This window comes from Nannobrachium achirus (assembly GCF_963921795.1).
Source record: "Nannobrachium achirus genome assembly, chromosome: 15".
Taxonomy (NCBI): Eukaryota; Metazoa; Chordata; class Actinopteri; order Myctophiformes; family Myctophidae; genus Nannobrachium; species Nannobrachium achirus.
In genome coordinates this window covers 50352197-50424285 of record NC_137822.1, presented here as the reverse complement: position 1 = coordinate 50424285, position 72089 = coordinate 50352197, and the positions used below count along the sequence as shown (strand labels likewise).

Here is a 72089-nt window from a genome sequence, read left to right as displayed (position 1 = left end):
CTAAAATGCCTGCCCTAACGTGAGCCTGCGGACATGGAGAGCTGTCTAGCCTTCAATGATAGACCTACAAAAGACGCCATCTAAGGCATTGTATTTTTTAATAAGACGGCAATATTAAATCCTGTTGGTTATTGATTAATCACCACAACGGAGAGAGGGAGGCGACTCGTGGCGTGTGTTTTTCATTCAGCCAAATCGGTTTCACTTGCATTTCAAATCGTATCCTTTGACTGGCTGGTGATATATAACTTAACTGACACAAGGTAGGCTATTTATTATAAACATAGCCTATGTGTGGATGATATAAATACATTTGACTCGAGTGAAATCTTGATAAAGGGAATTCTCTGTCTGCTCTCCTCTCCGTGGTGACATGGGTCATGATGGGTGCACTGACTGCACTCTGCAGCGCACATGAGTTCTGGGCGGAGCCGTTCGTTGTTTGCGTTGGAAACATGCGGTGCGCGGTAGGGCTGGGCGATACGGTGATAATTATCGTTGAGACGATACAATGTCTCCACGATATGCCTTTTCAGAGGTATCGTATATATATCGTGATACAATTGAGGGAGCCTTGTAAAAATTCCTGTTCAATCGTTAATACAGAGATGCACTGCAGAATTCAGTTTAAACCTGCATTTTGGTCTATATCAGTAGTTCTCAAACTTTAAAATGTCAAGGTCTCCCCTTAACTCTGACAGTATACAAATGAAACCAAATGGACCCGTAAGGGTCCATTTGGTTTCATTTGTATACTGTCAGAGTTACATACTTGTAAAGTTCAATTTAGACCTCCCAAAAGGAACCCAGAGAGTCTAGTTTTTGTCAAGTAACTTGAAAAATAACCATAAAAACCAACGTGAAAAAGAATCGTGATAAAATCGTGTATCGTGATACAGCTTGGGAAAATATTGTGATATTGTATTTTTCCATATCGCCCACCACTAGTGCGCGGCCCCAACAGGGACGGCCAGGAGCGGAGGAAAATCCTCGCTCCAAAGCGGCTCAGACCCATTTGAGAAGTCGCTCGCTCACGTCAAAAATGGCCCGCTCCGCTCCCCGCGCCGCTCGCACTCCGCGCCGCTCGTATGCCCTGTGTCCAATGCTACCAGATATGCAGCTCCGCAAATAAAAGGTGAATTGATCCCAGTGCATGACGGTGGATCATTTCATGATAAATTTAAACCTCCACGATACGATTATTGTTTTTTTTTTATCACGGTAAACGATAATAAGGATTATATGGTCCCATCCCTTCTGGGGTCCCCCAGGGCACCTTACTAGGCCCTCTCCATGTCCCCCCTCCACTCAGAATGTCTTCAGTGAAAAGAGCTGATCTACAAGCAGCCGTGGTTGTTGTAAATGTGCTTCACAGATGGCCTTGGATTAGATGTAGATTAGATGTTGTCTTTGTGAATGTTCAGATCAACTATATTTAATATTGATCAGAAGTTAATATCTTTATGTTCAGATCAACTATATTTAATATTGATCAGAAGTTAATATCTTTATGTTCAGATCAACTATATTTTATATTGATTAGAAGTTAATAGCTGTATGTTCAGATCAACTATACCTATTGATCTAGACCTATTGATCAGATATTGATGTCTTTGCAGATCAACTACATCTTGGAGTCGAGGGCCAGCACGTCCAGAGCAGATTACTTCGCCCAGAAGCAGAGGAAACTGAGCCGACGAACCAGCTTCAGCTTCCAGAAGGAGAAGAAATCCACCCAGTAGATCACTTTAGATCTGCTGGGAGATCTTAGCCTGATTTCAGACTCTACGCTGGAGCTTGAGTCTGAAGTTGTCCCCATTCTATTTGATTGAAAAGGGGAGGGGATTTAGAATTTGAAATTCCCAATCACAAGAGATCTGGTGGGAGGGGTTGTGTTTGACTTTTGAACACAAAACATTCCCTCCTCCCCCTCCCCTCAATGACATGCACCAAACAGGTCATTGTCTTTGATGTTTCATTGATTAGAGAGAATCACTAACAAGCTATCGACACCGGTAGTTGTAGCTCTTTTGAAGTTCAAAGGAGGCAATTAAGAACTCTGGTGAGCCACCCCTCCCTCCACTGTTTCTGTTGACTTTCAAAAGTTAGACGCACCCCTCCTCCGTATTGCATTGATTTCATTGGTCGGTAGGCCAAGATACCGTATCAAGAGATGCGTCGTATGACACATCCAGACCAAGAGAAGCAGTTCACTCAGAGAGTGGGTGGGTCTATTGGCTGGAGCCAGGCTAGGGAGATCTACAGGATCACCTTAGATCTGCTGGGAGACCAACCAGATCACTGCAGATCTATTGGACAACCGAATGGACCTTTTCGGACAGACAGTATTTTGTTGCCACTCAGTAGGCGTTTCTGCATAACTTCCTGGTATGATGCTGATGTCACGCCCACATCCCTCTGTTATTGTTTCAGTAATCATGCTGTTCTTCACTGTGTGTTCAGTAAAGCGCCATTTATTGTTACGTATGCTTGGTTTTGTGTACGTTTTGAGTGAGAGTACGTACAGTGATTGCGTCGACATGCATCGTTCCTCTACGTTATTTACGTGCCGACCCGCTCTCTCTGCTCCAATTCTGCACCCGTTGGGGCCGCCTCGCAGCACAGAACAGTTCTGCACACAGATACAGGGGCGTCACACCAAATTCTGGGCCCTGGGTACAAGGATTGACTGTGGGCCCCCCATGAATGTTAACTATTGAAAAATAGCAGATATACAAGCTAACAGCACGGCACCGAGTGCCGCGCTGCAAGCTTGTAGATCTGCGAGCTTGTAGACCCCCGAGCTTGTAGACCCCCAAAATGATATGAATTTGGCCACGGACCCCCATCTCAAAATATCTAGTTCCAGGGACCCCCCATAAGCAAAATTTGAGTTACAAATGTTCGCTTAAAAAAATATGCATTCAAAGATTTGCACACATTTTCACGACTTTTCAAAAATAGCAGATCTACAAGCTCGCAGCGCGGCACCGAGTGCCGCGCTGTGAGCTTGTAGATCTGCTATTTTTCAATAGCTAAAGTTACTAGGGCCCCTCCACCACCTGGGGCCCCGGTAACTCAGTCCCACTTTCCTACCCCTTGTGACGCCCCTGCACAGATATAAAAAGCTAGATACCTCCTCCGCCGCTGCAGTTCATTGGCGAGACTGGTCAAACAGGACTGGCGGAAGTGTGTAACTATGGAAATGCGGAAGGCACTCTGCCCCCTCCAATGGGAAAGAGGGAGTCCTGCCAGTCCTGCATCTGATTGGCCTACCAGGCTTCCCATTCTGTGATGCACAAGGAAGCGTCCTTCAGAATTCCCAAGAGCCCCGCCTCACAATTCTGGAGGCTTGCATAGAGTTATTGGGAGGGAGGTATCTAGCTTTTTATATCTGTGGTTCTGCACACATTTAGCCAACATATTTAGAACCACAGAATTTCCCGACCCAATCTGCTCTCTGAGTCACAGAGCTGTAAGGGTTATATTACATAATTAACCTTATAACCCTTATACATTATATGCTCTGAGTCACAGAGCTGTAATCTCTTGGTGTTTCTGGTCGTCTCATTTTGTGTTCGTGGCAAGAAAATAGTTTTTATTAAAATGTCCACCACAAGCCAGATGACCTCTGACCCTGATGACCCTCGATGACCCTTGTCGACCCCTGACCTCTGCGGCTCATCAGTGTGGACCAAGATGGCGACAGTAAGACACGGGAGACGATAGTAACCCCAATAGTTGAACGGGAAAGTGTTTTGTCTGAGTGTATCAAAGGTATATAGATCTGCTATTTTCAAACATTTAGTACTTTTACTTTTGGTACTTTAAGTACATTTTGATGCCAATACTTTTACTCAAGTACATTTTGAATTCTGGACATTTACTTGTAAGTTTTAGTAAACATTAATTTATTAGAAACATATGGACTAACACATGCCAACGAGTGGGCTCATCGGTAGATATAAAGCTGTTTCGACGATGAGGTGAGCAACTTCATGATTTAAACATGTTTTGAGGCGAATAGGGACGTTGAGGCTCAACCAGCGAGAGCCATTTGACTCTGCGTTATAACTCCAGGAGAGACAAAACCTCCGAATATTAGCGCCCACTCCTGGAAGTTATAATTTATGGCTAGCTCGAGATGTGGTTCCTGCTCATAACGGCCCATACGAGGTTTCTCCGGGGGTTCACCAGGTTATCAGCCGCTCTTACCGACACCAAGCGTTGTATCCAAAAAGAAATGGTCCTAAATACTCGTCTCTTGCATCTCTACTTTTTTAGCGGCGGGGGAAATCCAAACGATTTGTTGAAAACAATACTTTAAAAACGCTCACTTTGTCAGCCCGGTCTGTGTTTTTTGTCAGCCTGTTGCTAATTTCTCGCGGGGAAATCTCGCGACACGCTCCCATGATTTCTCGCTTGAGATTAATGGCGAGTCACGTGGTTGCCTCCATAACATTTCACTGGGAAAACACAGACCGGGCCAGCCAACCACCATAGAGTATATATAAAATAGAGAGCGGACGAGCCCCGCCCCCACTATCATTTCAATGCAAGTGCTCAGTGGCGTTTTGAAGCAACGGCTACGTGCTAGCATGTAGCTAATCCAGGTGCATTCTGGGGGAAATTGGCCACTATTCGAGACCACAAATGACGTCACGCTGCTCTCCGCTCACAGGAAGGAGTGGAGGGGGCGGGACCAAAATGCGCGTTTAGGCTGCAGTTCCAACTTTGGCCACCATCAGGGTTGCTTCAAATCTAGCCCTGGGTTCTGGGGGCTTGCCAACCACACATCAAAGCAAGCTGTGAGCGGCAGTCAACCTGCGGGTCGAGACCCCCAGAGAGGTCAATTATTTATTGCCTTTTTATTTATTTATTTATTTGGTGAAGTCACAATTTAAGGACTTAGGGAGGGGTCGTTTTTTGGAGCAAACAATGGCTCCAGAGGTACAGGCACTTATCCAACCATTGTCAACAGCCTTCTGCTTCATTTAATGACAAACCCTGGGTGCCATCCCTGGAAATGCCCCACAGTCACTGCAGTTAGTGTGAATGAACTGAAGTGGCTGTGTTTATACTACAATGTATTTTCCTAAAACAATGGAGAGCTGTGTAAGGCAGAAACAATGGTTGTCAGAACTGTATCCCCCCTCCCTAAAGTAAAAAAAAAAGTTACTTTAATAAAGGGATATTCCACTTTCAACAGGGAAACACCTTATGGGCTTCTCTCCACACACACACCCATTGTAACTTCAAACTCCATTTTAACCATGATAGATTCATTAAAAACACCCATTATTTTTTCTGGTGACTCATACTACCCTCCTAATACGTGAGCAGGCCCTGTTTTTTTTCGATAACGTTCTTCTTTTATTTTTAATAATTATTTGGGAAAATGGAAAATATTTTTTTTAAATAAATGAAAAAAGTTATCGAAAAAACAGGGCCTGCTCACATATTAAGGCCCATTCCCACTTGGCCAGATAACAGATAAAAAAATCTCTTTCTCCAGATATTTTTCCATTCAAAGTGGATGGTAGATACAGATAGAAAAAATATCTACCACAGATAAAATTATCTGTGACAAATATCTGTGGTAGATATTTTTTTTATCTGTATCTACCATCCACTTTGAATGGAAAAATATCTGGAGAAAGAGATTTTTTTATCTGTTATCTGGCCCAGTGGGAATGGGCCTTTTGGAACCCCCCTAGTCAAATTGTTGATCAGGCAGTTGACCGGCAGAAAATGAGTTGACTAACGGTCGCCACTCGGTCGCCACTCGCCATCGGGGCGTTTTACTGTGAATGTAAACATCAGACTGAGAAGTTCATCCAGAGTTCAGCTTCCATTTATTGGTGGTTTATTTTTTTAATAAATAGACACTCTGACACCTTGTTTTGAAGTATAAAAAATACAATAGCATTGTTATTCTAGACACTGTTCTTTTCACGCGAGATCTTTTCTCACGACATCTTGTTTTAAACTTCAAGGGTTTTCTTATTTTTAACAGACATGAGGTTTGATTCAAATGTTCATAAAACCAAACACTTCATTTAAGCAGTCCTTCATCATCATCATCATCATGAGAATAGAAAGTAGAATCACATGCAGTCACATCGATACGTTTAAACCAGTCAGCCAAGCTAGGGAACACGATAGAAACTTACACACTTACATACGCGCGCACGTACTTAGACACAGTGCAGTCATAGAGTCATCTTTCCAAACTAAAACCTTTGTCTTGTTAAAACAACAGCCGTTCCAAACCTCAGCCGGTGGCACTGAATGTCGGTCCACCTTCAAATGACTGACAAAACACTACCATTTATTTCTTTTTTTTACGATAACAGTAATATTAAAATAATAGGATATGGACTTCAATAAGTACTTTTCTTTAGTGTTCACAGATCATCAGTGAGTAAAACTGGAGCTAAGCTGTAATCCTGGGCTCTGCTCTCCCTCTGCCAACCTGGGGAGAGCAACGGACTGACCTCATGCTTCCTTCAGTGCATGAGGAGTCCAAGCCCGCTTCTTAACACCTGACGGGGGGGGGGGGGGGGGGGGAGTTTCCCTGGTTGGACGCAGTGCGTGGAAGGAACACGTAATTCCAACCAGTTCCTTTCCCCTCCATCAGGCTGTGAAGAGGTTGAGAACGGCTGTCTTTAACGTTTGTAACTTAACGTTGTTTACATTAAACAAAGATTAAATCATTTGTAACGACTACTCATCATTTAGGAAACAAAAATAAAAAACGATGTAAAAAATGTTCTTTTATTATTTCATTACTTTCAGGAAATAAATGATAGCATTTCTAAATTTGCCTCACAAATTGATCAATCTGAAACTGAGAAAAAAAGCTTCTTTTTTTGCTGTAACACCAAAACTTTGTTCATTTCTTTTTCATTTCTTTTTTTTGGTGATGGAAAATGGTCTTTATTTGCCCTTTAAAATACATATTATAATTTTTGTTTTATTTTTGTAGAGAAACAAAAAACTGGCAGGAAAAAAAGCGATATGTTTTTGTGTCCTGAATGTTTTCATCACTGGACGGACGGACGGACGGACGGACGTCCGTCCGTCCGTCCGTCCGTCCGTCCGTCCGTCCGTCCGTCCGTCCGTCCGTCCGACAGACAGACAGACAGACAGACAGACAGTCTTTCCCACATTTAAAGCTTATCTTAGGCTAAATATAAACACTAAACACAAATCATTTGAATGAATAATGTTATGACTTAATGTAAGGTTGGGTCAGTATATTTATAATAATGTAGATTCAACACATATAAAACCAGATGATGACATTTCTACTGTAAAAGCTCACATCGACCCTTTCTCAGTACGGGGTTTGGACACTGAAGAGTCAACTCATCCGCACTGCTCGCGACGCCAGCGATGAAATCTCATTAAAATACATGTATTTCAATGAGGACGTCCTGACCTACCGCGAGCAGATTTGAGCTCTATTTGAGCGAGGTTTTGCGGCGATGTCCCGCCCTCCCAAACACTTTATATTATTATTTATTTATTAGATTGGTTCAGGCTGCGTCGCAACGCAATGGCCGACGCTCCATATGTGGACAGTATTTTCCGCAGGACGTCGCGTTGCGTCGCATCGCTCGCTCGCTCGCTCGCGTGCAGTGTTTTATTGGGGTTCATTTGGGTTGATTCGTGGTGGCGCGTTGCGTTGTGGATCTCTGCTCTCCAACGAAGTGCTCGAAGCGTCCATCGGCTGTATGCTTATAAGAAGAACAGATTGTAGATCTGCTGTTTTCGGAGCACAACCAAACATAAAACGATTTGTCTTTTAGTTCTACTGGATCTTTTCTCCACTAAAGTCCCTCCCCACATTTTAGTCTAGTTTTTAGTTGTTGACCAAATTGTCAGTATGTTTCATCATAGTTTTAGTCATCATAGATTATTAGTTTTTGTTAAATTTTAGTCAGTCATTTTTCATCAGTTTTAGTCGACTAAATCACCAGTGTCTGATATTACATGTAATGTAAACATTGATGCTCACAGAAGAAGGATACTGTATATTCTACTGTAAAGAATATTAAAGACTGGTCTGTTCTATCGCATATCTCACATCTTTTGCACGTTGCGTCGTAACAAATAAATCATAAACAAAAACAATTGATACAGCATTACACGTTGCAGTGTTAAATATGGATCCAAGAAATATAGTTTCAGAAAATGAACAAAAAAGGAACAAAAATACACAATAAATAAAGTTTTTCAGACTTGCATGTAGAAAGCGCTTTCAAAATGGTCCCTTTTTCCCTTTTTTTAAATATTTTACCTTGTTTGAGGACTAGAGGGCGGAAGACAGTTGGAGTGAGCCCTGTACCATACTGTACCATACTGTACTGTACCTTACTGTACAGTACTATACCTTACTGTACTGTACCTTACTGTACTGTACTGTACTGTACCGTACTGTACTGTACCTTACTGTACAGTACTATACCTTACTGTACTGTACCTTACTGTACTGTACTGTACTGTACTGTACTGTACCGTACTGTACTGTACTGTACTGTACTGTACTGTACTGTACCTTACTGTACTGTACTGTACTGTACTGTACTGTACCGTATACATACTGTACTGTACTGTACCTTACTGTACTGTACCTTACTGTACTGTACTGTACCGTACTGTACTGTACCTTACTGTACTGTACTGTACCTTACTGTACTGTACTGTACTGTACTGTACCTTACTGTACTGTACTGTACTGTACCTTACTGTACTGTACTGTACTGTACTGTACCGTACTGTACTGTACCTTACTGTACTGTACTGTACTGTACTGTACCGTATACATACTGTACTGTACTGTACCTTACTGTACTGTACTGTACTGTACTGTACTGTACCGTATACATACTGTACTGTACTGTACTGTACTGTACCTTACTGTACTGTACCCTACTGTACTGTACTGTACCGTACTGTACTGTACCTTACTGTACCTTACTGTACTGTACTGTGCTGTACTGTACCGTATACATACTGTACTGTACCTTACTGTACCTTACTGTACTGTACTGTACTGCACTGTACCGTATACATACTGTACTGTACTGTACCTTACTGTACTGTACTGTACCGTATACGTACTGTACTGTACTGTACCTTACTGTACTGTACTGTACCTTTCTGTACTGTACCTTACTGTACTGTACTGTACCTTACTGTACTGTACCGTATACATACTGTACTGTACCTTACTGTACTGTACTGTACCTTACTGTACTGTACCTTACTGTACTGTACTGTACTGTACTGTACCGTACTGTACTGTACCTTACTGTACTGTACCTTACTGTACTGTACCGTACTGTACTGTACCTTACTGTACTGTACCTTACTGTGCTGTACTGTACCTTACTGTACTGTACTGTACCTTACTGTACTGTACCGTATACGTACTGTACTGTACTGTACCGTACTGTACTGTACCTTACTGTACTGTACTCTACTGTACCTTACCGTACTGTACTGTACCTTACTGTACTGTACCTTACTGTACTGTACTGTACTGTACTGTACTGTACCGTACTGTACTGTACCTTACTGTGCTGTACTGTACCTTACTGTACTGTACCTTACTGTGCTGTACTGTACCTTACTGTACTGTACCGTACTGTACTGTACTCTACCGTACTGTACTGTACCTTACTGTACTGTAGCGACTTGTTTTAAATCTACTCTATTTGTAATAAGTCCAAGGCAGTGGCAGGAGAAACACTATTTAAAAACAAGCTTTGCTCTTTAAAAAAGAAAGCATTTTGATTGGTCATCCTTCACACACACACACACACACACACACACACACACACACACACACACACACACAACCATACAAACTAAACAAATCAAACCAACGTGAAACTAAAATCACGTCTCCAAGCCAAGGCGCTGCCGTTCTTCTCAATGCAAGACCCTCCAGAAATACAGTATGCCCTTATGTACGTAATAGCCTACGCCATTATGCATTTTTCACCACATATTTTTGCGGATTACGCAAATTACCGCATATTTCGCAAATGTCTGCATATTTTGAACTTTTTGCAAAATTCTGATTTTTTTTTTTTTTTTTTACTTTTTGCAGATTTCCGCATGTCTTTTCAACTTTTTTACAAATGTCTGCTTTTTTAGCAACCTTTTTGCAGATTTCTGCTTATTTTGCAACTTTTCTAATTTTTTGTTACTTCCCCCACAATTTCCCCGCATATCCAGGGATTCTGGCCTGCGTTGTTTGTGGAGGGTCGAAGCAGTGAGACTTAAAACTCTAAAAAGATAACAAACACAATAAAAACCTGTATAAGCAGCACACAAACACACGTACAACTAAAGTCTTCTCCCAGCATGTCATGTATACAGTAACACACGTACAACTAAAGTCTTCTCCCAGCGTGTCATGTATACAGTAACACACGTACAACTAAAGTCTTCTCCATGTATACAGTAACACACGTACAACTAAAGTCTTCTCCATGTATACAGTAACACACGTACAACTAAAGTCTTCTCCATGTATACAGTAAGCGCCTACGGTAGCTACGATGCTAGATCTGCTGCTTCCTTCGTCTAAAGGATGATAATCCATACGTTATTAATATTTATATACATTTATATTATCTGAAAAATACATCTATTCTTCTTCAGTTTGATATGAAGTATCAATAAATCATTCTTAGGATGTTTTCAGATGTTTTTTTTTTCACAGTGTTTCAAACTGAACAGTACATGCCAATAAGACCTTTGACCCCAGCAGGACACATGTAGAACCATTCATGACCACCAAGGGGTCTTCAACCTTTTCCTTACAGGCCGGGACCCCCGGGGGACCCCCACCATAATCATATTTGAACTGGGGACCCCCACCATAATCATATTTGAACTGGGGACCCCCACCATAATCATATTTGAACTGGGGACCCCCCACCATAATCATATTGAACTGGGGACCCCCCACCATAATCATATTGAACTGGGGACCCCCCACCATAATCATATTTGAACTGGGGACCCCCCACAATATAATCATATTGAACTGGGGACCCCCACTGGGGACCCCCACCATAATCATATTTGAACTGGGGACCCCCCACAATAATCATATTGAACTGGGGACCCCCACCATAATCATATTTGAACTGGGGACCCCCACCATAATCATATTGAACTGGGGACCCCCCACAATAATCATATTTGAACTGGGGACCCCCACCATATAATCATATTTGAACTGGGGACCCCCACAATATAATCATATTTGAACTGGGGACCCCCACAATATTCATATTTTAACTGGGGACCCCCCACAATAATCATATTTGAACTGGGGACCCCCCACAATAATCATATTTGAACTGGGGACCCCCCACAATAATCATATTTGAACTGGGGACCCCCACAATAATCATATTTGAACTGGGGACCCCCACAATATAATCATATTGAACTGGGGACCCCCACCATAATCATATTTGAACTGGGGACCCCCCAAAATAAAATTTCTGAATGCACCCTGGGTTATAAAAAGACCCGCCCCCACCTGCCTCTGATTGGTCTAACCAGACCCAATGGGTCGACCCAACTTCTGTTTCTGTGACATAAAGGAAGCTGCTCTTCCTCCCGCGATACGAACACCCCCAGAGCCAGAGGACATTCAGTTTATAAATTATAAATTCTATATTCTATATTCTTTACCCCTGACTGAGTAGCCTCAGATCACTGATACATTCTTTGAATGTCATGGAGGCCTTTCTGCTCATCTTGTTGTTCACATCAACCAAAGATTTGATTGACCCCCTGTAGTATCTCTGAGGACCCCCTGTAGTAACTCTGAGGACCCCCTGTAGTAACTCTGAGGACCCCCTGTAGTAACTCTGAGGACCCCCTGGAGGCCCCGGACCCCCTGTTGAAGACCCCTGGTCTATATATATATATATATATATATATATATATATACATATATATATATATATATACATATATATATATACATACTGTAGATATATATTACGGCTGGGATGCGATTACAAATTTTAATCAAATTAATTACAGGCTCTGTGATTAATTAATCGCAATTAATTGCACATCGATATTTCTGAGAAGTTTATTTTTTTAAGTAAAACGTACGAGTGAATCAACGTTTTTTTTTTTAAATTTCGCATCCACTGGGCCAAGCAAAGCGCTCTGATCGGCTACTTCTCCCTTTGCGTTCGTTGTCTCTTCTTGGTTGGTGCATCGCTATGATCGGTATGCCCGAAACTGAAGGTTCTGTGGTGCAAAAACTAAGTGCGATTAAAATGCGTACATTTTTTTAATCACGTTAATTTTCTGTAATTAATTAATCGCAATTAATCAGTTGAAGTCCCAGCCCTAATATATATATATATATATATATATATATTATTTTTTAAATCAGATTAATGTCATCAAACTGTTGTGATGGTACATGGTGCATTAAGAGTTCCTCAAACAGAAACAGCAGTTCATCTTTTTGCATAGAAAGAAACAACGACAGACAGACAGAGAACATAAGAGTTGAGCACCGTCCGCATGCCGTACGTACACTGGGATCACATGATAGAGGCAGGAACACACATCTCAGTAAAAATAAAAAAACATCAAGTTTCAAAGGATGTGTTGGTTTTACACATCATCACACGTCTAAATGAAGAGTAGAAGACCTTAAAACCCCTCTGTAATGCAGAGTCCTAAAAGGAGGGAAAACGCTTGTTAAATATCTTTAAAACTATGAAAAGGAAATAAAAAAGACACTGTTTTTCTTCATCTTTCATCATCATCAGACAGGCAACATTCTAATTGTGAATAACACCACGCAGACATATCCCATATATATATATATATATATATATATATATATATATATATATATATATATATATTAGGGGTGCAACGGTTCACAAAATTCACGGTTCGGTTCGGTTCGATGTTTTGGTGACACTTTTTCGATACAAAAAATAAACAGAAACGTATTTTTATAATAATATATTTTTTTATGTATTTTTTACTTTGAACAATATGGTACCCAAGTTCTAGGGTAGTGGTGCTCTAAGTGGGCTCTGCGGACCCCTAGGGGTCCTTGAGGGGGTTCCAGGGGGATGTGGATGTGGAGTGGTATGGTATTGTATTGTTCGGTACAGGGTCATTCGGTTTAAAAATGTCGGTTTGGTTCGATTTTCGATATTCGGTTCAATATGTTGCACCCCTAATATATATATATATATATATATATATATATATATATATATATATATATATATATATATATGCTATAGAGCACATATATATGTACTGTATCTCTACACATATATACTGTACATATTTTATTAAAAAACTAAAGATGCCCTTCATATGATATCGTCTAGGAGGTGGGGGGTCCCTACCCAATGGGGGGTCCCTCCCTACCCAGCCCTTCATATGATGTTGTCTAGGAGGTGGGGGGTCCCTACCCAATGGGGGGTCCTTACTCCTTACCCAGTCCTTCATATGATGCCTTCTCGGAGATGGGGGGGTCCCTACCCAGTGAGGGGTCCCTACCTATCATATTATATCATCCAGTAGATGGGGGGTCCCTACCCAGTGGAGGGGGGGTCCCTACCTATCATATGATATCATCCAGGAGGTGTGGGGTCCCCACCCAGTCGAGCGTGCGCGGCTCCGATGCAGCCATGATCATGCACATGAACTGCTTGCCGGTCCTCTTGTCGGTGGGGTAGATGGTGGTGGGCGTGAAGCGGTGGTTTCTCTCCACGAAGTCACAGAGCTGGCGGTATACGACGGGGTACTCGCTGCGCAGGGCGACGCCGCGGATGCGCAGCTCGCGCTGCGTGTTGATGAAGCACACCTCCCGGGCCCTCCGCCCCGCCTCGCCCTCCTTGTCCAGGTCGGCGGTGCCCGGCGGCGGCGTGAGGATCAGCGTCTCCATGGCTCCGCCCCCTCCTCCCCCGCCCCCTCCCCCTCCGCTGCTCTCCTCGCCCTCGCGCTCCTTCTCCTCTCGCTGGAGCTTCCTCTCTGGGCTGAAGGACGCCAGCGCCACCTAGGGGAACGGAGGTAGAAAGGAATGGTATATTTACTAAAAAATTACCCCCAAAATGACTTTTGATGAGCGATCATTGATTGATTGATTGAAGAATTTATTAGAAGTTTGCAATAGAAAAAAGTACAGTTTCATGACAGTACAAATCACTGGTACAAGGTCAACTAAAAGAGATCCTAGAAAGCCACGGAGAATTGAATTAAGCAATATGACACAAGAGGGTGTGCGTTATCGTTGATATCATCACGCCTGCATTGCCTCATTTTCAGCTATTTTCAAAATATTGTATAAAGTTTGTATGGTAGGTTTGTGGTCTACGTACGCTTTCTCTTAGATTAATATTTCTATGCATTCAATGTATTCGTGTTGATGTTTATATGACATACATGAAGTGGTTCCTGTGTAAATAAGCTGAAAAGCTTACAAGGATCTCCTTTTAGTTGGCCTTGTACCAGTGATTTGTACATGTCATGAAACTGTACTTTTTCCAAAGCAAACTTTTAATAAATTCTTCAATCAATCAATCAATGTATTACCTGCTTATTCTAAGTCACTGTGGATTAAGAGCGTCTGCTAAATGCCTAAAATGTAAATTATAATTGTAATGTATGTGTGTGTGTGTGTGTGTGTGTGTGTGTGTGTGTGTGTGTGTGTGTGTGTGTGTGTGTGTGTGTGTGTAGTGTACTTTACCTTGGTGTTAATTGTAATGTGTGTGTGTGTGTGTGTGTGTGTGTGTGTGTGTGTGTGTGTGTGTGTGTGTGTGTGTAGTGTACTTTACCTTGGTGTTAATTGTAATGTGTGTGTGTGTGTGTGTGTGTGTGTGTGTGTGTGTGTGTGTGTGTGTGTGTGTGTGTGTGTGTGTGTGTGTGTGTGTGTGTGTGTGTGTGTGTAGTGTACTTTACCTTGGTGTTAATTGTAATGTGTGTGTGTGTGTGTGTGTGTGTGTGTGTGTGTGTGTGTGTGTGTGTGTGTGTGTGTGTGTGTGTGTGTGTGTGTGTGTGTGTAGTGTACTTTACCTTGGTGTTAATTGTAATGTGTGTGTGTGTGTGTGTGTGTGTGTGTGTGTGTGTGTGTGTGTGTGTGTGTGTGTGTGTGTAGTGTACTTTACATTGGTGTTAATTGTAATGTGTGTGTGTGTGTGTGTGTGTGTGTGGTGTACTTTACCTTGGTGTTAATTGTAGTGTGTGTGTGTGTGTGTGTGTGTGTGTGTGTGTGTGTGTGTGTGTGTGTGTGTGTGTGTGTGTGTGTGTGTAGTGTACTTTACCTTGGTGTTAATTGTAATGTGTATGTGTGTGTAGTGGTGTATGGTAGCCTGATTTCAGACTCTGCACTGGAGCTTGAGTCTGACATTGTCCCATTGACAAGAGATTTCAAAGGGGAGGGGATTTAAAATTTGAAATTCCCAATCACAAGAGATCTGGTGGGAGGGGTTGTGTTTGACTTGTGTACACAAAACATTCTCTCACTGACTGCAGTTCAGAACCCTTTTGAAGTTCAAAGGGAGCAATTAAGAACTCTGGTGAGCCACCCCCCCCCCCCCTCCACTGTTTCTGTTGATTTTCAAAAGTTAGACCCACCCCTCCTCGGTCTTGCATTGATTTCATTGGTTAGTGCGCCAGATCGGCCAGGACACCGACAGAAAGACACGCGTCATATGACACCTCCAGACCAAGAGAAGCAGTCCACTCAGAGAATGGGCGGGTCTATTGGCTGGAGCCAGGCAATGTGTATGGTACTTTACCTTGGCGTACTTCCTGACGGTGGGGGTGTGTAGTGTACTTTACCTTAGCGTACTTCCTAACGGTGGGGGTGTGTAGTGTACTTTACATTAGCGTACTTCCTAACGGTGGGGGTGTGTAGTGTACTTTACCTTAGCGTACTTCCTAACGGTGGGGGTGTGGCTTCGCGGCGCCGCCCCGCAGGGCAGCTGCTCGCCCACTGCGATGGACACGTTGAGCAGGAAGCATTCGTTGGGGTCGTAGTCGCGCCCCGCCTCCTGCAGCTCCGAGGCGTAGGCGCCCAGGTTGTCGCGGAACCCTTCCAGCTCGCGCAGCGACAGGTAGGTGGGCGACATGGACAGGCCCTCTAGCCCCCTCTGCAGGAAGACGCTGGAACTGCCCGGGTTGGGGAAGCCCAGGAACAAAACCCCCCGACCCCGGGATAGGAAACCCACCTGGTGAAGAGGTGAGAGTTTATTCACACACATGTAGGGAGCCTGTCATTAACACATTAGCCATGTTTCCATAAACGTATTGGAATTAGGGAAGCGAATTATCAGAAATGCGTATTAAGACAACGCAAATTTAGCCTGTTTCCATTAAACTGATGAAATGCGATTCTTGGCAGATCCTGCCTGGGTCCGTCTGACCGACGTGCTGTAAATACTTCCCGCGGGCTTGGCTTTACACACAGTGCACAGAGCTGGGATGAGGCTGATGACAGACCGAGAGACGTGAGCACTGCTGTGACTCGCTGCACACTCATCCTGCAGCGTCGCAGATGCGAGCTGCTGTGAGCTTGTAGATCGGCCACGTTTGGCACGTGCAACACGGTGTGATGACGAAGGGTCACTCCGTGTGTAGGCCTAGCAACCGGTGTTGGGTATCGTCACATTATGAAGTAACTTGTTAGGTTACTTTAGTTACTGAATTGAAAAACTAATCCGTTACGTTACTCCGCTACCCAATGACAATTGTAACTTAACAAGCTACTTTTTCCGTTACCAACCATTAAAACCCACCAGCGTGGAAGTTTGGTAAACATAAAAAGACAAGAGTGCAGCCTACTTTTAGCTCATGCGTCCTCTTCAAAAGGCCGACGCTCCCCAGCGTTAAACTGTACAGTACCATGTGAGAAATGGGGGATGGAGGTTGTGGTTTGCCAGCCAAGGAGTGTGTGTGCAAAGTTTGGCATGGATCGGGGCAACGGTGGCGGAGATATGAGCAGGGTGACGGACAGACTGACGGACAGCCGGTGGAGGTTTTGATAGTAACTGCGACCTGACGGTCGAAAGTCGGAAGATATACCATATTTGTTCACTAATGCTTGTTTGTCTTCTGTCTACGGTGGCTGCTCTGCTCTGCTCTGCTGCTGTTGTTTCTCTGATGCAGGGACAGCCTTGTAAAGCGCAGTGTCTCTGATGCAGGGACACGGTTGTAAAGCGCAGTGTCTCTGATGCAGGGACACGGTTGTAAAGCGCAGTGTCTCTGATGCAGGGACACGGTTGTAAAGCGCAGTGTCTCTGATGCAGGGACACGGTTGTAAAGCGCAGTGTCTCTGATGCAGGGACAGCGTTGTAAAGCGCAGTGTCTCTGATGCAGGGACACGGTTGTAAAGCGCAGTGTCTCTGATGCAGGGACACGGTTGTAAAGCGCAGTGTCTCTGATGCAGGGACACGGTTGTAAAGCGCAGTGTCTCTGATGCAGGGACAGCGTTGTAAAGCGCAGTGTCTCTGATGCAGGGACACGGTTGTAAAGCGCAGTGTCTCTGATGCAGGGACAGCGTTGTAAAGCGCAGTGTCTCTGATGCAGGGACACGGTTGTAAAGCGCAGTGTCTCTGATGCAGGGACAGCGTTGTAAAGCGCAGTGTCTCTGATGCAGGGACACGGTTGTAAAGCGCAGTGTCTCTGATGCAGGGACACGGTTGTAAAGCGCAGTGTCTCTGATGCAGGGACAGCGTTGTAAAGCGCAGTGTCTCTGATGCAGGGACACGGTTGTAAAGCGCAGTGTCTCTGATGCAGGGACACGGTTGTAAAGCGCAGTGTCTCTGATGCAGGGACACGGTTGTAAAGCGCAGTGTCTCTGATGCAGGGACAGCGTTGTAAAGCGCAGTGTCTCTGATGCAGGGACACGGTTGTAAAGCGCAGTGTCTCTGATGCAGGGACACGGTTGTAAAGCGCAGTGTCTCTGATGCAGGGACAGCGTTGTAAAGCGCAGTGTCTCTGATGCAGGGACACGGTTGTAAAGCGCAGTGTCTCTGATGCAGGGACAGCGTTGTAAAGCGCAGTGTCTCTGATGCAGGGACACGGTTGTAAAGCGCAGTGTCTCTGATGCAGGGACAGCGTTGTAAAGCGCAGTGTCTCTGATGCAGGGACACGGTTGTAAAGCGCAGTGTCTCTGATGCAGGGACAGCGTTGTAAAGCGCAGTGTCTCTGATGCAGGGACACGGTTGTAAAGCGCAGTGTCTCTGATGCAGGGACACGGTTGTAAAGCGCAGTGTCTCTGATGCAGGGACAGCGTTGTAAAGCGCAGTGTCTCTGATGCAGGGACACGGTTGTAAAGCGCAGTGTCTCTGATGCAGGGACACGGTTGTAAAGCGCAGTGTCTCTGATGCAGGGACACGGTTGTAAAGCGCAGTGTCTCTGATGCAGGGACACGGTTGTAAAGCGCAGTGTCTCTGATGCAGGGACACGGTTGTAAAGCGCAGTGTCTCTGATGCAGGGACAGCGTTGTAAAGCGCAGTGTCTCTGATGCAGGGACACGGTTGTAAAGCGCAGTGTCTCTGATGCAGGGACAGCGTTGTAAAGCGCAGTGTCTCTGATGCAGGGACACGGTTGTAAAGCGCAGTGTCTCTGATGCAGGGACAGCGTTGTAAAGCGCAGTGTCTCTGATGCAGGGACAGCGTTGTAAAGCGCAGTGTCTCTGATGCAGGGACAGCGTTGTAAAGCGCAGTGTCTCTGATGCAGGTACACGGTTGTAAAGCGCAGTGTCTCTGATGCAGGGACAGCGTTGTAAAGCGCAGTGTCTCTGATGCAGGGACACGGTTGTAAAGCGCAGTGTCTCTGATGCAGGGACACGGTTGTAAAGCGCAGTGTCTCTGATGCAGGGACACGGTTGTAAAGCGCAGTGTCTCTGATGCAGGGACACGGTTGTAAAGCGCAGTGTGCGCTCTGTGCCATCCATGCAGCGTCAGCTCCAGAGAACTGTCACTGGGGGGGGGGGGGGGGGGGGCTATAGGGGCTTTTTTTAGAGAAGGGGCTAATTAATTTTGGCAACAAACAATACTGAATATATAGTACTAATATGACAAACGAGATTCACTCGCTTGGGGTGTAGATAACTGTACAGATCAGATCATTGGCAGTTTCCAGCTCCAAATCTGAGGACTGTAGGTGATTGGATAGGGTTTTTGTGAGGCTGAAGATGCTTTCCAGCATAAACATTATGATTTTATAGTTTGGTTTACATAGAAGTCAGTCAATTGTCTTTCACATATTCATATACATTTTATTTATTTATTCCTTAAATACTTCTCATCACAATTGTGTTTGTGGGGTGGGGGGGGGGGGGGGGGGGGCTTAGGGTGTGCTAAACCTTCACGGGGGGGGGGGGGGGGGGGCTAAAGCCCACTAAAGCCTGCATGCACAAACGAGCACGCTCGCGATGGATTTCACAGGACTGCGCCCGCTCGCCTCGCCGCCCCAAAACTTCGCTGTGCGACCAAATGAGCCACCCGCCTCTCATTGAAAATGAATTACTAGCAGGCGGTGACCGCGTACCGTGTGGAACCCCCTTTAATGTTTGGCATGTAATCTAAAACAATGAAAATTCAACAAACTAGGCTTTGCGAAGCCCCCCACCTTGGCGACGCGGGAGAAGGCGCGGTGCACCTCGGCTGTCTCGCGGCAGTGCTTGATGACGTGGCGGCAGACGCTGCCCACGCGGCCGTATAGGCAGCTCTCCTTGTGGACGTCCCAGTCCTCGCGACGGCAGTTCCTGGAGCAGTAGTAGGTGTAGCAGCTGTGGCACGACTGGAGAACATCAAACATTCACATGAGAAGAGAGATCGTTTGCTATTTTGCTTCCTAAACATGTCTTCTTTCAAACTAATGCAGGATAAACGTTCAAAATACACATATAGATGTTTATTTTAATGTGTAAAGGGCATTTTCTCAAAATGAATTTTCCTCATACTAATATCTCCCTATCTCCCTCCTTACTAGCACCCACAAACACCAAACTTTACAGTTTTATTCATACAGTTGTTTCCTGTTGAGATTGGCACATTTCCTGCGATGCATTTGAAACTACATTGCAGTGCACATCATGGGGGGATCACTGCTTGCCTCCTGTGAATTTTTTTCTTTTTTCTTTTTGTTTATTTTATTTTTATTTCGTTGCAGAGTGACGTGAGTGAGAGGAAAACAACTGGGTGAAATCTGCCAATCTCAACAGGAAACAATGGTATCTATCCACGAGTTTCCAACGCCCCATAATGCATTGCGCAGCCGCTGTACCGAGCTTCCGGCGTCGCAGCCGAGTGTGATTTACAAGCTCACAACAGGCTGCATCTGCGACGCGAGCTTGTATGTCTGCTGTTAAACCGGAAGTGTGGTCCAAACAGGTCCAAATAATCTCCAGTAAACTCCCGCGGAAACAGGTGGATATCCTGAAGATTTGTACCTTGAAGTAGAGGCAGATATTTATCACCATATCACCCACTCTACCTTGAAGTAGAGGCATGCGTTGAACAGCGTCTCCGTCCTCCGGCACTTGTTGTTGGAACACATCATGGTGTCGTCCTCGTCGGGGCTTTGGTCGGGCGAGCACTCGTCCGCGCTCTTCAGGGCGTCGCTGGACGACCCGTCCGTGTCCGGGACGTGTCCGTGGACGTGTCCGTGGACGTGTCCGTGTCTCTCGGGGTCCATCCTGATGGACGTGGGCTGTTTGTCCAGCGGGAGAGGCTCCGCCTTCCTGGACAGAGAGGCCGCCTCCTCCTGGTCTGTAATATTAAGGGTAATAATAATAATTATTATTATATTAAATAAACTTTATTTGTAGCCCTGAAACATGACAGTTGTGTCATACGGCCGTCGTGTTTCAGGGCTAGAAAGAAGCATCCTTTCCCAAGGCTCCTGTGCGTCACAATACGGGCCGCTCAACCAGAATTACGTGCCGCTCCCGAAATGTTTAATAAAAAGCATGATAGTTTTCAGTTTTTTTCATGCACATCAACCCCATCTATGGGTTGGGTCAGGGTTTATGGGCGCGTAACGCTATTCCCAGGTCTCATTGTAGTCCGAGGCTAACCTGACGACGCTGGTGAACGCTAACCTGGTGAATGCTAACCCTAATCCTAAACCCTAACCGGGCTACTAAAATGGTTACATATCGGCACTCCGTCACATTGCTATTCTGACCACCTAAACCTAACCATAGCGCTAACCCTAACCTCAGTAAAACTAACACTGGTGAATGCTAACCTGGTGTTTGGAATGGGGATGTGTCAGAATGCAAACCTGTCACCGCTGTAAATGGGTTAACGAAGTAGAAAAGAAAAGTAAAACCTTAAAACAACATTAAAGACGTTTAAAGCGTCACATATGAGCTTCTTGAGTAGTGGTGTCAGTTCAGAAAAAGCTAAGGTATGGCAACATGACACGCGCGCAAGACACCAGTCATATTGCCATACCTTAGCAACAGGCACGATACATTTACTTTCTTGGGCTGGATATGGCAGCCTGGAACGGTTGTTCAAGTGCAACTAAACTTGGCATGTTAGTAAACGTTCCACAATTAACAATAATGAATTGCACCTGTGCAGCTGACCTGCGGAACCTAGGAATATACCATTCTGTCAAGATGGGGAGAATACAAGTGTGGAGAATATCATTATAATACCTTGTTAAAGTGACCATTTTGTTACATTTTGCATTTGTAGTTATTTTACTGTAATTTAACAACTTTTATTTTCCCCTCTGGACCCAGGGTATGGCAGCTGCATACCCCGGCCATACCCAACTGACGCCCCTGTTCTTGAGCTGGTCCAGGATGTAAAAACATATTAAAGACGTTTAAAGCGTCACCTATGAGCTTCTTGAGCTGGTCCAGGATGTCCTCGCTGGCCCTCCTACTAGGAGGACGGTAGTCGGTCACCAGGTCAGCCAGAAGCTCGTCCAGCTGCTCCAGGCTCTGCTGCAGAGACGCGTTGTTGTCCTGAGTCTTCTCCTTGTTGGCCGCCGAGGTGGCGAAGCAGGACGACATGCTGCCACGCTGTCCTGAGGACTGGAGAGATGTTTAGATAAGATAGGTAGGTAGGTAGGTAGGTAGGTAGGTAGGTAGGTAGGTAGATAGGTAGGTAGGTAGGTAGATAGGTAGGTAGGTAGGTAGGTAGGTACACATGCTGCCAAGCTGCCCTGAGGACTGGAGAGATGAGATGGATAGAGATAGAGATATAGGTAGGTAGGTAGACAGATAGATATCTCTATTATCCCACGAGGGGAAATCAGTCGACCAAAGGCAGCACACGTATATCCACGCAGTGTGTTATATTCTGGCTTTGCCAGGCTAAGTAACCAGTAGTTCCGCCGATTTAAAACGAATCCAATACGGAACTAAAACTTCCTATGTTTGGCCGCTAGTTGCGCTGTTTTCCCCCCCGCGAGGTACCAAAAAGAATGTGTCTACATTGGACCCCATTCGTTTTCCCCTTTGATTTTCTAACCTTAATAAACGTCGTCAACGTCCTACTTTATGGTTCCTGTCGCTAGTGAAAAACTGCCTTTCAATCACCATGATAAGCGTTTTGTGCAAATATGGTCCCATTTATGTTGAAATTGATGATAAAGTTGCGGGGGGCGTGGCCAACTAAGCTGATACCAGCCAGCTGTGTTCTTCTTCGTGTGCTTTATTTCGAGAGGCTCCGAACACATTCTCCCAAGTATCCCTGCGGTTCCACGTGACCGTTGGCAGCCAATAGCATTCCTTATGCTTCCTGGGGTACAATTCAAACAATGATGGTGACACCCATACAAGGGACAAAAAAAAATAATTTTCGCAGCATAGAAACCAATATGGCTTCGCTTCGTCCATATTTTTCTACAGTCTATGTAAGTACCGCTTACCTCTGGAGCCACTGCGGCGTGTCTGGAGTCCAGGATGTCCCAGCTGGCAGAGCGTCCGTCCGGGGCCCTGCCCAGGCCCTCCGGGGCCCTGCCCAGCCCGCTGGACGGGCGCAGGTCGTTGTCTGTGATGGTGATCTCCGGCGTGACGAACCAGTGGCGGCCGGCGGCGCTCCCGGAAGCCTCCGTGGGACTCTTGTCCATCAGAGAGTTGTCGGACATGGAGAGGGCGGCGTAGCGACGAGGCGAGCTGGACAGGTTCACCACCACCGGCTGGGGCTTGTCCTCGTGGACCGGACCTTTATCATTTATACAGCAAAATCATATACATTATTACTATTATTATTATTTTAACAGTTCTACTGCCAGATGTATTACTCATTTCTTGGGGCTGGTGCCAGCAAAAAGCAGCTTACCTTTGCGATGTTATAGAAAATTATCTATTGATTATTTCCATACTAATTAATTTTACAATGGACCCTCATATGTGTACTTTAGCCAAACTGGCGGCAGAGGGCAGCCTTATGCAAAGAATTAATTGTGAATTGGGCCACTCCGCTTGCCATCCATTCAGAGCATAGAAATGCATTTTCTAGATCAGATCCACAGCCAGGAAGTGATTTGGGACTCCATCATTGGCAACGTGCAGTGGATTTTCGAGAGCGGCATTACGGGAGATGTTTGTACTGTACACGGCGGCGCGACCCCTCATCTTACAGCTTACAGTCATCAGACGAGGTAAAAAGAACGAGCCGCATTGGCAGCGCGCTTGGGTCAAAATTGGGGCGAAAGGGAACGTCCGTAGCAGTAAAAGAGTTAATACATTTACTATAAAACCTCTCCAAATTGTCAATTTAGTTTTTCCTTTTGCTGTTTGTTTTGTTTTGTTTGTTTTTTCTGTTTTGCTTCTTGTGTAATTGATGCAAAGACAAAATATGCTTCTTTTCACTAAGCTATATAGCAATGTTAACTAGTTTTCTTCCAGTTTTGCACCGAGTGCCACGCTGCGAGCTTGTAGATCTGCTATTTTTTAATAATCGTGGAAAAAGTCTTTGAATTATTTCTAATCCTAAGGTTTTTTTGAAAAACCCGTTTCTATAGGTCTTTCCCCACTGCTGCATTTTTCGTTTCGAAATGCGTTTTTCAGGGCAAGGAGAGAGAGAGAGATAGAGAGAGAGAGAGAGAGAGAGAGAGAGAGAGAGAGCAAGGGACCGAGTGGTGCGCGAAACGGGCGGTAGTGTGCAAAACGTGACTGACGTAACGTGAGGTTGATATTTTTATTTGCGCGCTCCGAAATTCACTCCGATATTCGGCCCGAAAAACGCAGCAGTGTTCAAAGACCTTTAGCTCTCAAATACCTGGAACGCGCCCGAGTCGCGTTAGATTTTAACCACTTTAACCATTATTGTATGCTTTAACCTTAGAAAAATAGCAGATATACAAGCTCACAGCGCGGCACCGAGTGCCGCGCTGCGAGCTTGTAGATCTGCTATTTTTTTTAAATCGTGAAAATGTGTGCAAGTCTATGAATATCTTTGACCCGATCTTTGACCCGACTACTAAATCCTTCCTCTAAATCAGTGGTGCTCAAACTTTTTCATGTCAAGGACCCCCAAAATTACATGCATTTGGCCGCGGACCCCCATCTCAAAATATGTTGTTCCAGGGACCCCCCAGAAGCAAAAAATTTGAGTTACAAATGTTCGCTTTTAAATAGATACATTCAAAGACTTGCAAAGAAAAATCTGGATTTAAAAAAAAAATAGCAGATCTACAAGCTCGCAGCGCGGCACTCGGTGCCGCGCTGTGAGCTTGTAGATCTGCTATTTTTCAATAGTTAAAGTAGTCAATAATCCTGGGCCTGAATGGGTTATATCGGTGGTGCTCAAACGGTTTCCACTGACCGGCGGCGGGGGTCTTCCGGGGGTCCAGCAGGTCGTCGTAACTCTGTCCACGGTGGACGGAGGACCGCGGCTGCTCGCGCTCCGTGTGGCCCGAGGACAGGATGTTGTCCCAGGACCGCGAGTAGGACTTGGAGTCGCTGCCGATCCGCGGTGGCTCCACGCAGGGGGCGGGGCTCCAGTGGGGCGGGTCCTGTCGGACCCTGGTGGGAGTCACCTGCGAGCAGAGATGCAAATCACTCTTTAATTCATTCATTGAAAGTCCATAACCTTATCGAACGATTATAGGGGCCACACAATAAATGGTAAATGGTGCATTTATATAGCGCTTTTTATCCAAAGCGCTTTACAGAGATTGTGCATTACATTCACCCATTCACGTACACATTCATACACCGGTGGCGGAGGAAACCATGCAAGGCACCAACCTGCTCACCGGGAGCAATGTGGGGTTCAGAGTCTTGCCCAAGGACCCTTCGACATTAACTCAGGGGGAGCCCGGATTCGAACTGGGAACCCTTCGGGAACCCTCCGTGCTCTAATAACGGTTTCTCTACCCCTGAGCTATGCTTTTATATATATATATATTTTATATAAATATTGATCCATAATACGGTTTTATTCAGGTTTTAGCCTAAACAACCACTCAGATATTGAAATGTTCATGTTCTGTCTGTCTCTTATTCCAAGCCGTTTCAGATGCAATAACAAAATGCCCTTTGTTGGCAACGGGGCGCCGTCTTTGGGCAAAAATTGGAACGTATCGTTCCAATTTTAGCACCATTTTACCCCGCCCACCCCATAGTCTCAGTAGAATATAGCCTCCCAAAGACTACCGCCCCCTTCTCGAGGGGGCCCAATAGGAAACTAGAAAAATATTGTTCCTTCGAAACAATTGTGGGCTCGCTTCAAGCCAGAAAACAATGGCTATAAAAGCACAAAATGTCAAGATCGCAGGCAGTGCTCTCTTTGACGTTACTGACATCAAAGTTTGTCCATTTTGTTCCAAAAATGTGTTGTGCAAAAGTTGACCCGCTGGTGGCGCTATAACAGGCCAATGTGAGAAGGTTGGTATCTGTTCCTTGACCTATTGGGAATGTGCTTGCAAGATTTCACGCACATCCCAGGCTGTGTTCATGATTTGAGGTGTTTTTGGCTTTGGACACTTTATCGCTGCTTGCAGCTATATTTATTATTATTATTTTATATATTTTTTTGTGTGCACTTCATAGGCATGTTAGATAAAGGTCCTTAGATTGTGTGTAGAATGTTTCATGCAAATTGCAAAATAAATCCTAGAATAAAAACGGGTTTAAGCGTTTTACAAACTGCTCAAAATTATATAGCGCCCCCCTTTGGCCATTTGGGGTAAGATTGGTTTCAGTGATATTTGAACTAACCCTCTACACTATTTTGTCATGAAAATGTGACTTTGCATGTATGTTTTAGAGGCAGAAGAATAATTTGCATAAAAATGCAATATTGTTTGAATTATTTAAAAAAGCATGTTTCAATGTTAAAGAAATCCGATCTGACAGATCTTTAGATATCGGTCCAAAGTTCACGTAAAAAAAGTTTTGTGCACGTGACGCGAAAATTCCAGAATAAAAGCGGGTTTACGCGTTTTACAAACTGCTCAAAATGGCGGAAAATTGAAGGGCGGAGCTTACTTAACAACGACACAGATGTCTTCCTCTTGAGTCAAAGCACGCGTGTAACAAGTTGCATGTCTTCAAACGAAACGAGTCATGACTTATGGCCGTTTGAAGTTTGAATTTTCAGACGCTTCGTATAGCGCCCCCCTTTGGCCGATTGGAATAAAATTGGTTTCAGTGATACTTTGACTAACCCTCCACATCTTTGCCAAATGCCATGAAAGTGTAGCTTTGCATGTATGATTTAGAGGCCGAAGAATAATTTGCATAAAACCGCAATATTGATTGAATCATTAAAAAATTATATTTCACTTTAAAAAAAATCTGGTTGATCAATCTGACCGTATTGGTCCAAAGTTCATGTGAAAAAAGTTTTGTGCGCGTATCGAAAAAAACCCAGGAGGAGATAGATTTTTACTGTTTTTCATATAATTCCGAATTGTGGGAGACCTAAAGGTCAGAGGTCAAAAGTTAGATGGTAAAAGTTGTTCGGCATGAGGAGACGCATACGTGTATACAGGTTTCATGGCTGTACCTAAAACACAGCATGAGCTATACCTGTTCAAAGTTCGCACTTTCGAAGGCTTCCTACAGCGCCACCATTTGGCCGATTGCTGTAAAAAATAATAGCACACTTCGCCACTGTAAACTGAACACATTGATGTTTTTATTTTCATTTTCTCACTAAGTATGTAGGAGTAGAAAGGAACCGAAGTTCCCGTCTACTGATTGCCTGCCTGATAGATAAATAAACTAGAAATACTGTTCCTTCGAAACAGTGTGGGCTCGCTTCCAACCCAACAAATAGGATACTTTAAGGTACTGTAAGGTACAATACCTTACAGTATTGTACTGTACCTCACTATACTGTACTGCACCTTACTGTACTGTACTGTACTGTACTGTACTGTACTGTACTGTACTGTACTTTACTGTACTCTACTGTACCTTACTGTACTGTACTGTACTGTACCTTACTGTACTATACTATACTGTACTCTACTGTACCGTACTGTACCTTACTGTACTGTACTCTACTGTACCTTACTATACTGTACTTTACTGTACTCTACTGTACTTTACTGTACTCTACTGTACTGTACCTTACTGTACTTTACTGTACTCTACTGTACCTTACTGTACTGTACCTTACTGTACTGTACTTTACTGTACTCTACTGTACCTTACTGTACTGTACTTTACTGTACTCTACTGTACCTTACTGTACTGTATTGTACTGTACCTTACTGTACTATACTATACTGTACTCTCTACTGTACTGTACTGTACCTTACTGTACTTTACCTTACTATACTGTACTTTACTGTACTCTACTGTACTTTACTGTACTCTACTGTACTTTACTGTACTCTACTGTACCTTACTGTACTTTACTGTACTCTACTGTACCTTACTCTATTGTTTTGTACTTTACTGTACTGTACTGTACTCTACTATACCTTGTACTGTACCTTTCTGTACCTCACTGTACTTTACTGTACTCTACTGAACCTTACTGTACTTTTACTGTACTCTACTGAACCTTACTGTACTGTACATATTCTATGTGTTCTAGAGGTGTATATTGAGTGCATATACTGTAGGTTAACAATCCCAGATCACATCTGTCCTCCACTATGTCTATAACCAAGGCGTTCTTCTATGTGGCCACTCCAGACTGAGGAGTGGAGCATGACTTTTATTGTGTTTGTGGATCTGATTTGAAAATGCATTGGTTGTGATATCTCCCTGACAACCAACAACAACCACTAATACGGCTGAGTGTCCCTGCGGGTTCTAGGATATATACTGTAAATCCCATTGCCCGGGATCCTAAAACCTTATTCTTTTTAACTAAAATTTCTAAAACACTACAAAACATGTCTCAAAGACAAATACAAGCAAACGTCTCCACAGTAACACAGTAACAGTTGTGTGTGTGTGTGTGTGTGTGTGTGTGTGTGTGTGTGTGTGTGTGTGTGTGTGTGTGTGTGTGTGTGTGTGTGTGTGCACGCGCGCGCGCGCGCGTGCGTGCAAGCGTGCGTGTGCGTGCACATTGTAGATCAACTTCATAGCAGTATTAAGTGGTCCATCTATGTTTTTTTTATTAATAATAAAATCTGCAAAGTAAGAAGTAACTGAAGCTGTCAAATGCTGTATTTATAGCAGAATATAGTATATGTAACAAAAATGGAAAGTAGAGTAAAAGTACCTCAAAATTGTACTGTAGGTACAAGTACTTGTATATACTTGACTAAATGTACTTGGTTACTTTGCAGCACCACAGAACAGCCAATGACAGACAGGCCTTTAATCACAGCTGTTTCAATCAGTAGAGTGGAGAGGGACATTTATAGATATTTGTAGTTTTAACTCAGGATATATACATCACACAGCTTAGATATTTGGATCAAATCAGAGAGCAGACCTGTGTGAACGCAATGATATAGATAGCATATCTGAAGTGTGAACACTGCAGCCACAGCGCCTTAACATAAACATGGGTCTATTATCCTTCTCTCCACTCTGTCCCCACTCACTAAACCCATTGGAAATGCATTGGGTGCTTAAAGTTAAACATTTTTATTTTTTTATAATTATTCTACGAAACATTTCAAAACGAAAAATACAAGCACACGTGTCCTCAGTAAGCTGAACACATAAAAATTTGAATGGTGTTGAAAGGTGTAAGCGTGTAGGAGATGAATCGCGCCAAAGTTTTGAGGAGATACTGACTGACTGACTGACTGATAGATAAATAAATAAACTAGAAATACTGTTCCTTCGAAACAGTGTGGGCTCGATTCCAACCCAACAAATAGGATACTTTAAGGTACTGTAAGGTACAGTACCTTACAGTATTGTACTGTACCTTACTATACTGTACTGCACCTTACTGTACTGTACTGTACTGTACTGTACTGTACTGTACTGTAACTTACTGTACTTTACTGTACTCTACTGTACTTTACCTTACTGTACTTTACTGTACTCTACTGTAACTTACTGTACTTTACTGTACTCTACTGTACCTTACTGTACTGTACTGTACTTTACTGTACTCTACTGTACCTTACTGTACTGTACTGTACCTTACTGTACTGTACCTTACTGTACTGTACTTAACTGTACTCTACTGTACCTTACTGTACTATACTGTACTGTACTGTACTCTACTATGCCGTACTGTAACTTACTGTACTGTACTCTACTGTACCTTACTATACTGTACTTTACTGTACTCTACTGTACCTTACTGTACTCTACTGTACTTTACTGTACTCTACTGTACCTTACTGTACTGTATTGTACTTTACTGTACCTTACTGTACTGTACTCTACTGTACCTTTCTGTACTGTACCTTTCTGTACCTTACTGTACTTTACTGTACTCTACTGAAGCTTACTGTACTTTTACTGTACTCTACTGAACCTTACTGTACTGTACATATTCTATGTGTTCTAGATCTACATTTTTGATTCTGTGTTTGGGAACCAGCAACTGTCAAATGGACTCCAACTGTAGTGGAGTATATTGAGTGCATATACTGTAGGCTAACAATCCCAGATCACATCTGTCCTCCACTATGTCTTTAACCAAGGCGTTCTTCTATGTGGCCACTCCAGACTGAGGAGTGGAGCATGGCTTTTATTGTGTTTGTGGATCTGACTTGGAAATGCATTGGTTTTGATATCTCCCTGACAACCAACAACAACCACTAATATGGCTGACTGTCCCTGCGGGCTCTAGGATATATGGCTATGGGATTTACATCCCATCGCCCGGACTTGATTCTTGATCACAGCTGTGTAATCAGTAGAGTGGAGAGGGACATTTATTTATAGTTTTAACTATAACTATAGTTTTATACATCACACAGCTTAGATATTTGGATCAAATCAGAGAGCAGACCTGTGTGAACGCATTGATATAAATAGCATATCTGAAGTGTGAATATTGCAGCCACAGCGACTTAATATAAACATGGGTCCCTTTCCTCTGTCTCACTCTGTCTCCACTCACTAAACCCATTGGAAATGCATTGGGTGCTTAAAGTTAAACATTTTTATTTTTTTATATTTATACTACAAAACATTTCAAAACGAAAAATACAAGCACACGTGTCCTCAGTAAGCTGAACACATAAAAATTTGAATGGTGTTGAAAGGTGTAAGCGTTTAAGAGATGAAGCGCGCCACAGTTTTGAGGAGATACTGACTAGTATATATAGAAATAAATAATGAAGATAACATACGTGTGCTCGCCTTCCAGGCAAGCCCACAATAATGACAATAACTAAAGTGTGCTCGCCTATAGGCGAGCCCACAATAAGCCCAATGGTGACCTAGACTGAGGGCAGATTTCAAAAGAGTGCCGTTCAGACACGCCCATTCAGAAAATCACTGAAATGAAAGGCAAGGCTTAGAGTTAATGATTTGGGGCTTTTGGAGGGCTGGAACACACAGATCAGATCTGTGTCACTTGCAAACGCAGTGTGAAAAGTCGGGCCAAAAGATCAGATTTGAGAACCAAATGGGATTTGACTGCAGTGTAAATCCAGCCTGAGTGCAGAGGGCCAATCCTTCTGTAGCACCGGCCCACAGGGCAGAGAGACATCACATGATGTCGCTATCGGACAACGATCATTATCTCTCCGATGTATCGGTCGTTTTTATAAGTAACATTAGACCACCATTTGATGACATTTAGCCACTCAGACCCAAAACTCAAAAAGGTTTTGAAGGTAAGAAGTTTTAGAAATGTAGGCTATTTATTATTATTTTATAGTATTACAAAACATCGGTTAAACATCGGCAATCGGTGGTCTACTCTAGCACTCTCCATTGGCAAACATCGGCATCGGTCAAAAAATATAATAATAATAATAATAATGTATTGCATTTTTATAGCGCTTTTCTAAGCAAGTTGCGAACTCAAAGCGCTTTACAACGGTCCATTCATTCATACATTGGGAGGTGAAGCGGTGAACTGTCAACGCCAGCGTCCTCACTTCACACATTCACACACCAATGGTGGCAACTGACAAGCTAACACCATTGGAGGCATATTTCTGGGGGCGTTATTTCGTCTTTCTCTGGTGTTGTTGGTGTTACCTCCATGATGTTTTCAAACATTTTCTTAAACTATACACCCATAACAAGAATATGCCTACAGTTCATTATAATGACTCTGTCTGTGCTAGTGTGCTTCTGTTATGTTTCCAATGGGACTACAGTTCATTAGAATGACTCTGTCTGTGCTAGTGTGTTTCTGTTATGTTTCCAATGGGACTACAGTACATTATAATGACTCTGTCTGTGCTAGTGTGCTTCTGTTATGTTTCCAATGGGACTACAGTTCATTATAATGACTCTGTCTGTGCTAGTGTGCTTCTGTTATGTTTCCAATGGGACTACAGTTCATTATAATGACTGTCTGTGCTAGTGTGTTTCTGTTATGTTTCCAATGGGACTACAGTACATTATAATGACTCTGTCTGTGCTAGTGTGTTTCTGTTATGTTTCCAATGGGACTACAGTTCATTATAATGACTGTCTGTGCTAGTGTGTTTCTGTTATGTTTCCAATGGGACTACAGTTCATTAGAATGACTCTGTCTGTGCTAGTGTGTTTCTGTTATGTTTCCAATGGGACTACAGTTCATTAGAATGACTCTGTCTGTGCTAGTGTGTTTCTGTTATGTTTCCAATGGGACTACAGTACATTATAATGACTCTGTCTATGCTAGTGTGCTTCTGTTATGTTTCCAATGGGACTACAGTTCATTATAATGACTCTGTCTGTGCTAGTGTGTTTCTGTTATGTTTCCAATGGGACTATAGTACATTATAATGACTCTGTCTGTGCTAGTGTGTTTCTGTTATGTTTCCAATGGGACTACAGTTCATTATAATGACTGTCTGTACTAGTGTGTTTCTGTTATGTTTCCAATGGGACTACAGTTCATTATAATGACTCTGTCTGTGCTAGTGTGCTTCTGTTATGTTTCCAATGGGACTACAGTTCATTATAATGACTGTCTGTGCTAGTGTGCTTCTGTTATGTTTCCAATGGGACTACAGTTCATTATAATGACTCTGTCTGTGCTAGTGTGTTTCTGTTATGTTTCCAATGGGACTACAGTTCATTAGAATGACTCTGTCTGTGCTAGTGTGTTTCTGTTATGTTTCCAATGGGACTACAGTACATTATAATGACTCTGTCTATGCTAGTGTGCTTCTGTTATGTTTCCAATGGGACTACAGTTCATTATAATGACTCTGTCTGTGCTAGTGTGTTTCTGTTATGTTTCCAATGGGACTACAGTACATTATAATGACTCTGTCTGTGCTAGTGTGTTTCTGTTATGTTTCCAATGGGACTACAGTTCATTATAATGACTGTCTGTACTAGTGTGTTTCTGTTATGTTTCCAATGGGACTACAGTTCATTATAATGACTGTCTGTGCTAGTGTGCTTCTGTTATGTTTCCAATGGGACTACAGTTCATTATAATGACTCTGTCTGTGCTAGTGTGTTTCTGTTATGTTTCCAATGGGACTACAGTTCATTAGAATGACTCTGTCTGTGCTAGTGTGTTTCTGTTATGTTTCCAATGGGACTACAGTTCATTAGAATGACTCTGTCTGTGCTAGTGTGTTTCTGTTATGTTTCCAATGGGACTACAGTTCATTAGAATGACTCTGTCTGTGCTAGTGTGTTTCTGTTATGTTTCCAATGGGACTACAGTTCATTAGAATGACCCCGGGCCTACTACACCGCCTACTACGCCGCAGGGTTTCTGTTATGTTTCCAATGGGACTACAGTTCCGTGCAGCAGTGGCTGCTTCCGATACTCGCCTGCCGTTCCAGACTCTATATAGCATTCGGAGATTGTGGAATAGTTGTCTGGCTACGCGAGACTACTACCTGTGAGACGTAGGAGGCGGGGTTGGTGGAGTACCTACCTGTGAGACGTAGGAGGCGGGGTTGGTGGAGTACCCGGACACCTCTGATCCGTACCAGTCGTCGCTGTGCGGCTGCACCACCCTGGCGTGGCGCCGGCCCTCGGTGTAGTAGGCCCGGGCGGGGTAGTGGTGCTCCGGCGGCAGGCCGTACACGTCCTCGGGAGGCGGGTAGCAGAGCCGCGGCGGCGCCGTCTGGATCTGGTACATCCTGGGGTCGTCCCCGTAGAAGGTGCGGGCGGGCGGCGTCCGGATGATGAACGGCCCGCCGTCGCCGCCGCCGCCGCAGGGTTTACCGTAGGCGCTCTGCCCCGGGTACGGGTATGACGAGGAGGAGGAGGGGGGGGGCTCCACCTCGGTGAAGTAGGGTGCGGTGGCCACGGCGTGGACCAGCCGGGTCCGGGGGTCCTGGACGTACTGGACCTTAGGCGTCAGGTTCTGACCCGACATGAAGCACTCCTCTGGGAAGTAGGAGGAGGGCCTGGGAGGGGCCGCCGACACGTACCTGGGGATGGAGTTTGTTAACACATTCCTTGCCAAGGCCCGAGTTTCCAGAGTTTTCCTGTTTTTTTTTTTTGTTTTTTTTTTTCAATTTGATTTTTTCAAAATTATTTTCAAAAATGCCTAAAACATATTAGGCATGATCGCAATCGCAAAATTGCATGTTTAGCCCAAGCCCCCAGAACCCTGGGGGCGCCCTGAAACCAAATGGACATAACACGCCAGGTACTGTACAGTTTAATGCTGAGGAGCGTTGGTCTTTTGAAGAGGACACATGAGCTAAAAGGAGGCTGCACTCAGTTACAATTGTCATTGGGTAGCGGAGTAACTTAACGGATTAGTTTTTCAAGTCAGTAACTAAAGTAACATAACGAGTTACTTCAAAATGTAACGATACCCAACACTGCCCATAACAAACACATCTTTCAAAATGGCAGCCATGTTTGTTTGTTTTGTCTGACTTTGAAGGCTTCTATCTCATGAATGCCTGAACGGATTTCCAAGCGGATTTTTTTGTTTGAAAGCTGTTAAAAAGTACTACACATATGGTCTAGGCATGGGCGTGCACGATCCGTTTGATTGATTGATTGAAGAATTTATTAGAAGTTTGCAATAGAAAAAAAGTACAGTTTCATGACAGTACAAATCACTGGTACAAGGTCAACTAAAAGGAGATCCTAGAAAGCCGAGGCTTATTTCCACAGGAACCACACTTTAAGTATCTCATATAACATTGAAAGACAGACGGATAGAACATAGTACTTTATCTAGGATAATATCAGTTTCAAAAGCATAACATCAAATACAAAAGGCAGAATACAAAGAAAAAGGGGGGGGGGAGCATGGGGGCTTAGTCTATTTACAAGTCACGGGTAGCTGCTGTCTGAAGGTGACTTTTCATACCAATTTTGAAGGAGGCTAGGGATTTGCTCTCCTTTAGGGCTTGTGGAAGGGCGTTCCACATGTTGATGGTATAGCAGGAGAACGAGTTAGCGCCTTGTTTAGTGTTAAATCTACGCTGATGATGATTAGTGGAGCTGCCTCTGGTGTTATGATCGTGAACATCCTTGACCTTTAAGAAGTAGTTTGTCAGGTACATGGGAATCTTGGAGGTGTAGTGTATCTTGTACACCAGGCCCATTGCAAGATGCTGTACTCTGTCAGCTACTTTGAGCCACCCCACGCTTTCGTGGTGATGCTCGGTAAGGTGGGTCAGAGGCAGTGACGGCTCCAGAAAATTATGACTGGGGGGGCTATGGGGGAGCCGACTTTTTTAGAGCAGGGGCGAATGAATTTTGGCAACAAATAATAATGAATAACACTAATACAACAAACGAGATTCAATGATCCTAATTTAAGGGGCCACATAAAGAAAATACACGTTACAAATTGTTTATTGTTAATAATAGGGTTGTCAGTCGATTAAAAAATGTGATCCCATTAATCGCATGATTGTCCATAGCTAATCGCACGATTAATCGCAATTAATCGCATATTTTGTATTTGTTCTAAATCTACCTTAAACAGATATTAATACTCATATCAACATGGGAGTAGACAAATAGTATACTTGCTTTATGCAAATACAGCATATGTATTATTATTTGGAATAATAACAAATACTGTCCATAATACGCCTAACAAACATACAACAACTTGAGAAAATATCTGCTTCCATTAGGACAGATTAATAGTGAAAGGACCACCGCTCATCGAGGTGCTGCATGCCTGAAGGTCTATGACCAAAAGCTTGCACTTTAATAACTGAAAATAAAGAACATGATTTTGCTCACTTTTGAGTGTGCGGAGGCTCCCTTGAATCTTTCATTAGGACAGATTTAAAATAAACTTGGCATTCAATCACTAAACCTCAGCATCCCTATTCTAAGGGGATATTCACCAAAAGTAGCAGATTTAAAAGCTCATTACAAGATGCTACAAGAGCTTGTAGATTGGCTATTTTTGGTGAAGAGAATTGGTTTATAAATATAACTCAAGTACAGTGCAACTCAGGGGTGTTTTACAAAGCAAGCATGAGGCATTAGAGGGTCTGAATTGGTTTAACTGAAGTAATATTGATACATTCTAAATATTATCAAAGTATTCTGAGGCACCCTGGACTGGTGTTATTGGGCACCCTAGTTCACTATGAGAAACCCAGCTGTTATGATGTAGAGTGTACTAGAGACACTGATGGCTCGTTGAAGATGTGTGGCACACAAGCCATAGTCAGCCAGACTTGCCGGATTTGGGCCATAACAGGGCCCAAACCTGTTTGCCACTGAGGCAGCCAACTGGTGACACTCTTAACTGCATGCTAACCACTGTATGTGGGTTCTCTGGCTGTTGTTGCAAGCATTTGGTGGTCACTGTTAGCATGTTGGTGCGGGGGTCTGGGGAGGCAGAGCACTGTATAATAAAGGACGTCGTAGGCTACTATGTGCTCGTGTACAATTTGGAGCGTTCCTATTCTTGGGAGCGTGTGTGTGTCTGGGGCTCGCACTGCCGGCAGATGTGCCGTTTCAACACTTCGGTATTTGATGCGCGTGACGCCGTGAGCGGTGATATTGTGGTTGTCTGCTGCAAAAATCTCCGCCGTTTTGTCTGTCTCATACATAGAGTTATGGGGTCTCATACTATGACTAGCCCTGCTGCTAGCCGCATCACACACTGACTGACTGTTTATAGTTTTGACAGCCACCAGGAAGTAGACTAAATAGTGTTACATTTTCAGGAACCAATCCAAGACTACCCCTAGCAGCACGCAAGATCATGTGACATGCAGACTCATAGCAAAGAATTATCTTTATAGAAAATACATTTTATTGTATGATTTTACATAGAAGCAAGTCCATTTTCTTTCACATATTTATTATCTTTTATTTATTTATTCTGTAAATATTTTTCATTACAATTGGGTCTGTGGGGAGGGGGGGCTGAGCAGGGGCTAAGCCTCCACTAGAGGGGGCTAGAGCCCTCCCCCGCCCCCCCCCTCCCGCCGTCCCTGGTCAGAGGAGGGAGACCAAGCACAACCCTAATTAGTTTGTTTTGGGCTGTTTGGAGCTTTAGCTTTAAGGCAGCTGGGGCGTCGCGATACCAGACAAGGACTCCGTAATCAATGAGGGGCCCAATAAGAGCACCTCCTAGTGTCTTTCGGGATTTAATATTGATCAGTGGGGCAACTCTTTGCAAGAAGCGAATTCGTTGATTGACTTTATTGATTACCTTGGTGGTCATTTTTTCACTGGATAGGTTAGCCTCCAGGATGCAACCCAGGTAGCAGATGTGGTTTTTTCTTTCTATCACAGTGTCACCTACTTTAATTGTGAAGTTCTCAACTAGGCTAAGTTTCTGACTAGATCCAAAGAGGATACATTCAGTTTTGCCTAGGTGAATTGAGAGTCTGTTGTCATTGAGCCAGGTGCAGATCTTGTTAAGTTCACAGTTAAGGGCCTTTTCAACCTGCAAAATGTCTCTGCCTGAGACTAGGAGAGCCGAGTCATCCGCGAACAGAAACAGATTGCAGTCACAAGCAGATGACATGTCGTTTACGTATATTAACACCTTGACGTCCGAAATAGAATGGTGGTTGGTAGATTAGCCGTGACATTTCTATTATTGTATTGTGATCTGAGACATAATATTATGTTTATAAACATGACCCCGCAGCCCCTCCATCTTGAACAGCGCCGCTGTTTTTTCTTTTTTTTTTTTTCCCAGGCCAGTAACTCACCATGATTTTCTCGATTTCCGTTGGGATAGAATGGGGGTTTTGGCCGATCGTCGATGTCCCCGTGCGTTTCGCGTGCGCGATCCTTTCACGTAAATGTCCCCGCAAATAGTCCATGTGTGACTGAAGAACAGAACTGAAAAGTTTCGCTAGCATAGCCCCAAGCATGGCTGCTGTAGGAGCTCGAGTGTGCAGACAGCAAACGGATGGCTGGGAGTAGCCTTGGAGAAGGAGAGGCGCTGACGTCACCTCTGCTTCATGCACGGTCTGCATGAGCTATCAGTGTACGAGTGGTGACTAGGGAAGGTTAGACGATCGCCGATTTTCGGATCAAAAGCTTTTATTCCGGTTTTAAAGACAAAGTCCGGGAATGTACGACGTGGCTGAGAGTCCCTGGGGGGATGTGCGATATAGTACGGTTTTAACATTAAGGGGCTCCCCGTGGCTTAGAAGGTGTTAAGAACAACAGTGGTCCTAGTATACTCCCTTGAGGTACTCCACAGTTTACTGGGAGGGGGGGGGGGGCAGGGTTCCGTTGACTTCCACCATCTGTTCCCTCCCCACCAAGTAAGAGTGCATCCATCTCACTGCTGTGCTATCAAGACCAATAGCTTTGAGTTTTTCAATCAGAATAGAATGATCGACGGTGTCAAATGCCTTCTGGAGGTCCAGCATGACCATGCCGCAATATTTGCCATCGTGAATTTCACGTTTGATGTAATCATTCAAATAGATGAGGCATGTATCTGTGGAATGGGACTCTCTGAAGCCAGACTGGAACTCGTAGATCAGTTTATTCTCTTCAAGATATTTAGCCACCTGTTCATAGACAATTTTTTCCATTACCTTAGAGATGGAACTAAGGATTGAGATTGGCCTGTAGTTGCCAGGGTCAAGTTTACTGCCTTTTTTGTGCAGGGGGGTTACCTTGGCTAATTTGAAGTCCTGGGGGACATAACCCTGCTTGATAGATAGATTAATAATATGGGTAATGATTGGGCACTAGAAATTTAGGAACGTGGCAGTGTGTGGAACTTGGCGGGACATTTTGAAAGGGCAATCAATGTGTTAATTGTTATTGATAATGAACACCTTATTGCAGGGTTCCCCAATAGGCGGCCCGCGGGCCATTTGCGGCCCGCGGGGGGCTACTGTCTGGCCCCCACCAACCCCAGTAATAATGGTGGTATAAGAGCAGCAACAACACTAGTATATCGTCGTTGTCGGGTGGAAATCTCGTATCTCCAAATGTGTACGTTCTTTCGCAAATCATACAAGGCCGTTGCACAAAAGTAGTGGAAACAGCAGATTTGCAAGCACACAACGCCTCGCGGTGCGAGGCGTTGTGTGCTTGTAGATCGTCTGTTTTCACTAGTTTAAATCATTTTTAAAATGATAAATGCAAAACGAACGTTTTTTGGACATACAAGATTTTCACCCGACAACAACGATATGTGAACTGTCGCTGGAGTAGCGAGAACGCCACCGTCGCCCCCAGCAATGTTGTGGCCCTCAGCTTGGTACCCTAGACATGATTCAATGTTGTGGCCCTCGGCTTGGTACCCTAGACATAATTCAATGTTGTGGCCCTCGGCTTGGTAACCTAGACATAATTCGGCCCTTGGGGAAAACTAATTGGGGAACCCTGCCTTATTGACTATGCTTATTGAGCCGGGCTTTTATCCAGCCCACTACTGAGCGTTTTCTAATATTTTGTGGAAAGACGTGAGACGGCAAATTCTGAACAGAACTGGTATCTTTTTTTTTATTGTCCAGTTGTTGTGACTGTGAGTTTGTGGCTGACCACCATCTATGAAGATGACAACTGACAAAAGTAAAACTTTTTTTGCCTCATTAAAACAACCATTCACTAAAGGACAACTTTCTTTTTTTTTTACAACAAGGGTTCATATTTTAGATTGTAATTATAGAAAAGATGGGTGTTAAAATGTTTTCATTTACTGCTTTCTATTTTTTTTAGCCATTTTAGTATATTGATTTCAGTAGGTGGGGGAATGCGTACAAGTGGTTAAATATGTCTTTTTAGACACAATAAGCCCACAATTTCTTTGTTACTATTTACACCAGCCCACATAAGTTAACCTGACTTGCGTCAGAAGGTGGCAGTAGTGCGTAGGCTACCGCTCTACTTTACCATCTGAGATCTCTCGGTGGGAGTTGATAACGCTTGTAAAGCCCCGGGCCAGACCAATCAGCGGCAGCTACGGGCGGGCTCTGAGCGGCTCTGAGCCAATAGAGTCTGATTGCAGACCACGTGGAAACCCAGGAGGCGGAGTCTTGGTGTAACGTCATGCAGACAGGCCAATATGAGTGGTTGGAGTTGGCACTCCCAGACTGTGACAGAGAGACGGCCACATCCAATCACCTGCTAAAGAATTTCAAAAAATGGCCCGCCCCTTACATCGAGTCTGCCCGAGAGATCTCAGATGGTAAAGTACTGCCACCATCTGACGCAAGTCAGGTTACCCATAAGTCACATCTGCTCATGAAAGATTGCAGTGCATCTTGGGAATGGGCTTATGGTGTCTAAAAAGACATATTTAGCCACTTGCATGCACGCCCCCAACCTGGGGGCGTGCAAATCAAAATCGTTAAAATCACTAAAACAATAGAAGTAAATAAAAACATTTTAAGACTCATCTTTTCTTTTCTCTAATGACAATGTAAAATATGAACCCTTGTTGTAAAAAAAAACAAAGTTGTCCTTTAATGTGCAATAAGTGTTAAATGGCTTTATATTAGGAATAGTACTGTAATATCTTTTTCATCGTCTCTTGTCTTGTTTAAACATAACGCCATGGGCCGCTGTGCCCAGTGCTGACTGATAATCAGTAATTAATGATTACCCGGCATGTGCTATGGAGTTTGTATCAGGCTTGTGTTTTCCAGCTCCATCCCTAAACGTACCTGGCAGGTTCCTCGGTGTAGAAGTAGCTTCCCGGCGTGCCGGGGCCGGGGCCGGGGTGCCCCCGGTGCTCCCGGCCGTCGTAGTCACCCATGGGCGACGGCATCCTCTGCATGCTGATCTCCACAGGCTGCAGGTACGTGTTGGGCATGCTGCGCGAGTACTGCTGCCCCGCGGCCGGGTGGCGGTACTCTGTTCCCAGAGAGTCAGTGGGAGTGGGAGTTCTAGAGGAGGAGGGTTGGAGTTAGGGTTAGCATAGTCTCGCGTGGCCAGACTGTTGCCTCCGCGATTTGGCCAAATGCTCCCGTCAACAGTCTGGAGCAACGGAAATAGAAACGATGAGTGCGAGATAAAGCGGACGTGACGCAACCGCTCCCTTGGTGCAGTAGCAATAACATGTCCTACTGGAAGCGTTATGTCTCCTTTCAATATTTCTGGGGGCGTTATTTCGTCTTTCTCTGGTGTTGTTGGTGTTACCTCCATGATGTTTTCAAATGTTTTCTTAAACAATACACCCATAACAAGAATATGCCGCTCGAATGACTTTGTCTGAGCTATTGTTTCTGTTATGTTTCCAATGGGACTACAGTTCATTATAATGACTCTGTCAGTGCTAGTGTGTTTCTGTTATGTTTCCAATGGGACTACAGTTCATTATAATGACTTTGTCTGTGCTAGTGTGTTTCTGTTATGTTTCCAATGGGACTACAGTTCATTATAATGACTCTGTCTGTGCTAGTGTGTTTCTGTTATGTTTCCAATGGGACTACAGTTCAGTTGCAGCACTGGCTACTTCCGATATTCCGTTCGGGAGCTGCCGTTCCAGACTCTATATAGCATTCGGAGATTGTGGAATAGTTGTCTGGCTACGCCAGACTAGGGTAAGCCGGGTGGCGGTAGGCCTACTCTGTTCGCAGAGAGTCAGTGGGAGTGGGCGTTCTGGAGGAGGAGCAAGGTTATTGGAGCTAACGGAAACTAACCAAATAAGGACAACTAAAAATAAAAAAACATTTTTGTTAAGTGAACTAAATAAAAACTTCATTTTGGGCGTTCTGGAGTAGAAGCAAGGTTATTAGAGTAAGCAAAAACTAACTAAATACCGACAACTAAAAAAAAAAAAAAAAAAAACAGAAATAGAATTAAACTAAAATGAAGCATCGTCACAAAAATCTAAGCTAATAAAAAACTAGCGAACCCGCTTAAAATAAAATAAAAAAAATCTAAACAAACTAAAAAATCCCAACCCATTCTCACCTGGAGTAGGAGAAATGTCGCGGCACGGTCAGGCTCCGCCTCCCCCCGCTGTGGTGCCTGTGGTGCTTCCCTCCGGCCTGGTGCAGTACTGCCCCCTGGTGGCTGGCCTGGTGCAGCAGCGCCGCCTCGTCGGGCTTGATGTCCACCCGGCAGCGAACGTGAGGGCTGGTGGCCGGCTTCTCTAGCCCCGCCTCCTCCGCGGGGTCGCCCACGTAGCAGGGGGAGTACCTGCTGGTGATATGATAAGGGTAATAATAAAATGATTTTTTTCGGGCTTGTAACCGGTCTGGAGCGGAATCCACAACACGTCATGTTGTAGTCCTCAAAGGACTACAATTTGCCGGAACTATCAAACCGGATTCAGTTTTAACCCAAAATAATCCCCTGCACTCAAGGACATACTTTTAGGGCCTACCTAATAAACTCCTTGATGCGGAGTAGTTTTGCTTTTAAAAATTTCATTTGGTATATGCATCTTTTAGTCGTAGCGACTAGAAAGACTACACTAGGCTACTGGAGCATTTTAACACATCTGTTGCCATGGCTTATTTCTGTCTGTACTGTGCTCTTGCCATGTTTTTGACCAACTTCGAAGACAGCCTCCACATTCAGTTTTATCGTGACAAAATCACACAACACATCGAATGAAAGAGGAGATTCTCTAGTTTCACCCGGTCCAAGAACCATGTTTCTACGATGTTCGCTTCTGTATTTATAGGCCAGACAAAAAAAAAAACGGCCAAAAATGACCCCTTTTTAGACCTTGTTTTGAGAAAAACAGCTTTTAGTGAATGATACTGTATCAGGCTGAAAACTCACTTGATCTTTTTAGCTTTGATTTCAATGACTTCAATATTGTATTTACAGTATTTTTCCTTCAAAGAAATACAAAAGAATAAGACAAATAAGTGTTTTTTATTTTGTTTCTTTACCGTTTTCAATCAAGTGTATTCTTGCTAGTTCAGTGTTTCTCTGGCTTGTTCACATTGTTTCTCACATTGTGTGTCTGCACGCGTGCATGCGTGCGCCTGTACGTGTGCACGTTCACAGTTCAGAGTCTGCATGCATGCTCGTGTGCGTGTGCATGTGCATGTTCACATTTCAGAGGCTGCGTGCGTGCACGTGTGAGTTGAGATGAGGCCGGTCAGAAACAGCAGGCAGGCCAAGGAAAGTTTTCAGTTCTCCAAAGGGAAGTCAGCAGGCTCCTCTGCACGAACCACTACCTATAAATATAGAAAAATAAAATCCATTTACAATACAATACAATGTGTCTCACACGCACGCACGCACGCACGCACGCACGCACGCACGCACACACACACACACACACTATTTCTCTCTCCCCTCCCTCTCTCTCTCTCACACACACACACAACAATAAATACTTTTTCTCTCTCTCTCTTCCTCCTTCCTCTTTCTCTCACACACAATACATTCTCACTCTCTCACTCACTCACTCACTCACACACACACACACACACACACACACACACACACACACACACACACACACACACACAGACACACACACACACACACACACACACACACACACACACACACACACACACACATACATTACATACATTTCTCTCTAACCCTCTCTCTCACACAATCAATCACACAGTCAATTCAATGGAGCTTTATCCTCCCTCCCTTTCTTTCTTTCTCTCTCTCTCTCTCACACACACACACACACACACACACACACACACACACACACACACACACACACACACACACACACACACACACACACACACACACACACACACAATAAACACTTTTATCTATCCCTCCAGCCCTCTCTCTCTCTCCCCCTCCCAGATGGGAGGAAAAAAAACACAAATCAATTTACACCTTTAGCCTAAAAGTTTTAGCAGACACATTTATCCTACCCAGAGCGATTTAGATTATAAAAAATAAATTGATTCATCTGACGATTATATAGGCTATATATATATAAAATACAAACTCACTGGAAAGTTGTGGTCTGGGTCTCTGGGAATGGGATGTGTGCCTTCGATCTCGCTGTGGTTTCCACTCTTCACCGAGTCAGTCAGGGGACTACACAACGCCTCCCCATGCGAGGCGTTGTGTGCTTGTAGATCGGCTGGCGTTGTGTGCTTGTAGATCGGCTGTTTTAGACTGCGACTTCTGAGAGCTGAATGGACTCGCGTTAGCGACTGGTTCCGCGCACCACCGCGACCAGCTGCTGTTGTTAGCGCCACCGTCTTTGAAGGAGGTGACATTGTTGTAATGAAATAGAACACGTTTTTTTGTCACAGTGACCCACTAACAGGACATTCACAGCAGCCCGTGATAGACTAGAGTGTGTTGTGATGATGATGATGATGATGATGATGATGATGAAGAATATGTTGTTTGTCACCGCGACCGACTAATTCTTGTGGGGGTCCGCTCACTATCCCGACGGGCCGCTGTTCCGGCTAGCGTGGGCAGGTTTTTAGTTACTGAGGTAAGGTTACTGAGGTGATGATGAACCACAATCGTTTGGAGTGGACCAGGAGGAACCAGGACATCACGGCGTGCGGACAATCGGTCCGGCCGACGGCTAAGCAGCGTGAGGACCGGGACATCACGGTGCGTGATCGGGACATCGTGGTACGTTGACCAGGACGACTTGACGGCGACCCGCGAAGGAGCCGTATCACGGCGTTTGGAACCGAACCGGCCCGGCTCCGCGTCACCGTTTGGAAGAGCCTGCCCGCTTGGAGTTGATCGGCGTCTAGAGAACCGAACCGGCCCGGCACCGCGACGCCGCTTGGAGAAGACTGCCCGTTTGGAGTTGATCGGGGACGGGGAGAACCGGCCCGGCGATGCGGCGGCGGCACCACAGCCAGCACGTTTGAGCCACTTACCCAGCGAACTATCACCGTTTGCCGTTTGGAGCAGTCTGCACCGTTGGAGTTGATTGAGCAGCGCTCAAACGGTGATCATGATGATGATGAGTAAAATGGATAGTCCCGCTGCTGTTGTAGCGCAGCGTCGCCATCTTTGATGGTGAAGTAGAAATTACAGCGACCCACTCGTTTGTTTGATGTGATGATGAAGCTGCAGAATAATGTAACGATAGGCAGGCAGACTAGAGTTGTTGGTGGGTGATGATCACAACACAAGTAGATAGTGTGTCACAAACACACACCCTGGCTGGCTTGCTTCAGTCCATTGGTTTCACTTCAGCAGGGGGTACACTAATCTGACAATGGCGCCATCGTGTGTAATAAAGGTGAAATTGACTAGCCTGGACCTTTTATATATACTCTATGGCCTGGACGCACTGAAAAGCATTTCGTCATAGCGACTTATTATGAATTTCATATTTGAGCCATTTGAGCCATGGTTTAGCAATATTGTGGTTCATGGGAAGCATTTGTCTTTGTTTTTGGTCACATTACTTGTTGAATATGTGATTTCTGACTTATTTTTTATCACAGAAGCAACAAACTTTGTCACAAGATGGGTGAGAGTGTAATTAACCTAATTAAGTAATTAAGGCCAAACTCGGGAAACTCGGGGTTGGCACAGCGGTCTATTTGAAAACAAACTCGGGAAACTCGGGGTTGGCACCATATGTGTTAATAGGGATTGGGGAAACAAACGGAGGGAACCAAATCAAAGCGCCGCCGCTTCTTCAAGTGGTTTCCGCGCTCTAGGCGGAAACCAAACCTGGCCTGTTGTGAACGAACACGCGAGGTTAGCTGGTAGAGGGGGAACGCTACAGGAAACTGCATGAAACAATCGACTAAAAGACAACATTGTTTTGTTTTTGTTTTTTTAACTTGGTTAAAGGTGTATTCAGTGATAATGAAAGTGGCCGGGGGTCATCTTGTCCCTTACTGGCCTTACAGCGTGGAAATGTTTATTTTTTTATAGCTTTTTTATACCATTATAATGTTCTGGTTTTGATCATTAGACCCAATCACTGAATATCGCTAGGCCTACGTCTCCAGCTTCAGGATATGTATGATACTGATTTACTACCAGACTGTGGCATTTTATGAGTTCAGTAGTTTACAATCGAGGCATTTGGCAGACGTTCTTAATTCAGAGCGACTGTGGTTCTCAACACTTTTATTTTGACCATCATAACTAAACATCACAATATAACTACGGCCATACTCTACCCTGATTGGTCGAGGACTGGCTGGCCACCTCTGAAACCCAAATCTAGCTATGATCGTAACACAGGCCATGGTGGAAGTCCTTATATGGTCGGCACACATTCTAGTGAGGAGAATCAATGGAAAATGTACCAATTATATTTTTTATTTGAATGAAATACAATCACTGAATATACCTTTAATATTTTAGATTGTAATTGGAGAAAAGAAAAGATGAGTGTTAAAATGTTTTCATTTACTGCTTTCTATCGCTTTAGCTATTTTAGTATTTTGATCTCAGTGGGTGCATGGGGGCATGCGTACAAGTGTCTAAATATGTCTTTTTAGACACAATAAGCCGGCAATGTCTTTGTTACTATTTACACCAGCCTCCATAAGTCACATCTGTGCAAAAGGCTCAAGTAGTGACGCACAAGAGTGACATCCTCATTACTCACTCACCAACTGGCACCAGGTGTGTTTCATTGATAGATGTCAGCACAGGTGTTGTGTACTTTGTTCAGAGCTCAGTTCATGTTTGGATCTCAGATTGAGTCTGTGACCACAAGTGAGTAAAGATTTACATTCATGATGTTTATTTTAGAGATGGGACGTTCGCGAACGAGTCGGGTCTTTTGAACGGCTCATTGAAAAGCCTTGTGCCTCTCCCTAACCCCTTTCGGACACTTGGACAATGGACAAAAAAAAGGGGGGTGAAAAAAAAAAAAAATTATGCTGTTCTATTTGAATGCACTCTTATTGTTTATTGTTTCTATGTACTATGTCCGAAATAAAGCTAAAAAGCTAAACTGAAATGAACGATTAGATCCGTAAATGAACAGTGGTGGGAAAAGTACTCAATTGCTTTACTTGAGTAAAGAATATCAATGGCCTACTGCAATCAATGTGGAAATACTCTGCCACAAGTAGAAGTTTGGAATGAGTAAAAGTACAAACGTATTGGTATCAAAATGTAATTAAAGTAGCCTACAAAGTACCAATAGTAGAAAGTACTCATTATGCAGAATGTCCTGTTTCACAGGTTTTCCAATGAATACAATTTGGAAAAAATCATTAGAAAATAGCAGATCTACAAGCTCACAATGCGTCGCAACGCAACGCATTGTGAGCTTGTAGATCGGCTATTTTCAAATGGCAGGTAGGCTATGTAACCTATGTATGTCAGAAATAAATGTATATAGGGTTGAAGTTATTTGTAATTATAATCAAAATCTACAAAGTAACTCAAATGAGCCAGTCTTTTGAACGGCTCTTTGAAAGGAACGGATCCCACAGATCCGCCTCACTTCAAAGAGCCATAAATCCCATCTCTGGTTTATTTAGGTTTGGTTGAATATATTCCACTACAGTTGACATGTTTATTATAAATGACCGATGTGTTACTGTTAATGGTGAAGATGGCTGAATACTAATTGTTTTTATGTTATTTTCCTGTAGAACCACACACCTTGATCACCTGTAACTGTGCATTGATTAGTAAAAACCTCAAAGGACATGTCTGACTCGGTGTACAGCCATCACAAATCTGGTAGATAACTTTGATTTGATTACAAAAACATTAACATTAAAAAAAAGATTTATGGGAAACCTCTGGCATCCTGAGAGTTTTAACAATGTGTGTTTACGGCGCTACCTGCTGGTGTCGTGGGGCTGCTGCAGCTTGCTGGGATGCACATGGTGTAGTGTATATGTTACAGTCAGTTTGGGTAACTCAGTGAGATTGTGGTAAGAGCACTTGTTTTGTAGTTCACCACACACCAATCACCACCAGATGGCGGCAACAGCCATTCACTAGTGTAGGCGCTGACGTCACTCTTTTGCGACTCTCTTTCGTTTATTTACTAGCCTAGCTCGGCAGTGTTTAGCCATTAGCTTACTATGCCTTACTCTAACCCTAACCCTAACCTTAACCTCAGTAAAACTATGCCTAACCCTAACCCTAACCCTAACCTTAACCTCCGTGTGGTGAGGCGCTATCATTCCTGCCGACGCTACGTTATTGTGGCTCAAAGCGACCGCTTGTTCCGCCCCGCGCCGCACAACGAGCGCTCCGTTTCTCAATCTAACAGTTTCTCTATCTAACCGTGACATATATAATATAATAATGTGTGTTTACAGCGCTACCTGCTGGTGTCGTGGGGCTGCGCCTGCAGCTTGCTGGGATGCACGTCGTGTAGTATATTATATAATAATATTGTGTGTTTACAGCGCTACCTGGTGGTGTATATATATTATATATATAATAAATATAATATATATATAATAATGTGTTTACAGCGCTACCTGCTGGTGTTGTGGGGCTGCGCCTGCAGCTTGCTGGGATGCTGCTGGTGTAGTATATATTATATAATAATGTGTTTATAGCGCTACCTGCTGGTGTATATATATTATATATATAATATATATAATGGGTATATATATAATATATATAATATATATATAATAATGTGTTTATAGCGCTACCTGCTGGTGTATATATATATAATATATATATAATAATGTGTTTATAGCGCTACCTGGTGGCGTCGTGGGGCGGCGCCTGCAGCTTGCTGGGATGCACGTCGTGCAGCAGAGCCCTGGCGGCCGCCGCGTAGCACGGCTGGCGTCGCGGCGACACCTCGGCCCTCCAGTGGGGGGCGGCGGCGGGGCCCCTCTGGGGGTCCCTGCCCCGCCGGCCCGCCGACGAGGGGCCCTCGAAGGACATGGTCAGCAGGTTGGTGGGGACCCGCGGGGCGCTCTTGGACCGCGTCCTCCTCTTCTGCTCGGGGACCGCCATGTCCGCCGCGGCGGCGGTGGACGGCGGCGGCGCTGGCTGCGCCGTCAGGAGTCTGTGGCTGAAAATGTCGGGCGCCGAGAAGCGGTACCTGCCAAGGTCAGTTTGAATGTTAACCCTTTAGAAGCGGTACCTGCCAAGGTCAGTTTGAATGTTAACCCTTTAGAAGCGGTACCTGCCAAGGTTAGTTTGAATGTTAACCCTTTAGGAGAATTTGCTTCGAGGACGGGCTGTTCGATGTGGCTGAAAAATTTAATCCCAATTTATTTCTCAGAAAAGTTGATTTTCTATTTTGATTTCAAGAATACATAATTGTTTCAACAATGTATGATTTCAGTTAAAAGAAATGCAAACGAATGTTTTTTTTTTCTAAACTATATATATTTTTTAATTACAAATCGATTAATCGCCCAGCCCTACTTCAAGGGTAGACGGGAAATGTGTCTGTGAAAGTGTTTGATCTTTGGTTTTCTGTGATATTCATTCATATTCATATTCATATTCATGTTACATGACTCTGTCCCTAATGTCCTGTCTTCCTGTGCCTTCCTGCTGCTGATATGCTGAGGTATCAGCTGTTAACTCCTGACTGGACCAAAGAGTTCTTGACTGAGACTAAACAACTGCCACTGTGGCAGTTGTTTACTCAGCATTACAAAGTATTAACTCATTTGCTGCCCCCCTCCCGAGTTTCCCGAGTTATTACAGTAGTCTCAGTCTCAGTAGTCTCAGGCAGGAGTTTCCAGAGTTTTCCTGTTTAAAAACAAAAAATGCCTAAAATGTATTAGGCATGATCGCAAGCGCAAACTTTGAAGGCTTCTATCTCATGAATGCCTGAACGGATTTCCAAGCAGATTTTTTTTGTTTGAAAGCTGTGAAATAGTACTACACATCTAGTGCACGATCCGTGCACTAAAAATTGATCCGTGCACTAGATATTTAGGAAGTTGGCAGTGAGGAACTTGGGGGCCATTTTGAAAAGGCAATGAATGTGTTAATAATACTGTGTGTTAAAACCTGTGGTTTGTATTTAAGTCAGAATCATTCTGTGCTCTGGGGAGCAAAGGCGGTTGGTGGTTTGTTCATGCGTTTCTCATTTCTGTGTTGAATTGTATGCCTTCGTTGGGTAGGGTAGGTTTATTACCTCTGCTGCGGGCTCTAGGATGGTGGGGTAGGGTGGGGTTATTACCTCTGCTGCGGGCTCTAGGATGGTGGGGTAGGGTGGGGTTATTACCTCTGCTGCGGGCTCTAGGATGGTGGGGTAGGGTGGGGTTATTACCTCTGCTGCGGGCTCTAGGATGGTGGGGTAGGGTGGGGTTATTACCTCTGCTGCGGGCTCTAGGATGGTGGGGTAGGGTGGGGTTATTACCTCTGCTGCGGGCTCTAGGATGGTGGGGTAGGGTGGGGTTATTACCTCTGCTGCGGGCTCTAGGATGGTGGGGTAGGGTGGGGTTATTACCTCTGCTGCGGGCTCTAGGATGGTGGGGTAGGGTGGGGTTATTACCTCTGCTGCGGGCTCTAGGATGGTGGGGTAGGGTGGGGTTATTACCTCTGCTGCGGGCTCTAGGATGGTGGGGTAGGGTGGGGTTATTACCTCTGCTGCGGGCTCTAGGATGGTGGGGTAGGGTGGGGTTATTACCTCTGCTGTGGGCTTACTTTACTTTACTTTATTTGTTTATTTAGACGGGACAATGCATATTAATGAACACTACATGAAAGCAATGTAAATAAGCCGGAATTAGCAAGAATGCTAAATTTCATCCGTAGTCCCCACATAAAGACAAAACAATACATACCAACAAACAGTAACCCTACATTAGGAGAGGGCGCCTAAGAACATACATACAAATACTATTTTTCCTCAACCAAGAGAAAACAACAAAACAACACATATTACTATCAGTACCCTACATTAGAAAAGAAAAGTTAAAAATATACGTACATGACATGAGCTGTACTCTTAAAACTATACATGGTCACAGGTTTGATTGTCAACTAACCATTTTTTTAGATTGAACTTGAAGGATGGAAATGACAAACAGTCTCTTATTGTTAGAGGTAGGTCATTCCAGATTGAACATCCCTGCACTGAAAGGGTGTTTTTTCCAAAAGCGGTTACCCGGTACGGTACTTCGCAATCCCCTCTAGTGATTGCTCTAGTATTGAGTCCTCTATCGGGCTTCCTTTTTATGAATTCCTTTAGGGGAGGTGGGCATAGACCATTTAGGGTCTTATATATGATACTGACCTGTTTAAATACCTTAAAATTAGCGAAACTCAAAAAACGGTACCTCTGAAGAATATTACAATGGTGATATGAGCGGGGTTTCCTATCGAATACCTTAAGCGCACTCTTATATAGCTGTTCAATGGGTTTGAGAATCGTTATACCTGTGCAAGACCAGTTTGTGAAACAGTACTCAATGTGTGATTGGATCATGCATTGGAGATAAGATTTAGCAGCACTAACTGCCAAACAAGGTCTGATTTGTTTAAAGTTCTGAAGGTTGAACTTGATTGTGTTTGTAACCTTTTTTACATGTTTTTTAAAGGTTAGGGTTGAGTCTAACATGACCCCGAGGTACTTGAACTCTGGCACAAGTTCAAGTTCCTCTCCACCCAGAAACACATTTGATGACTCCATCACAACTGGTCTTTTGGAAAAAGCCATGCAGACCGTCTTTTTTGCATTCAGGAGCAGGCATGAGTCTGTAAGCCAGTCCTGAACGCTGGTCAGAACAGAAGTTAAAACCGTTGACACCTCTGCATAGCTCTTTCCAGGAGTCAGTATAACCGCATCATCTGCGTACATCTGGATATGTACATCTTTACATACATCAGGTAGGTCGTTTATGAACAGAGAAAACAGAATTGGTCCTACTATTGATCCCTGGGGGACACCAACCGAGCAAGTGTGATAAGGAGACTTGATGCCATTTATGCTTACACACTGTTCTCTATTTGATAGGTATGATGTAAACCATTTGATGGCCTCTGGGGACAAGTTGAAATGTGTTAGTTTGGACAAGAGGACCTGATGGCTGACAGAGTCAAATGCTTTCTTGAAATCTAAAAATACTGCCATTGCGCATGGGGCCTTGTTCAAAGCACACTTTAACTTTTCAATGAATAAGCAATTTGCTGACTCAGTGGAGTGGAAGGCTCGAAACCCAAACTGCATAGGATGCAGAGGGGTGTAGCCTTTGTCTAGATGTTTAACAATAGACTTTACAATCCACTTTTCAGCCACTTTTGATATAACAGGTAAGATGCTTATGGGTCTATAGTTTGATATGTCCGTTTTTGAGCCAGATTTGAATATAGGTGTTATAACAGCAGCTTTCCACTGAGTTGGGACAGTGCATTTTCTTATGGACAGATTTACCAGATGTGTGATTGGTGCCACCAGAGAGTCAATATTTGTTTTAAGAAAGTTTGTGTCAAGCCCGTGTGCATCTTTAGCTTTGGATGCTTTCAGTGATCTGACAATGTTTGTCACCTCGTTTTCTGTGACTTCCTCCAAATTAAAAATGGGGAGATCATTTTGAACAGGGCGTGAAACAAACTTAGAGGGTCTGAACAACTGTGTGATTTCATACACAGAGTTTAGAAAAAACAGCATTAGATTGCTAGCAAGCGTGTGGGGATCTTTCACCAGGACATTATCTATTTTAAGTTCTAAGTTGTTATTATCCTGCTTATAGTATTTCCCTGTCAGTTTATTTATGTATTCCCACACTTTTTTTCCATTTCCTCTGGCACTCTCTATGATGGAGATATAAAATCCAGCTTTAGCCTTCCTTAAGAAATTTGTGACTTTGTTTCTAGCATGTGTGAATAGCTGTCTGTCCGTTGTCAGGCCAGATTTTAATGCCTTTTTAAGCAGTAAATCTCTGGTTTTCATTTGATCTCTACATTTTTTATCTCTAGGATGGTGGGGTAGGGTGGGGTTATTACCTCTGCTGCGGGCTCTAGGATGGTGGGGTAGGGTGGGGTTATTACCTCTGCTGCGGGCTCTAGGATGGTGGGGTAGGGTGGGGTTATTACCTCTGCTGCGGGCTCTAGGATGGTGGGGTAGGGTGGGGTTATTACCTCTGCTGCGGGCTCTAGGATGGTGGGGTAGGGTGGGGTTATTACCTCTGCTGCGGGCTCTAGGATGGTGGGGTAGGGTGGGGTTTTAGGTGGGGTAGGGTGTGGTAGGGTGGGGTTATTACCTCTGCTGCGGTCTCTAGGATGGTGGGGTAGGGTGGGGTTTTAGGTGGGGTAGGGTGTGGTAGGGTGGCGTTATTACCTCTGCTGCGGGCTCTAGGATGGTGGGGTAGGGTGGGGTTTTAGGTGGGGTAGGGTGTGGTAGGGTGGGGTTATTACCTCTGCTGCGGTCTCTAGGATGGTGGGGTAGGGTGGGGTTTTAGGTGTGGTAGGGTGGGGTTATTACCTCTGCTGCGGTCTCTAGGATGGTGGGGTAGGGTGGGGTTTTAGGTGGGGTTTTAGGTGTGGTAGGGTGGGGTTATTAGTTACCTCTGCTGTGGGCTCTAGGATGGTGGGGTAGGGTGGGGTTTTAGGTGTGGTAGGGTAGGGTTATTACCTCTGCTGCGGGCTCTAGGATGGTGGGGTAGGGTGGGGTTATTAGTTACCTCTGCTGTGGGCGTCCCGAGGCGCTCCAGGCGGCCTCGGCGTTGGCTGCGTGGCGCTCGGCCCGCCTGTAGGGCGACTCCATGCGTCCAGGCTCCTCCTCCTCCTCCTCCTCCTCCTCCTCCTCCTGCTGCTGTGACGGGCGCTGAGCGCTGGAGAGCAGAGACGTACAGAGAACGTTAGCTCTTAGAGCAGAGACGTACAGAGAACGTTAGCTCTTAGAGCAGAGAGCTAGAGCAGAGACGTACAGAGAACGTTAGCTCTCAGAGCAGAGACGTACAGAGAACGTTAGCTCTTAGAGCAGAGACGTACAGAGAACGTTAGCTCTTAGAGCAGAGACGTACAGAGAACGTTAGCTCTCAGAGCAGAGACGTACAGAGAACGTTAGCTCTTAGAGCAGAGACGTACAGAGAACGTTAGCTCTTAGAGCAGAGACGTACAGAGAACGTTAGCTCTTAGAGCAGAGACGTACAGAGAACGTTAGCTCTTAGAGCAGAGAGCTAGCAGAGACGTACAGAGAACGTTAGCTCTTAGAGTGCCAAGGACGTCTTTGACGTCTTTAGATCGTCTTTTTTTATTGAAAAGATGTCAAAATGACCTGAGATCAGAGAGATGCTTTTCTCTGTTTGTGTGTTGGCTCCCTCGTGTGGCTGTTGGAGAAATTGCGTGTTCATTCTAGTGGATGGACATTTTTTTTTATTGACTCAGCTCTATCTCTGGAACCATTTGTCCGATTGACAAAATTATTTTTGCCACTGAATCACAACGACTGTATCAATCAGTGCCCCCCCCCCCCCCCCCCGGTAAATAAAAACATACAAAATCTTGGCAGGGGGTTGACGTTTCTAAAAGGGCCTTTTGATGGAAATATAGAAAATAGCAGACCTCCAAGCTCACAAAGCGCCACGCTGCGACGCTTTGTGAGCTTGGAGGTCGGCTATTTTCTGTGCTTGACACCACACTGAACTATAGCATAATCAAGTCAGATGTCGACTGGAGATGTGGCTTAACGGCATGGATTTCTACACAGAGAGGGCAATTCTTTCAACATAAGATGCTGCATTCAAGTTCAGGAGAGTTTTGGACAAGGCAATTCTCTTGAACGCTGCCTTCAGGTTTGACATGGAAAGAGGGAGCATTTGCATTTCTTTCACCATAGTGAAAACTGCATACTAAAACGGCTAGTTCCATTCCTTGATTCACATTGGCTGGTTTCCCTTTAATTGCTGTGGTATATGAGACTATAACCCACAACTTGAATCAGTTTATATCACATCCAGGTGTGTTATTTCTTTCCATAGTGTTCCACAGTGCACCAATTATCTGCACCTGTGTTGTTGGCAAACTTTCTTGCAGAGCAGACCTTATAGTGAATTATTAGTGACATAGAACGATTTTAATTGGTACATGTCTATGATTTTTCATGTTGCCATATTGTAACCATTTTAGAAAAGCAATAAGCCACGCGAGGCTTGTGGTTACCTGTATTTTACACTGGCTGAGAGGCGTAGGGAGACACTCGGCTGCACCTCGTGTCTCCCTACGCCTCTCAGCCGGTGTAAAATACCAGGTAACCACTGGCCTCTTGTGGCTTATTGCTTCATTCTAACACGGCTAGTTCCATTCCTTGATTCTCATTGGCTGGTTTCCCTTTAATTACTGTGGTATATGAGACTATAACCCACACCTTGAATCAGTTTATATCAAACCCAGGTGTGTTATTTCTTTCCACAGTGTTCCACAGTGCACCAATTATCTGCACCTGTGTTGTTGGCAGAAAAGCTGGGAACTACTTTCTCAGCACGCCTCTCAGCCGTTATAAAATACCAGGTAACCACTCGCCTCTTGTGGCTTATTGAAGCAATAAGCCACAAGAGGCGAGTGGTTACCTGGTATTTTACACCAGCTGAGAGGCGTAGGGACCCAACCCTCCAACCCTCTCAGCCAGTGTAAAATACAGGTAACCACATGCTTCGCGTGGCTTATTGCTTTTCTAAAATGGTTACAACATGGCAACATGAAAAATCATAGACATGTACCAATTAAAGCTGTTCTATTTCACTAATAATTCACTATAAGGTCTGCTCTGCAAGAAAGTAGTTCCCAGCCTTTTGCCAACAACACAGGTGCAGATAATTGGTGCACTGCGGAACACTAGAAAGAAATAACACACCTGGGTTTGATATAAACTGATTCAAGGTGTGGGTTATAGTCTCATATACCACAGCAATTAAGGGAAACCAGCCAATCAGAATCAAAGAATGGAACTAGCCGTTTTAGAATGCTTCATTCATGGTCTGGAGAGGGCACGTTTTAACAGACGGATAAAAAGGGCAGGGGCTCAAGCCCCCTGTGATGTGTGTGTGTGTGTGTGTGTGTGTGTGTGTGTGTGTGTGTGTGTGTGTGTGTGTGTGTGTGTGTGTGTGTGTGTGTGTGTGTGTGTGTGTGTGTGTGTGTGTGTGTGTGTGCACGTGCCTGCTAGGGCTTCGTCTCTGGTCCTCGGCGATCCTCTGCTGGGGCGGCGGGGCGGCGGGGGGGCAGGGGGCGGGGTCACATGGCCCGCGGGGCGGGGACTCTTTGAAGGGGGCGGAGATGACGTCGGCGGGGCGGTGCGTCCGGGTCGATAGCAGTAAGTCAGGCAGGTGTGATCGTGTCATCTTAAAGGGACGGGTCTAGAGTGGTCCATCCAGGAGGGTTAAGGTAGAGCTCCTATATGGAGGGAGAAGATAGTTAGTCTAGAGTGGTCCATCCAGGAGGGTTAAGGTAGAGCTCCTATGGAAGGAGAAGATAGTTAGTCTAGAGTGGTCCATCCAGGAGGGTTAGGGTAGAGCTCCTGTATGGAGGGAGAAGATAGTTAGTCTAGAGTGGTCCATCCAGGAGGGTTAAGGTAGAGCTCCTATGGAAGGAGAAGATAGTTAGTCTAGAGTGGTCCATCCAGGGGGGTTAGGGTAGAGCTCCTGTATGGAGGGAGAAGACACAAACCTGGTAGTATTAGTGGTCGCAGTTACTATCAAAACCTCCACCGGCTGTCAGTCAGTTGTCACACGTCACACGTCACACTTTTGCCCTGCTCATATCTCCGCAACCGTTGCCCCGATCCATGCCAAATTTTGCACACACACTCCTTGGCTGCCAAACCACAACCTAACTCAATTCTCACATGGCCCTCTTCCCAGCTGGCACACGACGTCAGTACAACGTTGGGACAATGTTGTACTCCAACGTTGGATGACCATTGGATTTTGGTTGTAAATGAAAGTTTTTCTGACGTCCTAACCTAACGTTGGTTAGACGTCATAACCTGATGTTGCTTTGACGTCGTAACCTGATGTTGGTTTGACATCTTAAACTAACATTGATTTAACGTTAATCTCTGATGTTACATAGACGTTGATTAAAGGTTAGACTCCCAACGTTGGATACCAGTTGTATTTTCGTTGTAAATGAAAGTTTGTCTGACGTCATAACCTAACGTTGGTTAGACGTCATAACCTGATGTTGCTTTGACGTCGTAACCTGATGTTGGTTTGACATCTTAAACTAACGTCGATTTAACGTTAATCTCTGATGTTACATAGACGTTGATTAAAGGTTAGACTCCCAATGTTGGATACCAGTTGTATTTTTGTTGTAAATGAAAGTTTGTCTGACGTCATAACCTAACGTTGGTTAGACGTCATAACCTGCTGTTGCTTTAACGTCGTAACCTGATGTTGGTTTGACATCTTAAACTAACGTCGATTTAACGTTAATCTCTGATGTTACATAGACGTTGATTAAAGGTTAGACTCCCAACGTTGGATACCAGTTGTATTTTCGTTGTAAATGAAAGTTTGTCTGACGTCATAACCTAACGTTGGTTAGACGTCATAACCTGATGTTGGTTTGACATCTTAAACTCACGTTGATTTAATGTTAATCTCTGATGTTACATAGACGTTGATTAAAGGTTAGACTCCCAACGTTGGATACCAGTTGTATTTTGGTTGTAAATGAAAGTTTGTCTGACATCATGACCTAACGTTGGTTAGACGTCATAACCTGATGTTGGTTTGACATCTTAAACTAATGTTGATTTAATGTTAATCTCTGATGTTACGTAAACGTTGATTAAAGGTTAGACTCCCAATGTTGGATGTTGAAAATGAAAGTTTGTCTGACGTCATAACCTAACGTTGGTTAGACGACATAACCCGATGTTGGTTTGATGTCATAACCTGATGTTGGTTTGACATCTTAAACTAACGTTGATTTAATGTCAATCTCTGATGTTACGTAGACGTTGATTAAAGGTTAGACTCCCAACGTTGGATACCAGTTGTATTTTGGTTAAAATTAAAGTTTGATTGACGTCATAACCTGATGTTGGTTTGACATCTTAAACTAACGTTGATTTAACGTCAATCTCTGATGTTATGTATACTTTGATTAAAGGTTAAGACTCCCAACGTTGGATAACAGTTGTATTTTGGTTGAAAATCAAAGTTTGATTGACGTCATAACAACATTTGTTTGATGTCAATCTCTGATGTCATGTAGACATTGATTAAAGGTTAGACTCCCAATGTATTTTTGTTGAAAAGTAAATCGGATTGACGTCATAAGGCAAACATTGATTTGATGTAAGCATCTGATGTTATCTTGACATTGAATTTTGGTTGGTCTCCTAACGTTGGATAAAAGTTATTTTAGTTTAATAAAATTGGACTGACATAATCCAACGTCAGCTTGATGTTAATCTCAGATGTTATGTAGACGATTACTGGTTCAACTCCAAATTTGGATAAAAGTTCTAATTTGGTTAAATGAACATAACCCAACGTTGGCAAGGCGTCATCCTCCAATGTTGGTTAGACATGTAAGCAAGAGGTGCATTGCTGTCAAAACCCAACATTAGGTTGACATCAATGACCAAAGTTGGACATGCAAAACATCAGATGGCCGTGAAAACCAAGGCTAACCTCACATCAACTTCCAACATAAGACAAACATGAGAAAATAATAGTTAACACAATTCACAAAATAAATCAAGAGTGATTTAATTATCACTTAAAAACTGGGCCCACAAAAAGGGCACAATTCACAGAAATAAACAAAACTTAAGAACAGTATTTTAAGAACAATACACACACACACACACACACACACACACACACACACACACACACACACACACACACACACACACACACACACACACACACAATTCTTACTTAACACACTCCAGGTAGGTAAGAACACTATTTGAAACAGGTCAGTGTTGAACAGAATAAAAATCAGAACCAAAAGCATGAACAGAACACCACCGTTAATTGGCACTGTGCAAACTATAATCCCATGTTTCCAGAAGATGGCATAAATGTTTCCCGTTCTTCCATAGCTTGTTCTGGTTATTCTGGTTCAAATCCGCTGCTGAGCCAATGAAACAAAGCTATGGGAATCTGAACAGGAAACATTTATGCCCCTTCTAAAAACCCAAGAGTACAGTTGTACACAGAGCCTATAACAAGCCTTACTAAGTCCCAGAGGTGTCCTCCTCACTCTGCTGCAGGTAGATATGCTTGCCCTCTGCAGGACTGGGGGCTCTTCTTGTAAACTGTCCACGATAGGTGTGAACATGGGTGGACCTGGGCTGCACACACCCTTCTTCCTATTGTCATCCAGGACCTTCTGACAGTCCGCCATTATTTTGGACAGCCGTCATGAGCGCCACTTTGGTGATTTGATTTTGAAATCAGTTTTGTCCTCGTCACTGACGAAATTGGCGACTGCACCGCTGAGGTATAGCTGGTCCTCTTTGGACAGTATCTTCTGTCCAACACCGACCTGTTTCTTGAAGAGCTGTGTAACAGATGGGAAGAGGAGGTTAGACTCAACAGTTTTTGCTCCTGGCCATCCGTTTTCGCTATAACTCCACTGAATAAATATTGTACAAACATACTCCCTAGAGGCCAAGGAAAAACCCTTTCCCTGCATTGTGTAAAATAAAATGTGCTTATTTTCCATTGATTTCTGTCTAGACCAGAGCTCCATTCTAAAGTTAGTTGGTGTTACAAAAACCATTGTGCAGCAGGTTGCACATGTAAAGACAAAACAGACCTACAATGGCAATAATTTAACTTGGCAAAAACAATATAATTTGCATACTGTGTGTGTTTGCGCCATTGTGTGCCCTCCATGCGTGACAGCATATTGGGTTGTGCATATATTTTACAGTAGTCTCTGAACATCATAACCACTGAGGACATCCCTAAAGCCCCTTTTCCCACCGCACAGATTTTGCACAACGCAGCATTGGAACAAGTCGAAAAGCGCCGACAAGCTGCCTTTGGGAGCCTTTCAGCAATGATGGGGTAGATACTCTAGTTCTGTGGACCTCTAGTCTGCAACAGAAACAAGCCTAAATAAGGCAGGGACATTTTCCCATTGCACATTTGAACCAATACCATATTACTGTATCTATTTCAACACTCAATTAACAAATCGATCAATTCCTAAGCAAAGCTTGAATACTAAAATGTGTGTTTGATTGTTTGGTGTTGCCACTTACAGTATCTGTGAGTGAAACATGCGGAACAGGTCTATATACTTAAAAGCAAGCCCAAATAAGCAACTACACTTACGAAAACAAGTCCAAACTAAAGCAACCCGCAACTATGAATATTTACAAGTGTAATCATTCCTCATTTGTTGTAATCAACTTAATATATCAAACAGCTAACCATATTTTGAGCACACTCTGAGCAACTGCTGTAGGCCAACATAGATAGGATGAGACATGACCAGGTTAACTGCACACATAGATGGTTAACAAACCTTATAGATCTGCCATTTTCAAATAGCCGGTGTACTGTAGAGTGGTCAAACCTAGCCTAGTTCTTTTGTGCTTGTTTTACTTATACCTAGTCCCTTGTTTCTCTTCTCAAACCTGGCAATAAAGCGATTACCTGCCTTACACTTGCTGCCCACTAAGGAGGAAGTTGAATGAAACAGATAAGGGCAATAACCAGTAAGACTCCCTAATCGGGAGATAAGCGACCGTAGGTGGCTTATCACCACAAATAGGGCAAAAATTTGTTTTTCCCAAATCTTCCTGATCCATGTTGATGACATGAGTGTAGACATGCTGTGTAGTGATATTCGTGATTTTAGGGCAAAAACTGTAGGAGCAGTGTCCAAAAATGTGTTTTAAAAATCGGCCTGAAGGTGGCGCTAGAATAGGGCCATGTGAGAAATGAGGGGTGGGGTCTCCGCGTTGCCTTGGCGGACAAATAGGTACCGGCCCCGGCTCTCCCGGACGCTCCTAGCCTGAGTTACGGCATTTTATGTGCGCTGCAGTGGCAGGGGGTCCTCCACTGGGGGCGCCACCACTTTTGCATCCGTTCTGGAGCACCAGGAGTCGGTGGTCCCCGGGAATTCCCCGTGAGCAGCCCCGTTGGAGTGGTCATTTGGTCATTTGTGCACATTTGGTCATTTTTTACATCTGGGTCCAGCTGAAACACTTATTCAAGGTCACAAAATGAATCTGACCCTGTTCTTGGCAACACAATGTAACAATGAAATAGGCATTAAAGCTCTGGGAAAACCAGAGATCACTTTCATCCAATATGAACTGTATGACAATACTCTACATGTTACAGATGGGAAGAAAAAGTAATGTTATTAGTTACTACTTCAATTGATTTACAGATGCATTAACTTCAGCTCAACAGCTTGTCACAGGCATCATCCAACTCACTGCTACCAGCAGCCCTTGCTGCCAGCTTCCATCCAAAATGACTGTAGTGTATGGGGGCTATATTATGGCTAGAAAAATAATAATAATCATACTTGAACTGGGGATGCCCACCCTGACAAGCACTTGGACTTGCAGGAGTTGATTTATTACATTTAGTTGACTGTTCCACTGATAACTATTGTTAAAATCGACAAGCTCACAATGAAAGCCGTAAAAAAATATATGTATACAAATATGCTGTATGTTTGTATGTTTACTGTTGGGTGAGAAAACAATGTTGCATTAGTTACTCATCAGTGGACCCCAACTTCGGCGACTTGGGAATCATCAACACTTGAGTAAACAGTTTGATATGACTCAAAGGCAGTTTCATGATACCATCATGAAAGCCTATGGTAGGAAGCCTCTCAGAACCCCACCTTTTGGGTAAAATCCACCTTTGGCCAGGAAATAGAATATGCCCACCAGACAGAATCTTTGATTCACTCAAGTGTGCCACCTATCTGGACTGGACAACAATGCTATTGCCCAGACCTGTAGAATAAGCTTAAGATCATACCTGCCTTTGTTTTTGTGAGTAGTGAAACCATTTCTCAGCAATGACCACCTCACTGTTATATCCCTTACATAAGGTAATTGATAATTGACATGATCAAACAAATGCAACCGTAATACAACAGGGCAATACCTCACCCGATCTCTCTTGCTGGTAATCGTCTTCCTCCTCTTCACGTCCTCTATGGGCCCATCCAGCTCCATCTTCTTGCTGGCCTTTAGGTTTTCATAGCTCTATTGCAAACTTCTAGTGAATTAAACAACAAATACAACTAAATGAACTCTAAATTAAGGCTGGGACATTAACTGATTAATTGTGATTAATTAATTACCATTTTAATCGCACCACAGAACCTTAAGTTTCGGGCATACCGATCATATCGATGCACAAATCAAGAAGAGACAACAAACGTAAAGGGAGAAGTAGCCGATCAGAGCGCTTTGCTTGGCCCAGTGGATGCGAAATTTAGATTTAAAAAACTCACTCGTTGATTCACTCATACAACAAAATGTGTTTTACTTGAAAGAAAATGCTTCTCAGGTCAAATATTGATGTGCGATTAAAATGCGATTAATTGAGATTAATTAATCACAGAGCCTGTAATTAATTAGATTAAAATTTTTAATCGCATCCCAGCCCTACTCTAAATATAAAATAAAGGCATCTCAAAAGGATGATAACTCGAAGAAATAAGCAGACCAAATGTACAAATCTGCAATCTAGAGCTGCACCACTAACCATTACATACATCCAAACAAACAGTCCTATCTGACAGTACTAAATTATTTTAAACTCACCTTTTGTTTTCTGATTTCTGTTTAGATGTATGGGCTGCCACAGGTTGTTGTTGCAGCTCTAGATTCAACATATTTAAAAATAATCTAGAGTTGCAAGTTGCAGTGAAGGGAGACCCCTGTTATTTAATTTAGCAAACATTATAGAAATCACTAATGTTTGAATAGAAAAACAACCTTTTCAAACAAATCACTTGCACCAATATTACATTTTTCAATATTAGTCAGTGTGCCAATTGTTAACTTCAACTGTGTAAAATAATCATATTTACAATTTAGGCATTTAGCAGAAGCTTTTAATTCAGAGCAACTTACAGTGAGCAAGGTTAACACATACACAGAATGCAGAGAGACAGTGTAGTACCTCAGTAAACTAGGATCACAGGTATGCCAGGACATCCTATAGTTAAAATTACAACCAATGTAAGGGCATATGTCCCCAAATTAAAGGCCTCTCCACACTTCGACCGAAATGTTCGGTGAGTTGTGTTTTCCGACGTGCAAATTTCCATTCGGTCCAATGCTTTTCAGAAGTCCCGAGGGATATAATTTTATGGTAGAAAAGGACCTTTTGACCGAAAACTGCGGTTTCGGTCAAAGTATGGATAGGCCTTAATGCAATATCACACTTACTTCTGATAAGGCAGGTGGACCATTGAGAGTCGTCGTGTTTTATGGCCTGCACCTCAGCCTGCCTCACTGACTCATTGTGTGCGGTACGGAATCTATGAAAAAAAAAGAAAAAAAAAAAAAACACTTTTAAGATAACACTCCTTCAGCATAGCATTATACAAATTAACATCTCACAAAGCAAGGCATTTTCAGAAGGAAAAATAATAAAAATGTACTGATCCGCTGGCTGGACCTGCCATCTAAGATCCTCTCCAAGGCCTCTGTAGATTTGCTTGACTGAGGACTGCAGGGACATTAACACAGTGGTGTCAAATCATGTGCCATGGAGAAGGCAGAGATAATTCATGCTCAGACACATTAGCCCTAAAACATACAGTATGTGTATATAGTTAATAAAGGGCAGATCAATCTTCTCATCAATAATGCCAGAACGCACAGCTGTGGAGATTCCACCACATGCAGCTCAGCTGGTCCAGTGAAATTACTCATAGCAGGAAGGATAGAGTTGAATGCGTACTGGGGATGCAGTGATGCTTAGTTTATTGTGTGTGTCAGGGAGGCAGGATGCAGGGCTAGCAGCATCATTGGGAGTTATCACTTTGCACAGAATGCTGCAGACGAGATTTGACTACTTCCCTGTTTCAACACTAGAGGGCACTGTTTACCAATATATGGAGTCAACATCTATGCAATTTTAGTCTTTAAGACAACTGTATACACTATATGTAATGGGGGGTTCCTGCTTGATATTTCTCAGATAAGGGGTCCTTGGCCTGAAAAATGTTGAAGTACTTACAGACAACTCTGATGGGATTTTGGATGAGGAAGTCCTTGTGTCCACCCCATCAATATTCTCCATGATGGCATCCCATTTTGAATGTAGGTTTTCTGCAGGTCATCAACCCTGTTATTGAGCAATTATAGTTCTCTAAAAATGTGGGAGAAAATAATATATAGTTATGAATTTAGCATTACTGTCTTACTTGTTGGTGAACTCACTCAAGTAGCCTAATACTAGTACATTTTCTGTTGAAACGATTTTGACTGGGCAGAAGCATAATTGCCTTGATGCAGATTCAAACTAGTGTCAGCTGGTGGCTGGACAAACACACCTGCCCTCTGCAGTGGTCTAATTTGAATGTATTCTCAAAAGCCCTTGAATATGATGGAATATTATTAAGGATTACTGGGATTATGGTAAGATCACATTTCATGACACACGCACGCACGCACACACACACACACACACACACACACACACACACACACACACACACACACACACACACACACACACACACACACACACACAATGCAGTATGAACTCCTGTAAATCACTTCTAGCTCCCACTCCCACTTTGAGAACCATGGCACAAAATCAGTGTTTGTCAATTATGCATTTGAGCCATGGACCACCATTTAGTGAGATTTAGCCTCTCAGTCTCATACCCAATAATTTAGGAATACAGATCATGTGTAAAAATAATTTAGCTTGTCCATTTGGTTTGATTTTACAGTAATTAAAAGATCTATAGGGGTCCATTTGGTTATCAACTCCCCATCATTTAGCTGGGGACCACCTGGAAGGCTGGAACCACCTCACGGACCACTTGTGCAGTGGTTCTCAACCTAACATGTTACTAAACAAACACTCTATAAATAGCAATGATTACTGTCACAATAACGCTATTTAACTGCTGAATAAATAATGGACCTTGGAAACATTATATAATGGAAACTTGTTTACAGGAATGAGGGTTCCTGTCACATATTAAAAGGGGTCTGCAGCCAAATAGTCTACATTTTGGATTTTGGGGTCCTTGACATGAAAAGGGCTGAAAACACTGGAGTATGAATTGTAAATAGTGAAGTTGTAAAAAATACTGGAAGCAAAAGCAATCAATTAAAATAGCTTTACATACCTGTGTCATCTCCCTGCTCCAAAACTCCTTCTCTGTGTGCAAAAAGTCTCCATAATGTAGATTTAATCCCACAAATAGACTGGCAGCAACCTATCTTCCTGTTCAACAATCAACAGTGATTTTATTTAGTTTAGCTTTATCCTAAATCACTTTTAGACAAGCAGCTCTCAATGCTTGCTGTTGGTGACAAATGTAACTGCTGTGTGCTGGTTTGGATTCAAAGTGGGGGTGTGCTCTCAGCAGAGCCAGTGGTAGCTGGCCACGTCACAGTCACATGACACACAGCCAATCAGGCATTTGCAATTGCATTGTGGGCAGTGTAGTTGATTTTCAAACTGCTTTCCATAAACACACATATATTGTGTTCCTCTCTGTAACTACAAAGATGGCTCCCTTCATCTTTCATATGTTTCCTCCAAACTATAATATCCCAAAAGATAGGCATTAAAATGTGTTTTAATCAGATTTAATTACAGATGATAATTTGCTTGTACAACCAATGTCTGCCCAATGTTATTTTACTAACGTCCACATAACGTTGAAGTCTAACATCATCAGACGTTGATATTTGGTTGGTTTTAGGTTGTGTTGGTAACTAACCAATAACCAACGTCTGTTCAACGTATTATCCCAACGTCAGGTTGACGTCAGGATGATGTTTTTATTGTATTATACTCATTTCAAGCAGCATAGTTTTATATTAAGCTTCTGAAGCATTGAAACATTCAAACATTTCAAAGAAGAAACATTTCCATTAGAGAAGATTTTGATGAGTCTAGCAGTGATTCTTAACTATTTTAATTGCAAGAACCCCAGTTTGACATGCATTAGTCTAAGTACGGACCACCATTTTATGGCATTTCTATCTGAGACCCCAATTTATTGTAAAAATCAATGTTAATGGGTCCATTTTGGTTCCATTTGTACACTCTATGAGTTACCCATAAGGGTCCATTTCATTCCTAACTATCATTTAGCAGGGGACCCCCTGGAACTCCCTCAAGGACCCCACTTCGAGAACTAATGCAGTTAATATCAGGTTGCCATTCCATATATCTTTACTGTTTTTTAACCCATTAAGACATAAGGTCGATACCTTCTAAAGCCTGACCTAAGTTTTCAGAAAAAACAACACAAAAATGTGTTCCCCGCCTGAGGGATAAAACAGGGGTTCCCGTCCATAATGGGTTGTGTATGTTGGGCTGATTTGTACACTTTGTTCTATGTCACATCTATAATGTTTTGCGGTGGACATTTTTGTCTGAATGATATTTTTGCCATGGAGTGGACATTAATGTTACCAGAAGCACACAAAGAGCCAGTCTCAAATGTCTACTAGCACAGTGGTTCTCAAAGCGGGTTGAGAGGGACCGCAAAGTTCCTTGAATGCGGTCCAAATCGAACATTACAGGTCTGTAACTCTGAGAGTGTATGGAACCAAATGGACCCATAAACACTCTCAGAGTTATGGGTCCTCAAAAATAATAATAATACAAATAAATTGAGAACCTAAAATCTACGATGGACAAAGACAAGTCTCGCCACATGTGTCAATGTACAGACATTGATGATCCCTGTGCCAGGAGATATTATGGGATATGTTGTTTTTATCTTTAAATGGGTATACCCCTTTTGATGGTGTCCCATAGATGTTCAACAATGACCTATGACAGCTGAGGTCAAGACCTTTCCATTAACAGTTAGCCATTTCTAGCCTATGTAAGCCCTTCTGTGGCTGAATGATATGCCTTTAATCATGGACTCTATTCACGATATTCCTGGCCCCGCCCACGGCTTCCAGTTTATATCCGGTCTGCATTTTTCTGCTTGGAAAAACATCTTTTGACTTCCGGTGTTGCATTGCTTTAAACATATCAGTAGATGGCGTTAAATACCATGTTCACGGCTGCCAAACGCCATGAACCGAACCCCGAAAAAGAAGAAGACCTGCCAGTAGTCAACCAATCAGTCAATCAAAAAACAGCTGTTTCGTGTTCTTTTTGATTACTTCAGCATAAAGCCTAGTGACGCGAGCGTGACGGTCCACTCAACTGACAGAGGATCAGTCAACTGTCAAGTCACTGCTGTCCGAAGTTTGTTTAAAAAGTTTATTAGAAGGTTGCATTTGAAAAAGTACAGTTTCATGTTGACAGTAGACTACAAATTACTGGTACAAGTTAACTAAAAGGAGATCCTAGTAAGCTTTTCGGCTTATTTACACAGCAACCACTTTATCGCCTACTGCGATGGATTGGGAACATTCCCAGCGTTTCCTGGTAAAGAAGGGTGGATTGCGCATCCCACACCCATCAACAATAACAACATGGGAGGACAATGTATTGGGATGGCCCAACGTTGTTTGCGAAAAGATCCTGCAATATTTCTTGGAGTCTGTTGCGGTGGACGGCGAAGCTATGAACAACCTTAAAGCTGCATCAGCGTTTGATTATCTGCACAGCAACAAAACTGGTAGCGTGCTCATGCACAAACACGAAGGCTTTGTTTATTTAAAAGCAAGTGTGGAGCCGAGCCAGTGTGCAAATAATGCCTGGCACAACGCATGGGTCTTGGTAACGGAGGACGGCGATGTGGAGACGGCTGGATGCAGTTGTGTCGCTGGTCTCGGTCGTTCCTGCAGTCATGCTGCCGCGATCCTGTGGAAGGTATGTTTTTATGTCATTTATGTATTTCTTGTGGTTGAGTAACTGACGTTAGGACAACACTCCAATCCAAATAAGGGTTACCTGACCAGAAAACGTTTGCAGAGCATCACATTGGGTGATAGGAAATGGCCTAGTTAACGCTAGTCTTTAACGCTATGACATTAACCATCCGGTGCACCGGTAGGAAAGCCTGCGCACCCTCGTTTGGACCAAAAATAACAAATAGTTTCGCTCCGCACAAAAATAAAGACGGCTTTTGTGAGTTGAACTCCTAACCTCCATAGTGGGAACACTCGGAGCCCCCACCTCACGTCTAAAATGCACTTTTTGGACAGAAAAGAAAATATTTCACTGGAGGTTTAAGCTACTCCACGACGCCCTCTACAGACTTTGTCAATAGAAATGTCCATTGACCAGATTTTCACTTTCCGGTAAAATATTTATTTTGCGGCCAAAAGTGTATTTTAGACGTGAGGTGGGGGGGCTCCGAGTGTTCCCACTAAGGAAAGTAGGCTTTCAACTCCCTAAAGCCGTCTTTATTTTGGTGCGGAGCAAACTGTATTTGTTATTTTTGGCACAGACGAGGATGCGCAGCGTTTCCTACTGGCGCAGTGGTTGGTTACTGACATAGCGTTAAGAACTCCTTCTAACGCTATGGACCAGAGCTAGAAACAGCCAAACATGAAACATCCACCCGATTAAATCCCTTACCTGGTACTGTAGGCCATCTATCATTTCCATACAAAGTAATGTCTTAAAAGCTTTTTCAATCATCTATGTTAAAGGGATATTCCACTTTCAAAAAAAACTTTTGGTAATTTTATTGTCTAATCAGGCTTTTATGAAAACACCTTGAACAGATTTTAATTTGCTTCATTCAATATTTTGATATTTGATGTAAATGTTACTGGGTACTCCAGGCCCAGTTCCTCTCCACATACACACCCATTGTAACGACACACTCTATTTTAACCATGATAGTCATAATACCCTCCTAATACGTGAGCAGGCTGTGTTCTTTCGATAACTTTTTTCCATTTATTTTAAATATTTTTAATTTTCTTAAAGAATTATTAAAAATCTATCATGGTTAAAATGGAGTTTGAAGTGTGTGTGTGTGTGTGTGTGTGGGTGGGGGGGGGGGGGGGGTTAGGGTTTCTCTAAACGGTTTTATTTGAGTCACTTTTATTTACTGTAAAAACTGTACTCTAAATGTAGTTGTTGTTTTCTAGGTGGACAACGCTGTGCGTCAGGGGAAAACGGGGCTTGCTTGTACAGATGGCCAACGGCAGTGGAACGCTGGGGCCAAAACGACTTCGGGGCAGTGCAAGATGAGCGAAATAAGTTTCAAGCGCCACACAAGGGATCAGCTCTACCAGCCATCAACATCAGAACCATCATCATCATCAACACCAGGACCATCATCAGTAACACCAGGTCCATCATCATCATCATCAACACCAGGACCATCATCAGTAACACCAGGACCATCATCATCATCATCATCACCACCACCAGGCCCATCATCATCATCAACAACACCAGAACCATCATCATCATCACCAGAACCATCATCTGCCAAACCTGCTGCTTTGCCATTCAGACGCCACACCACACGTGAAGATTTCAGGCAGCATATGCTTGGCTCAAAGATGGCACTGCTGTTTACCCTGCCTGGTGATGACAGCCTTCTCCACAAGGCATTTCATGCTGAACGGTCTCAACCTGTGGAGGAGACACCACCTCCACCGCTCCAAGCCCATGACGCACATGACACACCTCTGGCTTGTGCGAAATGCAGAACATTTTACAAGAGATACATTGACATGTCTGCATCACAGCTGATGGACATTGAGCAGCACACCAAAAGCCAGAGTGAAGAACAGCTATGGCATGAAATGCGCAGGGTGCGTATTACAGCGAGCACAGCCAAAAAGGTGCCGGTGCGTCCCACGACATGTCCCGACAAGTTTTTAGCTGACCACTTGCACCCAACCTTTCATGGCAACACTGCAACACAACATGGCACCATGAGTGAAGACATTGCCAGACAGTCCTTAAAGGAGCAGGGGTACAACATAGAGATGAAAGGTCTGGTGTTGTGCAAAGAGGAGCCTTGGCTTGCTGCAAGCCCTGACGGAATCATTAGCACTAATAAACTCCTGGAAATCAAATCGCCAGTGCTGGGTAAAAAGACACTCACTGAAGCACTGGCGAGGATCAGTGACTTAAGCTGTGTCGATGGAGACTACCAAGTTGCCTGTAATGGATCCAGGGGTTATTACATGCAGCTCCAACTGGGAATGCACTGCACAGGACTTAAGCAATCCATGTTGGTGATCTGGGACGGCTCCGAGTGCCTTAAAATTGAAGTGCCTTTTGACGAAGCATTTGCTCAACTGCACATTGCAAGGCTGCGCAGATTTTATTTTGCGAACATGCTCCCAAAAGTGGTTGATGACTTTGACCAGGGTAGGTTGCAATTTTGTGCAAAGTACAGAGACATTGCTGGATGTAGCACATAACCTAGTCTGTCAAGTCATTTAGATAGCATTTTATTTAGACAAATGCAAGGTTCATCCTAGTTTACTGTGGCACTTCACATTCTCTGTATTTGATTTGTTTACCCTGCATTTTGTTTTTACCTGGATCTACAGGTCACAACCACAACGTGGCGGGAGCATCTTAACGCACAGAATTTGCACTTGGCTCCTTTTTTAGTTTTGTATTTTTATTTACTTTTAAGGGAGGATATGACGAATGATTGATCTATCCATATGCCATTATTTATGGCTTTTTTTGTTTTTGGTTAATCTCTGTGCATTACAAGCAGCACCTTAGGCCTAGGAACAATGGCATCTTTTTAGTTTTTCTTATTGCTGTTACTAAATGTGGACTTTTATTTACGTTTAAGGGAGGATATGACGAACGATTGATCTATCCATATGCCATTATGGCTTTTTTGTTGTTGGTTAATCTCTGTGCATTACAAGCAGCACCTTAGGTCTAGGAACAATGGCATCTTTTTTGTTTTCTTATTGCTGTTACTAAATGTGGATTTTTATTTACTTTCAAGGGAGGATATGACAAACGATTGATCTATCCATATGCCATTTTTTTGTGGTTAATCTCTGTGCATTACAAGCAGCACCTAAGGCCCAGCAGCCCACAGGCATGTACTGTACAAGTAGGCTTCCAGGTTCTCATGATTTAAATGCGATTGGGACATATCTTTCCCCTTGTGTCTTAAACTGCTATTCATTGCCTTAACTGTTTACATTATTAGAGGTTTCAATAAAGATGTTGAATCTTTCATTTGGAGTTGACCTCATTACTACTTTAGTCATCTGTGATTGTAGATCAGGGGTTTTCAAACATTTGACTTGGGTCACCCCTGTAAGTAACCTTTTCATCCACAGCACTGACGTCAGTGCACCCACTTTGGGAAACCCTGCTGTAGTCTAGATGAGTTAACCTACGGTACTGTACAGTCCAATATTCAAAAGTACAAGTTCATTTTCCCAGCATCTGAATGTCAGATTCCATGTGGAAAAGTGCACAGCATTTGGTGTAGGCAGGAAAATAAAGCCAGGTCCAGTTTACCAAGTAGAATGTTTAAATGAGTGTGTTAAGGAGCCTGAGTTCACTTAAGCCAGTGTTTCTCAAATTTAAAATATCAAGGCCTCTCTAACTCTGACAGTGTACAAATGGAACCCAAACGGGTTCATTTGGTAGCATTTGTACACTGTCAGTTAAACTTGACAGTGTACAATAAAGTAACCCACAGATTCCCTGGAATCCACTTTGAGAACCACCAACTTAAGCTGTCCAAAGATCTGTAAAAATTAGACGGCATGAAATCCATGACAAGTACAATGAAATGTTGAGTTTATTTGAAGCACATCATTTTGGACAACAGAATTCATGTACATCAGTGCATTTAGAACAAGGCACAAGTAAAACAAAATAAAGTACATCACCATTTTAGAACAAGGCACTATGAAATAAATAAAGTCCATTTTACATTAATGTTCTGTTTGCGTAAATAAATTAAATTGTAAATAAATTAAATTGGAAGCACACTTCAAACATACAGCATACCTGTGAAGACCCCTGAAGGGAAAAACCAAAAGGAAAAGATAGCATAGATCAAGCATTAACTAAGTTGCTCCTCAGGTTGCACAGGCCGGCACATATTTTTAAGATCTTGCTAAATTTTGGAAGCATGTTGATGGGGAAGGTTTGTGACACTATTTTAAAAACTTTAAGCCTTCTGATGGCACGTTCAACATGAATGCGCACATTTGCAATGCGCCTTGTGCGGGTCACCTCGTCAAATGTCAACTGTGCACGCTTGAGCGTAAATGCTGGAATG

The 72089-nt window shown here is 43.5% G+C and overlaps 2 protein-coding genes across 3 annotated transcripts in view; one reads left to right on the top strand and one right to left on the bottom strand.

The window, feature by feature from the left end:
* mapkap1 (MAPK associated protein 1) overlaps nt 1-2483 on the top strand; it is a 63413-nt gene extending 60930 nt beyond the window's left edge. For both annotated transcript variants that reach the window (XM_080743136.1, XM_080743135.1), the window contains one exon: nt 1620-2483. In XM_080743136.1, the coding sequence (XP_080599262.1) occupies nt 1620-1742 (123 nt within the window). In that variant the 3' untranslated portion in view covers nt 1743-2483. The remainder of the gene's footprint in view (nt 1-1619) is intronic.
* An 11168-nt stretch (nt 2484-13651) lies between these two features.
* On the bottom strand, nt 13652-59093 carry LOC308299096 (apical junction component 1 homolog; the record flags this gene model as incomplete). Its single annotated transcript, XM_080742820.1, has 14 exons — nt 13652-14086; nt 15957-16259; nt 19666-19836; nt 20533-20807; nt 21892-22078; nt 22942-23225; nt 24831-25044; nt 33451-33952; nt 40607-40828; nt 41859-42086; nt 48520-48867; nt 53411-53560; nt 55884-56080; nt 58950-59093. 14 exons carry the CDS (start codon nt 59091-59093, stop codon nt 13652-13654), a joined length of 3660 nt encoding a protein of 1219 aa, XP_080598946.1.
* Between the last annotated feature and the right edge of the window lie 12996 nt (nt 59094-72089).